The 72,089-nt window shown below is 45.2% G+C and overlaps 5 protein-coding genes and 1 long non-coding RNA gene across 6 annotated transcripts; all 6 read left to right on the top strand.

The window, feature by feature from the left end:
• The first annotated feature begins 5,647 nt into the window (after nucleotides 1-5,647).
• LOC120909699 (gastrula zinc finger protein XlCGF26.1-like) lies at nucleotides 5,648-9,077 on the top strand. The gene has a single exon (XM_040321426.1). The coding sequence runs from the start codon at nucleotides 5,803-5,805 to the stop codon at nucleotides 7,606-7,608; it is 1,806 nt and encodes a 601-aa protein (XP_040177360.1). The 5' UTR covers nucleotides 5,648-5,802; the 3' UTR covers nucleotides 7,609-9,077.
• Nucleotides 9,078-27,941: 18,864 nt separating this feature from the next.
• LOC120909698 lies at nucleotides 27,942-28,300 on the top strand. Its single transcript, XR_005741359.1, has 3 exons — nucleotides 27,942-27,967; nucleotides 28,086-28,180; nucleotides 28,261-28,300. It is a non-coding gene; the product is annotated as an uncharacterized LOC120909698 (long non-coding RNA).
• Nucleotides 28,301-30,504: 2,204 nt separating this feature from the next.
• LOC120909697 (zinc finger protein OZF-like) lies at nucleotides 30,505-32,819 on the top strand. The gene has a single exon (XM_040321425.1). It carries the CDS (start codon nucleotides 31,010-31,012, stop codon nucleotides 32,477-32,479), a length of 1,470 nt encoding a protein of 489 aa, XP_040177359.1. The 5' UTR covers nucleotides 30,505-31,009; the 3' UTR covers nucleotides 32,480-32,819.
• Nucleotides 32,820-38,993: 6,174 nt separating this feature from the next.
• LOC120909615 (gastrula zinc finger protein XlCGF57.1-like) lies at nucleotides 38,994-48,478 on the top strand. The gene is made up of 2 exons (XM_040321369.1): nucleotides 38,994-41,010; nucleotides 48,098-48,478. Exon 1 carries the CDS (start codon nucleotides 38,999-39,001, stop codon nucleotides 40,382-40,384), a length of 1,386 nt encoding a protein of 461 aa, XP_040177303.1. The 5' UTR covers nucleotides 38,994-38,998; the 3' UTR covers nucleotides 40,385-41,010; nucleotides 48,098-48,478.
• Nucleotides 48,479-58,573: 10,095 nt separating this feature from the next.
• On the top strand, nucleotides 58,574-60,027 carry LOC120909639 (gastrula zinc finger protein XlCGF17.1-like). The gene has a single exon (XM_040321402.1). The coding sequence runs from the start codon at nucleotides 58,725-58,727 to the stop codon at nucleotides 59,781-59,783; it is 1,059 nt and encodes a 352-aa protein (XP_040177336.1). The 5' UTR covers nucleotides 58,574-58,724; the 3' UTR covers nucleotides 59,784-60,027.
• A 5,244-nt stretch (nucleotides 60,028-65,271) lies between these two features.
• Nucleotides 65,272-68,377, top strand: LOC120909613 (gastrula zinc finger protein XlCGF57.1-like). Its single transcript, XM_040321366.1, has 3 exons — nucleotides 65,272-65,306; nucleotides 66,039-66,174; nucleotides 66,755-68,377. The coding sequence occupies exons 2-3, from the start codon at nucleotides 66,051-66,053 to the stop codon at nucleotides 68,146-68,148; spliced, it is 1,518 nt and encodes a 505-aa protein (XP_040177300.1). The 5' UTR covers nucleotides 65,272-65,306; nucleotides 66,039-66,050; the 3' UTR covers nucleotides 68,149-68,377.
• Nucleotides 68,378-72,089: the final 3,712 nt, after the last annotated feature.

Here is a 72,089-nt window from a genome sequence, read left to right as displayed (position 1 = left end):
TTTTTTTGCTTGGAGCGATAGTTTGTCCGAGGATGGTGGGTATTGTCCATGTGGTCCTAGCAATGGATTTCTTATTTGCGTGAAGGATGAGTAGTTCTGTTTTCGATCCGTTAAGTTTGAGGGAGCTTTCGGTCATCCAGTTGTCGATCAGTATAAGGCACTTTTGAAGTTCAAGAAATTGGTCTTTTTTGTTGGTGATTCGAAGGTAAAGCTGCGTGTCGTCCGCATAGGAGTGGTAGCGCAGGTCCTGTTTGCTGATGATTTTGAGGAGCGGGCGGATGTAGATGTTGAAGAGTAGAGGTGAGAGGGGTGATCCTTGCGGGACTCCGCATGTAGTGGTCCGTGTTTCTGATGTGAAATCTCCAAGTTTCACGGTCTGAGTGCGATTTTCCAGGAAAGATGCGAACCACGGTAGGGCTGCGTCAGAGACTCCTGCTACTTCTTTGAGTCGGGTGAGCAATATGTTGTGATCTACTGTGTCGAAGGCTGCACTCAGGTCCAGCAGCACTAGGAGACAGGATTCTCCGTCATCTGCTGCTTCAAGGGCATCATCCCATATCTTGAGAAGAGCCGTTTCTGTGCCGTGGCCTGGGCGAAAACCTGATTGTAGAGGATCTAGGATGTCTTTGATCTGAGGCAGATGATGATACACACATATATAATGTGGAAACCTAGATTAACCCCTTCAGGGTCAGAACTTTCCCCCACTTACGGGGCCGGTGATCTGACGTGCTGGTTCCATGTATCATGGAAGTTCCAGCGCATGCGCGAACTGATGCGCTGAGATGGTTCCAGCCATCGGGAAAGTTCCTTCAAACACTGCGCAGGTGCAAACTTGCTGACGGAAATCCCCGAACGGCGGCCTGCATCCAGGGCGACGTGGATTGTGAGGTAAGTGGCCAGTCGGCCTCACGTCCTCGCTGCGCTCGGACGGCTTGCTTCGCTCGCTCGGCCTCCTGGCTCTTTTTTTAACATCCTCCAATCCACGGGGATGTTAAAGAATGAGCCTGGATGCCGGGCGAGGTTCGGGGATTTCCGTCGGGAAGCTTGCGCCTGCGCAGTCAGTGGAGGAACTTCCCCCATAGGGGAACATTCAGGACAAGTCACCGGAACATTGTCCTCATTTTGGAGAGGTGTCACCTTCGCCTCTAACCTTCTTCCCATCTTAGCAGTCTCCTTGTAACGAGGGATGAGATTCGGGTTGTATTGAAATTTAATGTAGAATATAAATCGATGGAATTTGTGGTTGATAAATTTTGGTGCTCACCCATAATGCCCTGCACAGCCTTGAGCCTGGTCAGCAGTAGGGATGAGTTGTTGGTTCGGTCCAAACCTAGGCTCTTTGGGGGTTTGGAGGAATGACTGAACTGCTGCCTATTCGACCCGTGTTCCGAGGTGAGACGAGCATCATATAGAAGTAGGCCCGGATTCAGATAGGAGTTACGACTGCGTATCTCCGGATACGCCGTCGTAACTCTGAGTGTGCGGGGTCGTATCTCTGCACCTGATTCGTAGAATCAGATACGCATAGATTTCCCTAAGATCCGACCGGCGTAAGTCTCTTACACCGTCGTATCTTAGGCTGCATATTTACGCTGGCCGCTAGGTGGCGCTTCCGTAGATTTATGCAAGGAATATGCAAATTAGGTAGAAACGCTGATTCAGAAACGTACGTCCGCCCTGCGCATTTTTTTACGTTGTTTACGTTAGGCTTTTTCCGGCGTTAAGTTACCCCTGCTATATGAGGCGTATCCTATGTTAAGTATGGACGTCGGGCCAGCGTCGAATTTTCCGTTGATTACGTTGTTTGCGAAAGTCGTTCGCGAATAGGGCTGGGCGTAATTTACGTTCACGACGAAAGCATTGGCTTTTTGCGGGTTAATTTGGAGCATGCGCACTGGGATACGTTCACGGACGGTGCATGAGCCGTTAGCCAAAAACGTCATTTACGTGGGGTCAGCCATTATTACCATACAACACGCCCACTACATGGAGAATTTGAATTCCGCGGGCTTACGCCGGACCACATACGCTACGCCGCCTTAACTTAGGGCGCAAGTTCTTTCTGAATACGGAACTTGCGCCCTAATTTACGGCGGCGTAACGTATCTGAGATACGTTACGCCCGCCGATAGATACACAATTGTATCTGAATCCGGGCCATGGTGTTTATTTTGCTTCTATAGATGATAACTTCCTTCTCTCACTGGTTCCTAAGGAAGCTGTGGATGCTTGCACCCGCTGTGTCCCTAGAAACCATTGATGTGGGAGCTGCGGTGGCTCAATGCAATTGGCACTGCGCTGACAAGCCATTCACCTCTGCAGCCAGGGGTTCGGATCCCGGTCACGGCTACATGTGAATTGAGTTTGGTGGTCTCAGCCCCGCTCCCGGTGGGTGTGCTATGCGAGGTAAGCCTGCGCTTAGTACGCCCACCCCCCTCCCACAAAAACCACCACACTTACACGCACTCGAAATTGAGCTAACATGCACGCACTTTGACCACGCGGTCTCTAAAAAGAGAGGCAAAGGACTAACAGGGCTGGTTGAGCGGGCTAGATCCTCTCACTCCCTTGTAGGGAGTCCCTCTGCCCCGTTGGGCTTCAAAGCAGAGCAGGTAGGGCGGGCTGTGTGGGAGGACCCCCTCACAGACCCTTCTTTTATATAGCTCATTTGTTATGACTATGAGTTCCGGCAGGATCAGTCGCGTACGATGGGTCAATTTTATTTTGATTGACAATAAATTTACAACAAGGGACATGTTCTTGGCATTTTTATTTTTTAATTAAAGCGGGAGTTCACCCGAAATTTTTTAACATTAGACTGAGGCTCATTTTGTGAAGGGGAATCGGGTAGTTTTTTTTAAAATCGAAGCAGTACTTACCGCTTTAGAGAGCGATCTTCTCCGCCGCTTCCGGGTATGGTCTTCGGTACTGGGCATTCCTATTTGATTGACAGGCTTCCAACGGTCGCATACATCGCGTCACGAGTAGCCGAAAGAAGCCGAACGTCGGTACGGCTCTATACGGCGCCTGCGCACCGAAGTTCGGCTTCTTTCGGAAAATCGTGACGCGATGTATGCAACCGTCGGAAGCCTGTCAATCAAATAGGAACGCCCAGTCCCGCAGCCCATACCCGGAAGCGGCGGAGAAGATCGCTCTCTAAAACGGTAAGTACTGCTTCGATTTAAAAAAATCTACCCGATTCCCCTAGGCAAAATGAGCATCAATCTAAGGTTAAAAATTACGTTTTCGGGTGAACCTCCACTTTAAAAGACTTCTAAAATGTTTGGGTTCCTTTATTTCTATGGGTACTATTTATCCCATACTAACGCACATGGGGGGTGGGGTTGTATTATTCAGTGACAGGAAGAGTAGGAGTATTTAGAAGGACACAAGGATGCAGAGGGGGGTAATAAGATATTATTTAGGCCTCGTACAGACGAGAGGATATCCGCTGGAAACGGTCCGACGGACCGTTTCCAGCGGATAAATCCTCTGGCGGATTTTGATCTGATGGCTGTACACACCATCAGATCAAAATCCCCGCGGAATACATCCGCGGTGACGTGGCCGCGCCGTCGCCGCGACCCTGGAAGGTAAATACTTCCACGCATGCGTCGAATCAATACAACGCATGCGAGGGATGTGATCGGACGGACTTATCCGGTGAGTTTGTACAGACGACCGGATAAGTCCGGCGGACTGGATTCCAGCGGATAGATTTCTTAGCATGCTAAGAAATTTTTATCCGCTGGGAATCCGTCGGCTGGATTTTTATCCCCTGGGAAATGTCCGCTCGGACGTACACACGACCGGATCTATCTGCTGGAACTGATCCGCGGATCAATCCCAGCGGATAGATCCGATCGTGTGTACGGGGGCCTTACACCCATTAACCCCCCCCCCCCCTCCGTCATGCCCGTCCTCTTCCTCCATAGTCACTTTGACATCTTTTATCTATTTCTAGGGGTACCATACTAATTCACGTAGGGGGAGGTGGGGTTGTATTATCCAGTAACAGACAAGGGGTGTGTCTGGATGGTGACTGTATCATTGTGTGTGTCAGGTTCCTATAAGGTGTCAGGATGTCACTGTCTATTTCTCCATGGAGGAGTGGGAGTATTTAGAAGGACACAAGGATCTCTACAAGGACGTCATGATGGACAATCAGCCGTCCCTCACAACACCGGGTAAGAGGAGACTTTATTGTAAAGGAGAGAGCAGTACGGAGGCTCCACCTAGATCCCCCATCATCTGATAAACACATAGAAACAATGTATTCAGTCAGTGTGTGTGTTTCCTACAGATGGATCCAGTAATGGGAACCCACCAGAGAGATGTCCCCGTCCTCTGTATTCCCGGGATCCCACACAGGAAGGTCACACCATCCCCCATCGTCATCAGGTAGATGAGGAACAATCACTGATGGTATCATTAGGATCTGTACATTATCTGCATTGTTACCATTGATGTCATTTTTATTCTATATTCAGAGTGGAAACCGGAAAAGTTCTAAAGTTGAGGTTAAAGAAGAGATAAAAGAGGAGAATGATGAGGATGGGGTGATGGAGGAAGAACACAAAGATCTGTACCAGGACACCATGGAGGAGTCATCCAGCTACAGAAACCCACCAGAGAGATGTCCCCGTCCTCTGTATTCCACACAGGAAGGTCACCATGACCAGGTAGATGATTTACAATTATTGGTAGTTATGATTTATGCACAGCAAGTTTGTCACAATGAAGGTTTTATTATATATTCAGAGTGAAATCCTCGGGGGTAATAATTTTGCTGTTAAGGAAGAGTATAAAGAGGAGGATGGTGTGATGAAGGAGATCTCTGAAGGACACAAGGATCTCTACAAGAACAGTATGATGGAGCCACCTAATACCAGGAACCCACCAGAGAGATGTCCCCGTCCTCTGTATTCCCGGGATTCCACACAGGAAGATCTCACCATTCCTCCCTATTGCAAGGTTGGTGGGACGATGTTTGGATTTCTTATGTGATGTCACAATAATAAAGCTTATATCTTACAGATGATATTCTCTCTCATTCTCTTGGTTTAGAGTGGAGATCCAATCGATATAGAATTTGAGGTGAAATCAGAAGTAGAAGAGACGTATGTGAGGGATGATCAGCAGTCTATGGAGGAGGATGGAATAACGGGGACATTTATAGAGGAGGACACTCCTACAGAGATCAGCACAGGTGTCCCATAATATATTCTTCTCTTATCTCTGCTCTGTTACTGCTCACTGATTGGTCCAGAGTACGGGCGGGGGCTGAGTGATATCAGCCAATAACAGGTTGATAATGGTCCCCTCCCTGTACTAATACCCGTCCTGGGGTTCAGCTGGCAGTATTAGGTTGTGTGTCACTCCTAGTTACAGTAGCACATATGATAACACAGATTGAGCCTTTCTTAGGTTGGTCCTTCTTCTTCGAGCACTAAGCCTATGGTCACTTGTTCTATGGTAAAGGGTCTTCAAGTCTGAACTTTGACCCTCTTGTTTATCAGAGATCACATGACCCAGTGCCTAGGCTTGTGGTTGTGTAAAGAGCACGCCCCTCCCAGTCCCCATTGGTTCCTGCTCTTCTGACAAGTCTGTATAAATGTAGAAGTGATCTGGGAGGAGGACCAAAGGTTCTTTGATGGGGGGAAGTGTCCCAGCTGGTTGGGACCTCCACAGAGAACATCTCCTCACTCATATCTACCTGATCCAGATGGAATCTTGATGGAAGTGAACTAACCCTCTCAGATCTATTGATGATGTCTTTCTATTTTTCCAGGACACGCCATGGAGAAACCCTCAAAGGATCGTCTCACTTTATCTCCAGGTTGTAAAATGGAAGATGAGGACATCCCAGGAGATTGTGGAGGAGAAAAGACAATGAGCTCCACTATGGATGGAGGACTTCACAGTGTGGATAGACCATGGAATCCCTCCGACTCTGAGCAACCTCGTACTGTGAGGGGTGGTGACGGGAGTCAGGGGGAGGGGAAACCTTCATTTCCTGAATGTGAGGAAAGTTCTAGCTCTGAATTACGTTTTTTTAAGCATCAGAGATCTCACACAGGGGAGAGACCGTATTCCTGTCCTGAGTGCGGGAAATGTTTTTCAGAGAAGTCCGATCTTTACGTCCATCATAGAACTCACACAAGGGAAGAGGTGCATTCCTGCTCTGAGTGCGGGAAATGCTTTAAATGCAAATCAGAACTTGTCAAACATCAAGTATCACACACGGGGGAGAGATCATATTCCTGTCCTGAGTGCGGGAAATGTTATCCACTGAAATCAACGCTTGGCAGACATGTGAAAACCCACACAGGTGAGAAGCCGTATTCCTGTTCTGAGTGCGGGAAATGTTTTGCAGAGAAGTCCCGTCTTTACATTCATCTTAAAATTCACACTGGAGAGAAGCAGTACACCTGCTCTGAGTGCGGGAAATGTTTTCTACAGAAACCAGAGCTTGACAGACATAAAATGTCTCACACAGGGGTCAAACCTTATTCCTGTTCTGAGTGCGGTAAATTTTTTACGCAGAAAGCAACACTTGTCATACATCAAAAATCCCACACAGGTGAGAAGCCGTTTTCCTGCTCTGAGTGCGGGAAATGTTTTACAATGAAATATGAACTTGTCAGACATCAAATAACTCACACAGGGGAGAGACCGTATTCCTGTTCTGAGTGCGAGAAATGTTATCAGTGGAAATCAGAACTTGTCAGACATCAAAGAACTCACAGAGGGGAAAAGCCGTATACCTGCTCTGAGTGCGGGAAATGTTATCTACATAAAGTAGAACTTGACAAACATCAAACTTCTCACACAGGGGTGAGACCATATTCCTGTCCTGAGTGCGGGAAGTCTTTTCCGCTGAAATCAACACTTGTCAGACATGTAAAAACCCACACCGGTGAGAAGCCGTATTCCTGTTCTGAGTGCGGGAAATGTTTTGCAGAAAAATCCTATCTTTACGTCCATCATAGAACTCACACAGGGGAAAAGAAGTATACCTGCTCTGAGTGCGGAAAATGTTATGACCGGAAATCAGATCTTGACAGACATCAAACTTCTCACACAGGGGAGAGACCGTATTCCTGTCCTGAGTGCGGGAAGTCTTTTCTGCGGAAAATAACATTTGTCAGACATCAAAGATCTCACACAGGGGAGAAGTCGCATACCTGCTCTGAGTGCGGGAAATGTTATGACCGGAAATCAGAACTTGACAGACATCAAACTTCTCACACAGGGGAGAGACCGTATTCCTGTCCTGAGTGCGGGAAGTCTTATCTGCGGAAAATAACACTTGTCAGACATCAAAGATCTCACACACTGGAGAAGTCGTTTACCTGCTCCGAGTGCGGGAAATGTTATGACCGGAAATCAGATCTTGACAGACATCAAACTTCTCACACAGGGGAGAGACCGTATTCCTGTCCTGAGTGTGGGAAGTCTTATCCTCTGAAAATAACACTTGTCAGACATCTAAAAATCCACACCGGTGAGAAGCCGTATTCCTGTTCTGAGTGTGGGAAATGTTTCCCAGAGAAGTCCCTTCTTTACCGCCATCATAAATCTCACACTGAGAAAAAGAAATAATAATAAAGATGAAAAAAGTAATTCTTCCTTGTGTGCGGGAAATGTTCCACTGAAATCAGAACTTGTCACACATCAAAGATTTTATATGGGTGAGAATCCGTATTCCTGTCCCCGGTGTGGGAAGTGTTATCCGCATAAATCAACACTTGTCCGACAATAAAAATCCCATATGGGTGAGAAGCCGTATTCCTGTCCCCAGTGTGGGAAGTGTTATCCGCATAAATCAACACTTGTCCGACAATAAAAATCCCATATGGGTGAGAAGCCGTATTCCTATCCTGAGTGTGGGAAATATTGTCATTGGAGATCACAGATTCTTCTACATGAATCAGAGGATTCACACAAGTATTCCTGCGGAAAGTGTGGGAATTTTTTCTCAAAGAAGTCCACTTTACTGACATCAGAGGATTCCCCCAGGCAGAAGACCTATTCCTGCACAAAGTACGGAAAATGTTTTTCACAGAAGTCCACTCTTTACTGACATCAGAGGAGCAACTCTAGACATTATAAAACAATTCCTATCATTTTACTGTTTAGTAAAAATCTTTTCTGTAAATATTTCCTGCAACATTTTTTGTTTCATTAAAAATCGTTAAGCTGAATCTCTGAAGGCTCTAAATAGAAATGAATGAACTTTTTGCCTCTGGTAAGACGTTACTCCATTGTAAACTCTGATATATTCCTGTCTGGACGTGGCAGCGAGTAATACAGACATTTTCTTTAAAGGGCAGGATTGAAAATCCCATATGGGTGAAAAGTCGTATTCCTGTCCCGGGTGTGAGAATCGTTATCCGTAGAAATCAACTCTTATCAGACAATAAAAATCCCATATGGGTGAGAAGCCGTATTCCTGTCCTGAGAGCGGGAAGTATTTTTCAGACAAGTCCCATCTCTTGAAGACATTTGTTGGAATCAGACTTGTTAGAAGCCATATTCCTGTCCTGAGGGTAGGAAATATTGTCATTGGAGATTACAGATTTTTCTACATGAAAGACTTCACACAGGTGAGAAGTGGTATCCCTGTCCTGAGTGCGGGAAATATTCTCCAAAGAAGTCCACTCTTTACCGACATCAGAGGATTCACACAAGTAGTTGACCCATTCCTGCGGAAAGTGTGGGAATTTTTTTTCAACTTTTCTGTAAATATTTCCTGCATCATTATTTGTTTCATTAAAAATCGTTAAGCTGAATGCTCTAAATAGAAATGTATGAGCTTTTTGCCTCTGGTAAGACGTTACTCCATTGTAAACTCTGATATATTCCTGTCTGGACGTGGCAGCAAGTAATACAGACATTTTCATTGAAGGTCAGGATTGAAAATCCCATATGGGTGAGAAGCGACATTCCTGTTCCGGGTGTCGGAGCATCTCTAGACATTATAAAAAAATCCTATCATTTTACTGTTTAGTAAAACCTTTTCTGTAAATATTTCCTGCATCATTTGTTTCATTAAAAATCGTTAAGCTGAATCTCTGAAGGCTCTAAAGAGAAATGAAAGAACTTTTTGCCTCTGGTAAGACGTTACTCCATTGTAAACTCTGATCTATTCCTGTCTGGACGTGGCAGCGAGTAATGCCGCGTAGACACGATCAGTTTTCTCGTCGGAAAAACTGTCATGTTTTTTCTTGGACGAGAAAACTGGCCGTGTGTAGGCGCTCCAGCATTTTTCACGGCGAGAAAAACGCCGAGAATCACGACGGGAAAATTTAGAACATGTTCTAAATTTTCTCGTTGCGAATTGCAGCGGTTTTTTTTCTCTGCAGTTTTCCCGTAGGGAAACACTATTAGGGAGCCTACACACGGCCGGTTTTCTCGACCAAGAGAAAACCTGTCGGGGAAAAAACGGCCGTGTGTACACAGGGAAAAGGGACCAAGCCGGTCCTCGGTTTTCCCGTCGTGTGTACGCGGCATAATACAGACATATCCTTTAAAGGTCAGGATTGAAACGGCAGATGGTGTCAATGGTGCGGATAAAGAGTTAACTGTGTCATGGCTTACAATATTGTCTAAGAGATGGAAACTGGTTTGGTTGGACAGGTGTGGTGTTAGTGCATCAATCATCCCAACTATTGCCTGCCACCAGATGTAGCCTGTCACCTGCCACCAGATGTAGCCTGTCACCTGCCACCATTTCCCCTGCCTCCAGATGTAGCATGTCACTTGCCTCCAGATGTAGCCTGTCACCTGCCACAATTGCCTGCCACCATATGTAGCCTGTCACTTGCCACCATTGCCTGCCACCAGATGCAGCCTGTCACATGCCACTATTGCCTGCCATCAGATGTAGCCTGTCACTTGCCACCATTGCCTGCCACCAGATGCAGCCTGTCACATGCCACCATTGCCTGCCACCAGATGTAGCCTGTCACTTGCCACCATTGCCTGCCACCAGATGTAGCCTGTCACTTGCCACCATTGCCTGCCTCCAGGTGTAGCATGGCACTTGCCACCAGATGCAGCCTGTCACATGTCACCAATGCTTGCCACCAGATTAAGCCTGTCACTTGCCACCATTGCTTGCCACCAGATGTAGCATGTCACTTGCCACCATTACCTGCCACCATATGTAGCCTGTCACTTGCCACCATTGCCTGCTACCAGATGCAGCTTGTCACTTGCGACCATATCCTGCCTCCAGATGTCGCCTGTCACTTGCCACCAGATGTAGCCTGTCACTTGCCACCAGATGTTGCATGTCACTTGCCAATATTGCCTGCCACCAGATGCAGCCTGTCACATGCCACCATTGCTTGCCACCAGATGTAGCCTGTCACTTGCCACCATTGCCTGCCACCAGATGTAGCCTGTCACTTGCCACCATTGCCTGCCACCAGATGTAGCCTGTCACTTGCCACCATTGCCTGCCTCCAGATGCAGCATGTCACTTGCCACCAGACGCAGCTTGTCACATGTCACCATTGCTTGCCACCAGATGTAGCCTGTCACTTGACACCATTGCTTGCCACCAGATGCAGCCTGTCACATGTCACCAGTGCTTGCCACCAGATGTACCCTGTCACTTGCCACCATTGCCTGCCACCAGATGCAGCCTGTCACTTGCTACCAGATGAAGCCTGTCACCTGCCACCAGATGTCGCATGTCACTTGCCACCATTGCCTGCCACTAGATATAGCACGTCACTTGCGACCATTTCCTGCCACCAGATGCAGCTTGTCACTTGCCACTATTGCCTGTCAACAGATGTAGCATGTCATGTCATTCGACATAGAGAGAAAAGATTAGACTGAGGCCTCGTACACACGATAGGAGAGCCAGAGGACAACGGTCTGAAGGACCGTTGTCTTAGGTTAACCGATGAAGCTGACTGATGGTCCGTCACGCCTGCACACCATAGGTTAAATAACCGATCGTGTCAGAACTCGGTGACGTAAAACACAACGACGTGCTGAAAAAACGAAGTTCAATGCTTCCAAGCATGCGTCGACTTGATTCTGAGCATGCGCAGGTTTTTAACCGATGCTTTTGCATACTAACGATCGGTTTCGACCTATCGGTTAGGCGTCCATCAGTTAAATTTTAAAGCAAGTTCCCTATTTTTTTAACCGAAGGTTAAATAACCTATGGGGCCCCCCACACGATCGGTTTTGACTAATGAAAACGGTCCTTCAGACCGTTGTCCTCTGGCTATCCTATCGTGTGTATGAGGCCATAGAGAGAAAAGATCACTGCTGGAATTGGGTGGGGGAAGTAAAATAAAATTAATGATGTTGATGAATGTTATTGGCTGATTTTAACAAAAGAGGAGGAGCAGTAAAATAGCTAGAAGTTTGCACTTGGAGAAACAAATGTGAAAGTCGGCTGACTGTTGGGGTAGACAATTCAACATGGACGACAAAGATTCGACCAAGCAGCGAAAAACATACAAACGTTGAATCTGTCATTAAAGGCTTATGGTGTCTGTCGAAAGTTCTAAGAATATTCTACGGAGCAGCTAAACTGTTCGGCGCTGCAAACGTACGTTTCCGGTCAAATATATCCGCCCATAGAAGAATTCTAATGTTGGTTGACTAGTAATAATAATTAATAAATATAATTAATACTAGTCATACAACATTAGAATTCTACTATAGCTAGCTTGTAGGCGGAACATTCGACAGAAAAAGTACGATCGCGGCGTCGAACAGTTTAGCTGCTCCGTCGAATCTTCTTTGAACTTTTCGACAGACACCATAAGCCTTCAATGACAGATTCGACCTTAATTCATTCAGATTTTCGGACGAATGCAATCTTAAACGAAATAAATAAAAACAAATTTCAGGAGTAACCAAATAAATGTATTTTTTGGACGAAAACGAAATTCCGAAACAAAATATTTCAGTGTGCGCATGTCTAATGGACACCACCACAATATAGGTCACTGGGAGAGAATACACACACACTGACACGGATTGTTCTGAAAATTTGGGATTTAATACACAGGAAAAATAAATGGAAATATAATTCACCACTGATGGTACTAAAAGTCAATAATTATTTGGCACCGGGGAAAAGTTCAATAGGGGGGTACTGGATTAAAAAAGAAAATGTACAATTACGAGATATTACACAAGGGGGAAAAATTTGTATTATGCAAGAGTTAAAATTGAAAAAGGATATGTTGGTGATTGATAAATGGAGGTACTTCCAGCTCAAGCATTTCATAGCAGCCCTACCACATCCAATAAGAGATGGAGACGCTCTTACATTAACCACTTGAGGACCGCCGCACAACGATATATACGTTGGCAGAATGGGACAGCTGGGCATAAGGGCGTACAGGTACGTCCCCTTTAAGAGCCCAGGCGCGACCCGGTCCGAAGCTCCGTGACCGCAGGACCCGCGGACCTGATCGCCGCCGGTGTCCCGTGATCGGGTCACAGGAGCTGAAGAACGGGGAGAGGTGTGTGTAAACAAACCTTGTGGTTCGACAAAATAGAAGAAATACATAATATGGAACGCTTAAGACACAGTCGGGAAGATATCAGAGAGAGGTTTGATAAGAGATGGGAAAAGTGGAAAAAGCTTAAATTAACAAAGAACTTTAGCGAGATTAAGAGCCGGTTCACACTGGGGCGACTCGTCAGGCAGCTCAGCCGCCTGACGAGTTGCGTCCCATTCTATGCACTAGAACCGTTCTTATAGGAGCAACGCAAGTCGCTCCGACTTAGAAAAAGGTTCTTGCACGACTTCGGGGGCGGCTCGGGGCGATTTGCATTGACTTCTATACAGAAGTCATTTTGCTAATCGCCTCTGAAGTCATCTTCAGGACGACTTGCAGAGTCGCCCCCAAAGTCGTGCTGCCGTGAACCGGCTCTAAGTGTACTTAGAGAATAGAGATGAGGAAAAAGAAGTGTTTAAGGAAGAGGGAAGATGGAAGAAAAGGAGGGAATGAGTTGGAAGGCGGGTGAGGGCTGGAGGAGGGAGTCAAAGGGTAGTTAAGGCATTGGAAATAAAAAATGTTAATGTATATTCCTATGAAGGGAAACATTTTTTTTATAACCTTGTATTTGATACATTTTGATCAAATAAAGAGCAAAAAAAAAAAACATAGGGGGAGCCCCCTGGCAAAGCACCTTGTCCCTATATTAAGGACAAGGGCTTCTTCCCCACAATTTTAGCCTGGGGACTATGGAGGTCTATGGGTCGGTGTCTTATCAGAATCTTTAATAATAAGGGGGGCCAAAGATACTGCTCCCGATGTAAATAAGTAGTGGGTACATAGGTCTCCTGTTCATTCATGGAAAAAAAGTAATAACATAGAAATAAAGACACCTAAACATTTGACAAAGCATTGCCCTTCCATGTGCACCTTACTGCAAAGTAGTCATGACACCTCCAATACTTGGTACTCCCAGTGACCAGAAGTTGCCTGGATTATAAAGAGAGGGGGCAGACCGTCACTGATTAATACAAAAAGTGGCTTGGAAGAGTATCACAAGGATAGCAAAGCAACGTGGGAATGTTTTTATCAAGGTACAGTGGAACCTCGGTTTAAGAGTAACTTGGTTTGAGAGCGTTTTGATTTGCAAACAACTCGATTTGCAAGTGTTGACTCGCAAGACGAGCAGAATTAGGCTAAACTAAATAGGCCTGCCGTACCTCATCTGGCCTGAGGTAAAGGGGGCACAGAAGCCGAGCAGAGCCGAAAATAGGCCTGCAGTACCTCATTTGGCCTGAGGCACGGGGGCACAGAAGCCGAGCAGAGCCGAAAATAGGCCTGCGGTACCTCATCTGGCCTGAGGTACGGGGGCACAGAAGCCGAGCAGAGCCGAAAATAGACCTGCAGTACCTCATTTGGCCTGAGGTACAAGGGCGCAGGAGCCAAGAAAAGCCAAACATTGGCCTGCAGTACCTCATTTGGCCTAAGGTACGGGGGCGCAGGAAATGAGCCGAAGTGTCCTTGGGCCTTTTTGACACTCTCTGGCGCCCCCCCCCCCCCCCCCCCACCTCTAGTCGCATTCGGTATGGCATCCCATTGAAGTCAATGTGGAACAAATTATTTTTGTTTCCATTGACTTCAATGAGAAAACTCAGTTTGATATGCGAGTCCTTTGGATTATGAGCATACTCCTGGAACGGACTATGCTTGTAATCCGAGGATCAACTGTAGATCATTTCAAGCTACTTTTGCGTAAACATCTCTACATTGCCAATTTGAGCATTTAGCAAAATTAGTCATCTCATTTCAAAATCAAATCAAATTAAGTAAATCCCTACGCATATCCAGGCCAGGGATATATTTCTCTCCTTGGTGGGAGTGGAGATGACCCCATCTATAAGGATTTACAGTACATACACACAGAACGAGGATATGTTCACATTACGAGACGTTTCTCGGGACTGCAGTTTCTCTGAACTCCACAAGATGGTGATTTTCTCACATCTACCCAGACAGGAAGTGATGTCAGCTACAGACAGGAAGTGATGTCAGGTATAAATAGGAAGTTCCGGGTGAAAGGTGAGTCAGGAGGAAGTAGAGAGGAGACGTTGCTGAAGTCGCTGCAGAGGAGGTAATACGATATTATTTACACCCATTAACCCCTGTCATGTCCGTCCTCTTCCTCCATAGTCACCGTGATGTCTTTTATCTCCAGCAGATGATGCTACACACATATATAGTGTGGAAACCTAGACCCCTTCAAGGTCAGAACTTTCCCCCCACTTACGGGGCCCGAACATTGTCCTCATTTTGGGGAGGTGTCACCTTCCCCTCCAATCTTCTTCCCATCTTAGCAGTCTCCTTGTAACGAGGGATGAGATCCGGGTTATATTGAAATTTAATGTAGAATATAAATCGATGGAATTTGTGGTTGATAAATTTTGGTGCTCACCCATAATGCCCTGCACAGCCTTGAGCCTGGTCCGCAGTAGGGATGAGTTGTTGGTTCGGTCCAAACCTAGGCTCTTTGGGGGTTTGGAGGAATGACTGAACTGCTGCCTATTCGACCTGTGTTCCGAGGCGAGACGAGCATCATATAGAAGTAGGCCCGGATTCAGATAGGAGTTACGACAGCGTATCTCCGGATACGCCGTCGTAACTCTGAGTGTGCGGGGTCGTATCTCTGCACCTGATTCGTAGAATCAGTTACGCATAGATTTTTCTAAGATCCGACCGGCGTAAGTCTCTTACACCGTTGTATCTTAGGCTGCATATTTACGCTGGCCGCTAGGTGGCGCTTCCGTAGATTTACGCAAGGAATATGCAAATTAGGTAGATACGCCGATTCAGAAACGTATGTCCGCCCGGTGCATTTTTTTACGTTGTTTACATTAGGCTTTTTCCGGCGTAAAGTTTCCCCTGCTATATGAGACGTATCGAATGTTAAGTATGGACGTCGGGCCAGCGTAGAATTTTCCGTCGATTACGTCGTTTGCGTAAGTCGTTCGCGAATAGGGCTGGGCGTAATTTACGTTCACGTCGAAAGCATTGGCTTTTTGCGGGTTAATTTGGAGCATGCGCACTGGCATACGTTCAAGGATGGCGCATGAGCCGTTAGCCAAAAATGTCATTTACGTGGGGTCAGCCATCATTACCATACAACACGCCCACTGCATGGAGAATTTGAATTCTGCGGGCTTGCGCCGGACCACATACGCTACGCCGCCTTAACTTAGGGCGCAAGTTCTTTCTGAATACGGAACTTGCGCCCTAATTTACGGCGGCGTAACGTATCTGAGATACGTTACGCCCGCCGATAGATACACAATTGTATCTGAATCCGGGCCATGGTGTTTATTTTGCTTCTATAGATGATAACTTCCTTCTCTCACTCGTTCCTAAGGAAGCTGTGGATGCTTGCACCCGCTGTGTCCCTAGAAACCATTGATGTCACTGGGAATCCCCGTCAATTAAACAAAGAGGCAGGAATAGCAGTGACATCATTGTCCAAATATGGCCACTGGCTGTTTTTGAGCATTGACATTGACCAAAGAAGACCATAGCCATATATGATCAAATATGTCACTACCAACCCAGCCCCTTCATTTATATAGCTCATTTGTTATGACTATGAGTACCGGCAGGATCAGCCGTGTACGCTGGGTCAATTTTATTTTCATGCTAATCAGTGAGCATCGTGATTGACAATGGATTTACAACAAGGGACACGTTCTTGGTATTTTTATTTTTTAATTAAAGCGGGAGTTCACCCAAAATTTTTTTTTTAACATTAGATTGAGGCTCATTTTGTGAGGGGGAATCGGGTAGTTTTTTAAAAATCGAAGCAGTACTTACCGTTTTAGAGAGCGATCTTCTCCGCCGCTTCTGTGTATGGTCTTCGAGACTGGGCGTTCCTATTTGATTGACAGGCTTCCGGCGGTCGCATACATCGCGTCACGATTTTCCGAAAGTAGCTGAACGTCGGTGCGCAGGCGCCGTATAGAGCCGTACCGACGTTCGGCTTCTTTCGGCTACTCGTGACGCGATGTATGCGACCGTCGGAAGCCTGTCAATCAAATAGGAACGCCCAGTCTCGAAGACCATACCCGGAAGCGGCCGAGAAGATCGCTCTCTAAAACGGTAAGTACTGCTTCGATTTAAAAAAATCTACCCGATTCCCCTTCACAAAATGAGCATCAATCTAAGGTTAAAAATTAAGTTTTCGGGTGAACCTCCACTTTAAAAGACTTCTAAAATGTTTGGGTTCCTTTATTTCTAGGGGTACTATTTATCCCATACTAACGCACATGGGGGGTGGGGTTGTATTATTCAGTGACAGGAAGAGTAGGAGTATTTAGAAGGATGCAGAGGGGGTAATAAGATATTAGTTACACCCATTAACCCCCCCCCCCGTCATGTCCGTCCTCTTTCTCCATAGTCACTTTGACATCTTTTATCTATTTCTAGGGGTACCATACTAATTCACGTAGGGGGAGGGGGGGTTGTATTATCCAGGACCAGACAAGGGGTGTGTCTGGATGGTGACTGTATCATTGTGTGTGTCAGGTTCCTATAAGGTGTCAGGATGTCACTGTCTATTTCTCCATGGAGGAGTGGGAGTATTTAGAAGGACACAAGGATCTCTACAAGGACGTCATGATGGACAATCAGCCGCCCCTCACATCACCGGGTAAGAGGAGACTTTATTGTAAAGGAGAGAGCAGTACGGAGGCTCCACCTAGATCCCCCATCATCTGATAAACACATAGAAACAATGTATTCAGTCAGTGTGTGTGTTTCCTACAGATGGATCCAGTAATGGGAACCCACCAGAGAGATGTCCCCGTCCTTTGTATTCCCGGGATTCCACACAGGAAGGTCACACCATCCCCCACCATCATCAGGTAGATGAGGAACAATCACTGATAGTATCATTAGGATCTGTACATTATCTGCATTGTTACCATTGATGTCATTTTTATTCTATATTCAGAGTGGAAACCTGAGAGATCCTAAAGTTGAAATTAAAGAAGAGATAAAAGAGGAGGATGATGAGGATGGGGTGATGGAGGAAGAACACAAAGATCTGTACCAGGACACCATGGAGGAGTCATCCAGCTACAGAAACCCACCAGAGAGATGTCCCCGTTCTCTGGATTCCACACAGGAAGGTCACCATGACCAGGTAGAGGATTTACAATTATCGGTAGTTATGATTTATACACAGCAAGTTTGTTACAATAACTATTTTATTATATATTCAGAGTGAAAACCTCGGGGGTAATAATTTTGCTGTTAAGGAAGAGTGTAAAGAGGAGGATGGTGTGATGAAGGAGATCTCTGAAGGACACAAGGATCTCTACAAGAACAGTATGATGGAGCCACCTAATACCAGGAACCCACCAGAGAGATGTCCCCGTCCTCTGTATTCCCGGGATTCCTCACAGGAAGGTCACACCATCCCTCCCTATTGCAAGGTTGGTGGGACGATGTTTGGATTTCTTATGTGATGTCACAATAATAAAGCTTTTATCTTACAGATGATATTTTCTCTCATTCACTTGGTTTAGAGTGGAGATCCAATCGATATAGAATTTGAGGTGAAATCAGAAGAAGAAGAGACGTATGTGAGGGATGATCAGCAATATACGGAGGAGGCTGGAATGACGAGGACATTCATAGAGGAGGACACTCCTACAGAGATCAGCACAGGTGACCCATAATATATTATTCTCTTATCTCTGCTCTGTTACTGCTCACTGATTGGTCCAGGGTAGGGGCGGGAGCTGAGTGATATCAGCCAATAACAGGTTGATAATGGTCCCCTCCCTGTACTGATACCCGTCCTGCGGTTCAGCTGGCAGTATTAGGTTGTGTGTCACTCCTAGTTACAGTAGCACAGATATGATAACACATATTGAGCCTTTCTTAGGTTGGTCATTCCTCTTCTAGCAGTAAGCCTATGGTCACTTGTTCTATGGTAAAGGATCTAGAAATCTGAACTTTGACCCTTTTTATCAGAGATCACATGACCCAGTGCCTAGACTTGTGGTTGTGTAAAGAGCACGCCCCTCCCAGTCCCCATTGGTTCCTGCTCTTCTGACAAGGCTGTGTAAATGTAGAAGTGATCTGGGAGGAGGACCAAAGGTTCTTTGATGGGGGGAAGAGTCTCAGCTGGTTGGGATCTCCACAGAGAACATCTCCTCACTCATATCTACCTGATCCAGATGGAATCTTGATGGAAGTGAACTAACCCTCTCATATCTATTGATGATGTTTTTCTATTTTTCCAGGACACGCCATGGAGAAACCCTCAAAGGATCGTCTCACTTTATCTCCAGGTTGTAAAATGGAAGATGAGGACATCCCAGGAGATTGTGGAGGAGAAAAGACATTGAGCTCCACTATGGATGGAGGACTTCACAGTGTGGAGAGACCATGGAATCCCTCTGACTCTGAGCAACCTCGTACTGTGAGGGGTGGTGCCGGGATTCAGGGGGAGGAGACATTTTCCCGTCCTGAATGTAAGGAAAGTTCTAGCTCAGAATTAAGTCTTTTTAAGCATCCGAAATCTCGCACAGGGGAGAGGCCGTATTCCTGTCCTGAGTGCGGGAAATCTTTTCCACTGAAATCATCACTTGTCAGACATAAAAAATCTCACACAGGGGAGGGAACATATTCCTGTTCTGAGTGCGGGAAATGTTTTTCAGTGAAGTCGGATCTTTACGTCCATCAAAGAACTCACACAGGCGGGGAGGTGCATTCCTGCTCTGAGTGCGGCAAATGCTTTAAATGGAAATCAGAACTTGTCATGCATCAAAAATCCCACACAGGGGAAAGATCATATGTATGTCCTGAGTGCGGGAAATGTTTTCCACTGAAATCATCACTTGTCAGACATAAAAAATCTCACACAGGGGAGGGAACATATTCCTGTTCTGAGTGCGGGAAATGTTTTTCAGTGAAGTCCGATCTTTACGTCCATCAAAGAACTCACACAGGCAGGGAGGTGCATTCCTGCTCTGAGTGCGGCAAATGCTTTAAATGGAAATCAGAACTTGTCATACATCAAAAATCCCACACAGGGGAAAGATCATATGTATGTCCTGAGTGCGGGAAATGTTTTCCACTGAAATCATCACTTGTCAGACATAAAAAATCTCACACAGGGGAGGGAACATATTCCTGTTCTGAGTGCGGGAAATGTTTTTCAGTGAAGTCGGATCTTTACGTCCATCAAAGAACTCACACAGGCGGGGAGGTGCATTCCTGCTCTGAGTGCGACAAATGCTTTAAATGGAAATCAGAACTTGTCATACATCAAAAATCCCACACAGGGGAAAGATCATATGTATGTCCTGAGTGCGGAAAATGTTATCCAGTGAAATCATCACTTGTCAGACATCTAAAATCCCACACAGGTGAGAAGCCGTATTCCTGTACTGAATGCGGGAAATGTTTTTCAGAGAAGTCCAGTCTTTACATTCACCATAAAACTCACACTGGAGAGAAGCAGTACACCTGCTCTGAGTGCGGGAAATGTTTTCTACGAAAATCAGGGCTTGACAAACATCAAACATGTCACACAGGGGTCAGACCATATCCCTGTTCTGAGTGCAGGAAATGTTTTACATTGAAATTTGAACTTGTCATACATCAAAAATCTCACACCGGGGAGAGGCCTTATTCCTGTCCTGAGTGTGGAAAATGTTTTCCGCAGACATCATCACTTGTCCGACATCAAAGAATCCACACACGTGTGAATCCTTATTCCTGTTCTGAGTGCGGGAAATGCTTTCCAGAAAAATCCTTTCTTTACATCCATCAAAGAACTCACACAGGAGAGCAGTACCCCTGCTCTGAGTGCGAGAAATGTTATCTAACGAAAGCAGAACTTGACAAACATCAAACTTCTCACACAGGGGTGAGACCGTATTCCTGTCCTGAGTGCGAGAAGTCTTATCCGCTGAAATCAACACTTATCAGACATCTAAAAACCCACACGGGTGAGAAGTCGTATTCCTGTTCTGAGTGCGGGAAATGTTATCTAAAGAAAGCAGAACTTGACAGACATCAAAGGTCTCACACAGGGGAGAGACTGTATTCCTGTCCTGAGTGCGGGAAGTCTTTTCTGCTGAAATCAACACTGAACAAACATCTAAAAACCCACACCGGTTAAGAAGCCGTATTCCTGATGTGAGTGCGGGAAATGTTTCCCAGAGAAGTCCCAACTTTACAGCCATCATAAATCTCACACAGGGGAAAAATAAATAATAATATAGATGACAAAAGTAATTCTTCCTTGTTTGCGGGAAATGTTCCACTGGAATCAGAACTTGTCACACATCAAAGTTTTTACATGGGTGAGAATCCGTATTCCTGTCCCCGGTGTGGGAAGTGTTATCCGTAGAAATCAACACCTTGTCCGACAATAAAAATCCCATATGGGTGAGAAGCCGTATTCCTGTCCTGAGTACGGGAAGTATTTTTCAGACAAGTCCCATCTCTTGAAGACATTTGTTGGAATCAGACTTGTGAGAAGACATATCCCTGTACTGAGGGTAGGAAATATTGTCATTGGAGGTCAGAGATTCTTCTACATGAAAGACTTCACACAGGTGAGAAGTGGTATCCCTGTCCTGAGTGCGGAAAATATTCTTCAAAGGAGTCCACTCTTTACAGACATCAGAGGATTCACACAAGTAGATCACCCATTCCTACAGAAAGTGTGGAAAATGTTTTTCACAGAAGTCCACTCTTTACTGACATCAGAGGAGAATCTCTAGACATTATATAAAAATATCCTATCATTTTACTGTTTAGTAAAATCTTTTCTGTAAATATTTCCTGCAACATTTTTTGTTTTATTAAAAATCATTAAGCTGAATCTCTGAAGGCTCTAAATAGAAATGAAAGAACTTTTTTCCTCTGGTAAGACGTTACTCCATTGTAAACTCTGATCTATTCCTGTCTGGACGTGGCAGCGAGTAATACAGACATTTTCTTTGAAGGGCAGGATTGAAAATCCCATATGGGTGAGAAGCTGTATTCCTGTCCTGAGTACAGGAAGTATTTTTCAGATAAGTCCCATCTCTTGAAGACATTGGCCCGGATTCACAGACATCGGCGCATATTTATGCCGGCGTAGCGGATCGAATATACGCTACGCCGACGCAGCGCAGAGAGGCAAGCACAGTATTCACAAAGCAGTTGCTCCCACTCGCTGTCAAATCTAGACTGGGTTTCTTCGGCGTAAGCCAGCGTAGGTGGAAGTGGGCGTGAGCCATGCTAATGAGGCGTGACCCCATGCAAATGATGGGCCAAGCTCCATAGAAGTACTTAAAACGAACGGCCCATGCGCCATCCCGTGGACGTATCCCAGTGCGCATGCTCAGAATCACGTTGGATAGAATGCCTAAGATACGTCGGATCACTGCCTACGACGTGAACGTAACCTACGCCTAGCCATATTCACATACTACGTAAACGACATAAAATACGACGGCTGTGTTCCCTGGTCCATACCTTTGCATGAGTTGCGCCTCCTATATGGGGAATAATTTTACGCCGGACGTAAGTCTTAACGCAAACCGCGTATATTATGCGCCGGGCTCAACTACGTTCGTGAATCGACGTATCTCCCTCATTTACATATTAGGAAATCAATGGGAGCGCCAGATGCGACCAGCGTAACTATGCGCCCACAATACGCCGGCGTAGGAAAGTTACATCGGTCGGATGAAGCCTTATTTCAGGCGTATCTAGTTCTGTGGGCACGGCGCATAGATATAACGGCGCATATTTACGCTTACGCGGCGTATCTCGAGATACGTTGGCGTAAGTGCTTTGTGAATCCGGGCCATTGTTGGAATCACTCTTGTGAGAAGCCATATTCCTGTCCTGAGTGTGGGAAATATTGTCGATGGATATCAGAGATTCTTCTACATGAAAGACTTCACACAGGTGAGAAGTGGTATCTCTGTCCTGAGTGCAGGAAATATTCTTCAAAGGAGTCCACTCTTTACCGATTTTAGAGGATTCACACAAGCAGATGACCCATTCCTGCAGAAAGTGCGAAAAATGTTTTTCAAAGAAGTCCACTCTTTACTGACATCAAAGGATTCACCCAGGCAGAAGACCTATTCCTGTGCAAAGTACAGAAAATGTTCTCACAGAAGTCCACTCTTTACTGACATCAGGGGTGCATCTCTAGACATTATACGTTTTTGGGGTTTTCTTTTTTTTTTGCACCAGGCGCAATATTTTCTATTTTATCATTTCCCGCTGTGAATTCCTATTATTTTACTGTTTAATAAAATCTTTTTCTGTAAATATTTCCTGCAACATTTTTTGTTTCATTAAAAATCGTTAAGCTGAATCTCTGAAGGCTCTAATTAGAATCGAAATAACTTTTTGCCTCTGAATTTTTTTTTCTACACTGTAAATTCTGATCTATTCCTGTCTGGACGTGGCAGTGAGTAATGCCGTGTACCAACGATCAGTTTTCTCGTAGGGAAAACTGTCATGTTTTCTCTTTAAAGCCTGAAGCCCTGTACACACGACCAGTTTCCTCGGCAGAATTCAGCTTCCGACCGAGTTTCTGGCTGATTTCTGCCGAGAAACCCGGCCGTGTGTACAATTTCGCCGACGAGGAGCACGACGAGGAAATAGAGAACATGTTCTCTATTTCCTCGTTGTTCTATGGGAGCTCTCGGCCCGCCGAGCTCCTCGGCGGCTTCAGGGCTGAACTGGCCGAGGAACTCGATGTGTTTGGCACGTCGAGTTCCTCGGCCGTGTGTACGGGGTCTCATACACACTATCAGTTTTCCTGCTGGTTTTCTCCTCAGGTTTACCAAAACCATGTAGTACAAGGACCTGCCTGATTGCATTCAAATTGAAACGCTTAAGGTTTGACCTCATATTAGATGGTTTTGGTAAACCTGAAGAGAAAACCATCAGGAAAACTGATAGTGTGTATGGGGCTTAACGTTAATTTGGAGTATCCTACTAAATCCCTTCTCTTATACAAGTTCCTCAAATAAAACATAAAAACAAATCCCCAAGACTGGTCATTGGAGACAACGAGCAGAAGAGTGCGTGCACCTGGCTGTGTGAAAATACTGTGTAACTGGTTGCAAGATAATCAGTGGGAAGCCCGGGTATCAGTATTCAAGCAGTTCTTGCAGGTGCAGTGCTACACACAGTTATTATCAACAGAGTTCTTGTCTATGAGATGTAAGAAGGTGGATGCGGTGAAGCGTTCAGTGAGAGGTAATGATGTCATCTCCCTTTTCAGCCGCCACAGCTCCTTTAGTGCAACCCATGTGGCCCATCATTAATGTCTAGAATCCATAGAATGGTCTCTTTACCCTGAGACGTTTCACACCTTCTGTAGTAGGTGGGAGATACTAAATGTGGACCTCCTGGCTTCTGGGTTTGACAACAATTTGAGCAGTTTGTCTCCAAATCATGGGATAGTCTAGCCTTTGCAGCGCATGTTTTGGTGACCCCTGGGAATCAGTTCAACTTGATCTATGCTTCCCCATTAGAAGCTCCTTCCGTACCCCGAAGCATTAAGGACGACATCCGATGCTTCTTATTGCTTTAAATTGGCCCAAGAGGCCAAGGTGCTTGGCAGATTCTTTGTGGTTCCTCTCAGATCCAGCCCAGGGTCTGGTTCACCATCACCACTCTGCTTCTAGGTTGCTGACCTCATCAGCTTGCTTATTGAAGTGACATGGGACTATCGGATTTGATCATTTCCCCACTCCTGAAAGCTAAAAAATCGACCTTTTACAAAGTCTATCATCACACTTATAAAGCATATTTACTTTTGTGTGAGACCAGGAAATTCTATCCAGGATGGTCTCGATGGAATAGATTCGGTCTTTTCCATAGTCTGGTCAGTCAGATCAGTGTTTAGCCTGATCTGAACCCAAACCCCACTGATATCAATGGGAGCCAAATCTATCGAATTAAAAATGCCCATATTCAGAGCTAATAGGCAAGATATATATAGAATGGGGAGAATGCACGGCCCTTGGGAAAATTTTCCAGTGCAGAAAAAAACATTGTGTGGAGTCAGTCCCCCCAAAATACTTACCAGACACTTGGAGCCTAGTATGGATTTTAAGGGGATATCTAATGCAAAAAAAAAATGCTTAAGGTCCCCCAGCAAATCCATACCAGACCCATAATCCAAGCATGCTGCCTGGCTTGCCAGGAAAATGGGACCCCACCCCGGTCTGACGATAGATGCCGAAAAGGCATTCGACAGGGTAGACTGGGGATTCATGATGAGTACCCTGGAGAGTATGGTGATAGGACCAAGGATGATGCAGTGGATACAAACACTATATAAAGGCCCCACAGCAATGGTAAAAGTGAATGGAACATTGTCACTCCCCTTTGAGATGAACAATGGGACGAGACAGGGGTGCCCCCTGCCTCCGCTCCTGTTCGTACTGGCACTGGAACATCTACTAGCGACAGTGCGGTGGGATTGCGGACATAGGGGGCTTTAATGTTGGAGATGAGGAACATAAATTAGCTGCACTCGCAGATGATATATTATTTTATATATCAAAACCCCGAATTACAATGCCCAACCTCTAAAGGAAACATTAAAAGGAATACGGAGATCTATCTAATTTCAAGATCAACCCGAGTAAATCTGAGATACTAAACATAAACATGAAAAGAGTTCCCATCTGATTGACAAGAGGTTGCCTGGATTATAAAGAGAGGGGGGCAGACCGTCACTGATTAATACAAAAAGTGGCTTGGGAGGGTATCACAAAGATAGCAAAGCAACCTGGGAATGTTTTTTTATCAAGGTACAGTGAAACCTCGGTTTAAGAGTAACTTGGTTTGAGAGCGTTTTGATTTGTAAGCAACTTTTTGCGAGTGTTGACAAGCAAGACGAGCAGAGTTCAAGCTAAATAGGCCTGCCGTACCTCATATGGCCTGAGGTACGGGGGCACAGAAGCCAAGCAGAGCTGAAAATAGGCCTGCAGTACCTCATTTGGCCTGAGGTACGGGGGCGCAGGAGCCGAGAGAAGCCAAATATTGGCCTGCAGTACCTTATTTGGCCTAAGGTACAGGGCACAGGAAACGAGCCAAAAGTGTCCTTGGGCCTTTTCGATGCTCTCTGCCCCCACCCCTAGCCGATCTCAGTATTGCATCCCATTGAAGTCAATGCAGAACAAATTATTTTAGTTTCCATTGACTTCAATGGGAAAACTCGCTTGATATGCGCTTTGGATTACGAGCATACTCCTGGAACGGATTATGCTTGTAATCCGAGGTTCCACTGTAGATTATTTCAAGCTTCTTTTGTGTAAACTTCTCTACATTGCCAATTTGAGCATTTAGCAAAATTGGTCATCTCAATTCAAAATTAAAGGGTCACTAAAGGAAAAACATTTTTTTGCTGAAATGACTGTTTACAGGGTATAGAGACATAAAAGTTAACTGATTCCTTTTAAAAATGATTAAAAATAGATACAAATCAATCATATAATGTGCCTCTAGTTTCACTTTCATTTTTAAACTGGTTTCATGTTTCTGTGAAGTAGAGAGAGACACAGAACAAAAACAAACAAATCCAGGGCAGTGTTTTGTTTTTAAAATGAATCGGATTGGTTCTGAGGAGTGTTAGACACACAGCTTGGACCACAGTGAAAAGCTGCCATGAGATTTTTCATAAGGAGCCAGACAAGCAGGAAGTGTGGAGATCAGAGCAGAATTACAGCAACTTCAAAGCAAAAACGAACAATGAGGACATGAAACCAGGACTGCAGTAAGGTAAAGGAAGCTATTTAGCTAAAAAAACATTTTCCTTTAGTGATCCTTTAAGTAAATCCCTACGCATATCCAGGCTGGTAATATATTTCTCTCCTCCTTGGTGGGAGTGGAGATGACCCCATCTATAAGGATTTACAGTACATACACACAGAACGAGGATATGTTTACATTACGAGACGTTTATCGGGGCTGCAGTTCCTCTGAGCTCCACAAGATGGTGATCTTCTCACATCTACCCAGACAGGAAGTGATGTCAGGTATAAGTAGGAAGTTCTGGGTGAGAGGTGAGTCAGGAGGAAGTGGAGAGGAGACATTGCTGAAGTCGCTACAGAAGAGGTAATAAAGATATTATTTACACCCAGTAACCCCCGTCATGTCCGTCCTCTTCCTCCATAGTCACTGGGATGTCTTTTATCTCCAGCAGATGATGCTACACACGTATATATAATTGAAACTTAGATTAACCCCTTCAGGGTCAGAACATTCCCCCCATAGGGCCGGAACTTTGTTCTCATTTTCGAGATGTGTCAGCTTTTCTCTCCAATCTTCTTCCCATCTTAGCAGTCTCCTTGTAACGAGGGATGAGATTCAGGTTGTATTGAAATTTAATGTCGAATATAAATTGGTGGAATTTGTGGTTGATAAATGTTGGTGCTCACCCATAATGCCCTGCACAGCCTTGACCCTGGCCAGCAGTAGGGATGAGCTGTTGGTTTGGTCCAAACCTAAGCTTTTTTGGGGTTTGGAGGAATGACTGAACAGCTGCCTATCCGGCCCGTATTCGGTGGAAGACGAGCATCATATAGAAGTGGTGTTTATTTTGCTTCTATAGATGATAACTTCCTTCTCTCACTGGTTCCTAAGGATGCTGTGGATGCTTGCACCCGCTCTGTCCCTAGAAACCATTGATTACACTGGGAATCCCTGTCACTTAAACAAAGGGGCAGGAATAGCAGTGACATCATTGCCCAAATATGGCCACTGGCCATATTTGAGCATTGACATTGACCAAAGAAGGCCATGGCCATATATGATCAAAGGTGTCACCACCAACCCAGCCCCTTCATTTATATAGCTCATTTGTTATGACTATGAGTACCGGCAGGATTAGCCGTGTACGCTGGGTCAATTTTATTTTCATGCTAATCAGTGAGCATCATGATTGACAATGAATTTACAAGGGAAATGTTCTTGGCATCTTTATTTTATAATTAAATAACTTGTAAAAATGTTTGGGTTCCTTTAAACTCTAGGAGTACTATGTATCCCATACTAACTAACGTGGGGGGGGGGTTGTATTATTCTGTGACAATAAGAGTAGGAGTATTTAGAAGGACACAAGGATGCAGAGGGGGTAATAAGATATTATTTACACCCATTAACCCCCCCCCCGTCATGCCCATCCTCTTCCTCCATAGTCACTTTGACATCTTTTATCTATTTCTAGGGGTACTATGTATCCCATTCTAATTCATGTGGGGGGGGGTGTATTATCCAGTAACAGACAAGGGGTGTGTCTGGATGGTGACTGTATCATTGTGTGTGTCAGGTTCCTATAAGGTGTCAGGATGTCACTGTCTATTTCTCCATGGAGGAGTGGGAGTATTTAGAAGGACACAAGGATCTCTACAAGGACGTCATGATGGAGAATCAGCCGCCCCTCACATCACCGGGTAAGAGGAGACTTTATTGTAAAGGAGAGAGCAGTACGGAGGCTCCACCTAGATCCCCCATCATCTGATAAACACATAGAAACAATGTATTCAGTCAGTGTGTGTGTGTTTCCTGCAGATGGATCCAGTAATGGGAACCCACCAGAGAGATGTCCCCGTCCTCTGTATTCCCGGAATTCCACACAGAAAGGTCTTACCATCCCTCACCATCAGGTAGGTGATTGACAGTAATTGGTAGTTATGATTTATCTACAAGCATGTTTGTTACAATTAATGTGTTATTCTATATTCAGAGTGGAAACCTGAGTGATTCTAACGTTGATGTTAAAGAAGAGTATAAAGAGGAGAATGAGGAGTATGGAGTGATGGAGGAGTTTTCAGAAGGACACAAGGATATGATGGAGCCACCTAATACCAGGAACCCACCAGAGAGATGTCCCCGTCCTCTGTATTCCCGGGATTCCACACAGGAAGGTCACACCATCCCTCCCTATTGCAAGGTTGGTGGGACGATATTTGGATTTTTTATATGATGTCACAATAATAAAGCTTATATCTTACAGATGATATTCTCTCTCATTTTCTTGGTTTAGAGTGGAGATCCAATCGATATAGAAGTTGAGGTGAAATCAGAAGAAGAAGAGACGTATGTGAGGGATGATCAGCAGTCTATGGAGGAGGATGGAATAATGGGGACATTTATAGAGGAGGACACTCCTACAGAGATCAGCACAGGTGACCCATAATATATTCAGAGAGCAGTACGGAGGCTCCACCTAGATCCCCCATCATCTGATAAACACATAGGGCCAGATTCACAGTACAAGTATGCCGGCGTATCTACTGATACTCCAGCGTACTTTCAAATTTGCTGCGTCGTATCTTTAGTTTGAATCCTCAAACCAAGATACGACGGCTTTTGGCTTCGATCCGACAGGCGTGCGGCTTCGTACGCCTTCGGATCGTAGGTGTAATACTTGGGCGCCCGCTGGGTGGAGTTTGCGTTGTTTTCCGCGTTGGGTATGCTAATTAGCTTTTTACGGCGATCCACAAAGGTACGCGCGGTCGTCGCTAGTCGGCTTTTCCCGCCGTATAGTTAAACCAGCTATTCTGTGGCATATAAATAGACTTGCCATGTTAAAGTATGGCCGTCGTTCCCGCGTCGAATTTTTAATTTTTTTTGCGTAAGTCGTCCGTGAATACGAAAGGACGTAACTCACGTCTACGTTAAAAAAATTACGTTGGTGCGACGTCATTTCGCGCAAAGCACGGGGGGAAATTTCAAAACGGAGCATGCGCAGTACGTTCGGCGCGGGAACGCGCCTAAGTTAAATAATCCACGCCCCCTACCCAGATCATTTGAATAAGGCGGGCTTGCTCCGGAGGGATTTACGCTACGCCGCTGCAACTTCACAGGCAAGTGCTTTGTGAATCAAGCACTTGCCCGTAAAACTTGCGGCGGTGTAATGTAAATGCGATACGTTACGCCGCCGCAAATGTACATGAATCTGGCCCATAGAAACAATGTATTCAGTCAGTGTGTGTGTGTTTCCTACAGATGGATCCAGTAATGGGAACCCACCAGAGAGATGTCCCCGTCCTCTGTATTCCCGGGATTCCACACAGGAAGGTCACACCATCCCCCACCATCATCAGGTAGATGAGGAACAATCACTGATAGTATCATTAGGATCTGTACATTATCTGCATTGTTACCATTGATGTCATTTTTATTATATATTCAGAGTGGAAACCTGAGAGATCCTAAAGTTGAGGGTAAAGAAGAGATAAAAGAGGAGGATGATGAGGATGGGGTGATGGAGGAAGAACACAAGGACCTGTACCAGGACACCATGGTGGAGTCATCCAGCTACAGAAACCCACCAGAGAGATGTCCCCGTTCTCTGGATTCCACACAGGAAGGTCACCATGACCAGGTAGATGATTTACAATTATTGGTAGTTCTGATTTATACACAGCAAGTTTGTTACAATGAATGTTTTATTATATATTCAGAGTGAAAACCTTGGGGGTAATAATTTTGTTGTTAAGGAAGAGTATAAAGAGGAGGACGGTGTGGTGAAGGAGATCTCTGAAGGACACAAGGATCTCTACAAGAACTGTATGATGGAGCCACCTAATACCAGGAACCCACCAGAAAGATGTCCCCGTCCTCTGTATTCCCGGGATTCCACACAGGAAGGTCACACCATCCCTCCCTATTGCAAGGTTGGTGGGACAATGTTTGGATTTCTTATGTGATGTCACAATAATAAAGCTTATATCTTACAGATGATATTCTCTCTCATTCTCTTGGTTTAGAGTGGAGATCCAATCGATATAGAATTTGAGGTGAAATCAGAAGAAGAAGAGACGTATGTGAGGGATGATCAGCAATATACGGAGGAGGCTGGAATGACAAGGACATTCATAGAGGAGGACACTCCTACAGAGATCAGCACAGGTGACCCATAATATATTCTTCTCTTATCTCTGCTCTGTTACTGCTCACTGATTGGTCCAGAGTAGGGCAGGAGCTGAGAGATATCAGCCAATAACAGGTTGATAATGGTCCCCTCCCTGTACTGATACCCGTCCTGGGGTTCAGCTGGCCGTATTAGGTTGTGTGTCACTCCTAGTTACAGTAGCACAGATATGATAACACAGATTGAGCCTCTCTTAGATTGATCCTTCTTCTTCTAGCAGTAAGCCTATGGTCACTTGTTCTATGGTAAAGGGTCTTCAAGTCTGAACTTTGCACCTATTGTCTATCAGAGATCACATAACCCAGTGCCTAGACTTGTGTTGTGTAAAGAGCACGCCCCTCCCAGTCTCTATTGGTTCCCGCTCTTCTGACAAGGCTGTGTAAATGTAGAAGTGATCTGGGAGGAGGACCAAAGGTTCTTTGATGGGGGAAGAGTGCCAGCTGGTTGGGACCTCCACAGAGAACATCTCCTCACTCATATCTACCTGATCCAGATGGAAGTGAACTAACCCTCTCATATCTATTGATGATGTTTTTCTATTTTTCCAGGACACGCCATGGAGAAACCCTCAATGGATCGTCTCACTTTATCTCCAGGTTGTAAAATGGAAGATGAGGACATCACAGGAGATTGTGGAGGAGAAAAGACAATGAGCTCCACTATGGATGGAGGACTTCACCGTGTGGATAGACCATGGAATCCTTCTGACTCTGAGCACCCTCGTACTGTGAGGGGTGGGGCCGGGATTCAGGGGGAGGGGAAAGCTTCCTTTCCTGAATGTGAGGAAAGTTCTAGCTCTGAATTACGTTTTTTTAAGCATCAGAGATCTCACACAGGGGAGAGACCGTATTCCTGTCCTGAGTGCGGGAAATTTTTTAAGCAGAAAGCAACACTTGCCATACATCAAAAATCCCACACAGGTGAGAAGCCGTTTTCCTGCTCTGAGTGCGGGAAATGTTTTACATTGAAATATGAACTTGTCAGACATCAAATAACTCACACAGGGGAGAGACCGTATTCCTGTTCTGAGTGCGAGAAATGTTATCAGTGGAAATCAGAACTGGTCAGACATCAAAGAACTCACAGAGGGGAGAAGCCGTATACCTGCTCTGAGTGCGGGAAATGTTATCTACAGAAAGCAGAACTTGACAAACATCAAACTTCTCACACAGGGGAGAGACCGTTTTCCTGTCCTGAGTGCGGGAAGTCTTATCCGCTGAAATCAACACTTGGCAGACATCTAAAAACCCACACCGGTGAGAAGCCGTATTCCTGTTCTGAGTGCGGGAAATGTTTTGCAGAAAAATCCTATCTTTACCTCCATCATAGAACTCACACAGGGGAAAAGAAGTATACCTGCTCTGAGTGCGGGAAATGTTATGACCGGAAATCAGAACTTGTCATACATCAAAGATCTCACACAGGGGAGAAGCCGTATTCTTGTCCTGAGTGCGGGAAATGTTTTGCAGAAAAATCCTATCTTTACGTCCATCATAGAACTCACACAGGGGAAAAGAAGTATACCTGCTCTGAGTGCGGGAAATGTTATAACCGGAAATCAGAACTTGTCAGACATCAAAGATCTCACACAGGGGAAAAGAAGTATACCTGCTCTGAGTGCGGAAAATGTTATGACCGGAAATCAGAACTTGACAGACATCAAATTTTTCACACAGGGGAGAGACCGTATTCTTGTCCTGAGTGCGGGAAGTCTTATCTGCGGAAAATAACACTTGTCAGACATCAAAGATCTCACACAGGGGAGAAGTCGTTTACCTGCTCTGAGTGCGGGAAATGTTATGACCGGAAAACAGATCTTGATAGACATCAAACTTCTCACACAGGGGTGAGACCGTATTCCTGTCCTGAGTGCGGGAAGTCTTATCCGCTGAAAATAACTCTTGTCAGACATCTAAAAATCCACACCGGTGAGAAGCCGTATTCCTGTTCTGAGTGCGGGAAATGTTTCGCAGAGAAGTCCCATCTTTACCGCCATCATAAATCTCACACTGGGAAAAAGAAATAATAATAAAGATGAAAAAAGTAATTCTTCCTTGTGTGCGGGAAAAGTTCCACTGAAATCAGAACTTGTCACACATCAAAGATTTTACATGGGTGAGAATCCGTATTCCTGTCCCCGGTGTGGGAAGTGTTATCCACATAAATCAACACTTGTCCGACAATAAAAATTCCATAAGGGTGAGAAGCCGTATTCCTGTCCTGAGTGCGGGAAATATTGTCATTGGAGATCACAGATTCTTCTACATGAATCAGAGAATTCACACAAGCAGATGACCCATTCCTGCAGAAAGGGTGGAATTTTTTTTTCACAGAAGTCCACTCTTTACTGACATCAGAGGAGCATTTCTAGACATTTAAAAAAAATTCCTATACTATAATTTTACTGTTTAGTAAAAATCTTTTCTGTAAATATTTCCTGGAACATTTTTTGTTTCATTAAAAATCGTTAAGCTGAATCTCTGAAGTCTCTAAATAGAAATGAAAGAACTTTTTGCCTCTGGTAAGACGTTACTCCATTGTAAACTCTGATCTATTCCTGTCTGGACGTGGCAGCGAGTAATACAGACATTTTCTTTAAAGGGCAGGATTGAAAATCCCATTTGGGTGTGAAGCCGTATTCCTGTCCTGAGTACGGGAAGTATTTTTCAGACAAGTCCCATCTCTTAAAGACATTGTCGGAATCACACTTGTGAGAACCCATATTCCTGTACTGAGTACGGGAAATATTGTCATATAAGTCCACTCTTTACTGACATCATTGGTAAGACATTACTCCATTGTAAAATCTGATATATTCCTGTCTGGACGTGGCAGCGAATAATAGACATTTTCTTTGAAGGTCAGGATTGAAAATCCCATATGAGTGAGAAGCCGTATTCCTGTCCTGAGTGCGGGAAATATTGTCATTGGAGATCACAGATTATTCTACATGAAAGACTTCACACAGGTGAGAAGTGGTATCCCTGTCCTGAGTGCGGGAAATATTCTTCAAAGGAGTCCACTCTTTACCGACATCAGAGAATTCACACAAGTAGATGACCCATTCCTGTAGAAAGTGTGGGAATTTTTTTTCAAAGAAGTCCACTCTACTGACATCAGAGGAGAATCTCTAGACATTATAAAAAAAATCCTATAATCTTACTGTTTATTAAAACTAGGGTTGTCCCGATACCAGTATCGGGACCGATACCGAGTATTTGCGGGAGTACTTGTACTCCCGCAAATACCCCGATACCTAAATAGAATACTTGCCCCGCCCATCCCCCCGCCGCCGCAACGAATGCCGCCGCCGCATGGGTTAAACAGCGTGCGGGGAATATCACAGCTTTCATTTGAATAGCTGTAGTATTTCCCGCTGCGCCGCGTATAGACACTCCCCCTTGCTCGGGATCTGTCCAATCCCGAGCAGGGGGGAGTGTCTATACGCGGCGCAGTGGGGAATACTACAGCTATTCAAATGAAAGCTGTGATGTTCCCCGAACGCTGTTTAACCCATGCGGCATCTAGGTATGGGGGGACATGGCTGGATTTATGGGGGACATGGCGGCATATAGGGGGGACATGGCTGGATATAGGGGGGACATGGCTGCATATAGGGTGGACATGGCTGGATTTATGGGGGACATGGCTGCATATAGGGGGTACATGGCTGCATATAGGGGGGACATGGCATATAGGGGGGACATTGCTGCATATAGGGGGGACATGGCTGCATATGTGGGGGGACATGGCTGCATATGTGGGGGGACATGGCTGCATTTGGGGACACATTAAAAAAAAAGTATCGGTATTCGGTATCGGCGAGTACTTGAAAAAAAGTATCGGTACTTGTACTCGGTCCTAAAAAAGTGGTATCGGGACAACCCTAATTAAAACCTTTTCTGTAAATATTTCCTGCATCATTATTTGTTTCATTAAAAATCGTTAAGCTGAATCTCTGAATGCTCTAAATAGAAATGAAAGAACTTTTTGCCTCTGGTAAGACGTTACTCCATTGTAAACTCTGATCTATTCCTGTCTGGACGTGGCAGCGAGTAATCACGCGTACACACACGATCAGTTTTCTCGTCAAGAAAACTGTCATGTTTTTTCTTGGACGAGAAAACTGGCTGTGTGTAGGCTCTCCACTGTCTCCAGCATTTTTCCCGACAAGAAAACCGCAGAGAATCACGACGGGAAAATTTAGAACATGTTCTAAATTTTCTCGTCGCGAATTTTCGACGGGAAATGTACGATCACGGCGTCGAACAGTTTAGCTGCTCCGTCGAATCTTCTTTGAACTTTCGACAGACGCCATAAGCCCTCAATGACAGATTCGACCTTAATTAATTCATATTTTCGGACGAATGCAATCTTTAACGAAATAAATAAAAACAAATTTCGGGAGTAACGAAATAAATGTATTTTTTGGACGAAAATGAAATTCCGAAACAAAATATTTCAGTGTGCGCATGTCTAATGGATACCACCACAATATAGGTCACTGGGAGAGAATACACACACACTGACACGGATTGTTCTGAAAACTTGGGATTTAATACACAGGAAAAATAAATGGAAATATAATTCACCACTGATGGTACTAAAAGACAATAATCATTTGGCACCGGGGAAAAGATCAATAGGGGGGAACTGGATTAAAAAAGAAAATGTACAATTAAGAGATATTGCACAAGGGGGAAAAATGTGTATTATGCAAGAGTTAAAATTGAAAAAGCATATGTTGGTGATTGATAAATGGAGGTACTTCCAGCTCAAGCATTTCATAGCAGCCCTACCACATCCAATAAGAGATGGAGATGCTCTTACATTAACCACTTGAGGACCGCCGCACGACGATATATATACGTCGGCAGAATGGGGCAGCCTGGCATAAGGGCGTTCGGTATGGCATCCCATTGAAGTCAATGTGGAACAAATTATTTTCATTTCCATTGACTTCAATGGGAAAACTCAGTATGATATGCAAGTACTTTGGATTACGAGCATACTCCTGGAACGGACTATGCTTGTAATCCGAGGTTCAACTGTAGATCATTTCAAGCTACTTTTGCGTAAACATCTCTACATTGCCAATTTGAGCATTTAGCAAAATTAGTCATCTCATTTCAAAATCAAATTAAGTAAAATCCCTACGCATATCCAGGCTGGTAATATATTTTTCTCCTCGTTGGTGGGAGTGGAGATGACCCCCATCTATAAGGATTTACAGTACATACACACAGAACGAGGATATATTCACATTACGAGACGTTTCTCGGGGCTGCAGTTTCTCTAAACTCCACAAGATGGTGATCTTCTCACATCTACCCAGACAGGAAGTGATGTCAGGTATAAATAGGAAGTTCCGGGTGAAAGGTGAGTCAGGAGGAAGTAGAGAGGAGACGTTGTTGAAGTCGCTGCAGAGGAGGTAATAAGATATTATTTACACCCATTAACCCCCGTCATGTCCGTCCTCTTCCTCCATAGTCACCGTAATGTCTTTTATCTGCAGCAGATGATGCTACACACATATATAGTGTGGAAACCTAGACCCCTTCAAGGTCAGAACTTTCCCCCCACTTACGGGGCCCGAACATTGTCCTCATTTTGGGGAGGTGTCACCTTCCCCTCCAATCTTCTTCCCATCTTAGCAGTCTCCTTGTAACGAGGGATGAGATCGGGGTTGTATTGAAATTTAATGTAGAATATAAATCGATGGAATTTGTGGTTGATACATTTTGGTGCTCACCCATAATGCCCTGCACAGCCTTGACCCTGGCCAGCAGTAGGGATGAGTTGTTGGTTCGGTCCAAACCTAGGCTCTTTGGGGGTTTGGAGGAATGACTGAACTGCTGCCTATTCAACCCGTGTTCCGAGGCGAGACGAGCATCATATAGAAGTGGGATTCAGATAGGAGTTACGACAGCGTATCTCCGGATACGCCGTCGTAACTCTGAGTGTGCGGAGTCGTATCTCTGCGCCTGATTCGTAGAATCAGTTACGCATAGATTACCCAAGATCCGACCGGCATAAGTCTCTTACACCGTCGTATCTTAGGCTGCATATTTACGCTGGCCGCTAGGTGGCGCTTCCGTAGATTTACACAAGGAATATGCAAATTAGGTAGTTACGGCGATTCAGAAACGTACGTCCGCCCGGGGGATTTTTTTTACGTCAGGCTTTTTCCGGCGTAAAGTTACCCTTGCTATATGAGGCGTATCCTATGTTAAGTATGGACGTCGGGCCAGTGTAGAATTTTCCGTCGATTATGTCGTTTGCGTAAGTAGTTTGCGAAAGGGCTGGGCGTAATTTACGTTCACGTCGAAAGCATTGGCTTTTTGCGGGTTAATTTGGAGCATGCGCACTGGGATACGTTCACGGACGGCGCATGCGCCGTTAGCCAAAAACGTAATTTACGTGGGGTCAGCCATCATTACCATACGACACGCCCGCTGCATGGAGAATTTGAATTCTGCGGGCTTACGCCGGACCACATACGCTACGCCGCCTTAACTTAGGGCGCAAGTTCTTTCTGAATACGGGGGGGGGGGGGTGTATTATTCAGTGACAGGAAGAGTAGGAGTATTTAGAAGGACACAGAGGGGGTAATAAGATATTATTTACACCCATTAACCCCCCCCCCCCCCCATCATGCCTGTCCTCTTCCTCCATAGTCACTTTGACATTTTTTATCTATTTCTAGGGGTACTATGTATCCCATACTAATTCATGTGGGGGGGGGGGGTTGTATTATCCAGTAACAGACAAGGCATGTGTCTGGATAGTGACTGTATCATTGTGTGTGTCAGGTTCCTATAAGGTGTCAGGATGTCACTGTCTATTTCTCCATGGAGGAGTGGGAGTATTTAGAAGGACACAAGGATCTCTACAAGGACGTCATGATGGAGAATCAGCCGCCCCTCACATCACCGGGTAAGAGGAGACTTTATTGTAAAGGAGAGAGCAGTACGGAGGATCCTCCTAGATCCCCCATCATCTGATAAACACATAGAAACAATGTATTCAGTCAGTGTGTGTGTTTCCTACAGATGGATCCAGTAATGGAAACCCCCCAGAGAGATGTCCCCGTTCTCTGTATTCCTGGGATTCCACACAGGAAGGTCACACCATCCCCCACCATCATCAGGTAGGTGAGGAACAATCACTGATAGTATCATTAGGATCTGTACATTATCTGCATTGATGTCATTTTTATTCTATATTCAGAGTGGAAACCTGAGAGATCCTAAAGTTGAGGTTAAAGAAGAGATAAAAGAGGAGGATGACGAGGATGGGGTGATGGAGGAAGAACACAAAGATCTGTACCAGGACACCATGGAGGAGTCATCCAGCTACACAAACCCACCAGAGAGATGTCCCCGTCCTCTGTATTCCCGGGATTCCACACAGGAAGGTCACCATGACCAGGTAGATGATTTACAATTATTGGTAGTTATGATTTATACACAGCAAGTTTGTTACAATAACTATTTTATTAAATATTCAGAGTGAAATCCTCGGGGGTAATACTTTTGCTGTTAAGGAAGAGTATAAAGAGGAGGATGGTGTGATGAAGGAGATCTCTGAAGGACACAATGATCTCTACAAGAACAGTATGATGGAGCCACCTAATACCAGGAACCCACCAGAGAGATGTCCCCATCCTCTGTATTCCCGAGATTCCACACAGGAAGGTCACACCATTCCTCCCTATTGCAAGGTTGGTGGGACGATGTTTGGATTTCTTATGTGATGTCACAATAATAAAGCTTATATCTTACAGATGATATTCTCTCTCATTTTCTTGGTTTAGAGTGGAGATCCAATCGATATAGAATTTGAAGTGAAATCAGAAGAAGAAGAGACGTATGTGAGGGATGATCAGCAGTCTATGGAGGAGGATGGAATAACGGGGACATTTATAGAGGAGGACACTCCTACAGAGATCAGCACAGGTGACCCATAATATATTCTTCTCTTATCTCTGCTCTGTTACTGCTCACTGATTGGTCCAGAGTGGGGCGGGAGCTGAGTGATATCAGCCAATAATAGGTTAATAATGGTCACCTCCCTGTACTGATTCCCGTCCTGGGGTTCAGCTGGCAGTATTAGGTTGTGTGTCACTCCTAGTTACAGTAGCACAGATATAATAACACAGATTGAGCCTTTCTTAGGTTGGTCCTTCTTCTAGCAGTAAGCCTATGGTCACTTGTTCTATGGTAAAGGGTCTTCAAGTCTGAACTTTGACCTTCTTGTCTATCAGATATCACATGACCCAGTGCCTAGACTTGTGTTGTGTAAAGAGCACACCCCTCCCAGTCCCCATTGGTTCCTGCTCCTCTGACCAGGCTGTGTAAAGGTAGAAGTGATCTGGGAGGAGGACCAAAGGTTCTTTGATGGGGGGAAGAGTGCCAGCTGGTTGGGACCTCCACAGAGAACATCTCCTCACTCATATCTACCTGATCCAGATGGAATCTTGATGGAAGTGAACTAACCCTCTCAGATCTATTGAAGATGTTTTTCTATTTTTCCAGGACACGCCATGGAGAAACCCTCAAAGGATCGTCTCACTTTATCTCCAGGTTGTAAAATGAAAGATGAGGACATCACAGGAGATTGTGGAGGAGAAAAGACAATGAGCTCCACTATGGATGGAGGACTTCACAGTGTGGATAGACCATGGAATCCCTCTGACTCTGAGCAACCTCGTACTGTGAGGGGTGGGGCCGGGATTCAGGGGGAGGGGAAACCTTCCTTTCCTGAATGTGAGGAAAGTTCTAGCTCTGAATTACGTTTTTTTAAGCATCATAGAACTCACACAGGGGGAGAGGTGCATTCCTGCTCTGAGTGCGGGAAATGCTTTAAATGGAAATCAGAAATTGACAGACATAAAATGTCTCACACAGGGGTCAGACCTTATTCCTGTTCTGAGTGCGGGAAATGTTTTACGCAGAAAGCAACACTTGTCAAACATCAAAAATCCCACACAGGTGAGAAGCCGTTTTCCTGCTCTGAGTGTGGGAAATGTTTTACATTGATATCTGAACTTGTCAGACATCAAATAACTCACACAGGGGAGAGACCGTATTCCTGTTCTGAGTGCGAGAAATGTTATCCGTGGAAATCAGACCTGGTCAGACATCAAAGAACTCACAGAGGGGAGAAGCCGTATACCTGCTCTGAGTGCGGGAAATGTTATCTACATAAATCAGAACTTGACAAACATCAAACTTCTCACACAGGGGTGCGACCGTTTTCCTGTCCTGAGTGCGGGAAGTCTTATCCACTGAAATCAACACTTAGCAGACATCTAAAAACCCACACCGGTGAGAAGCCGTATTCCTGTTCTGAGTGCGGGAAATGTTTTGCAGAAAAATACCATCTTTACGTCCATCATAGAACTCACACAGGGGAAAAGAAGTATACCTGCTCTGAGTGCGGGAAATGTTATGACCGGAAATCAGAACTTGTCATACATCAAAGATCTCACACAGGGGAGAAGCCGTATACCTGCTCTGAGTGCGGGAAATGTTATGACCGGAAATCAGAACTTGACAGCCATCAAACTTCTCACACAGGGGAGAGACCGTATTCCTGTCCTGAGTGCGGAAAGTCTTATCTGCAAAGAATAACACTTGTCAGACATCAAAGTTCTCACACAGGGGAGAAGCCGTTTACCTGCTCTGAGTGCGGGAAATGTTATCTACGGAAAGTAGACCTTGATAGACATCAAACTTCTCACACGGGGGAGAGACCGTATTCCTGTCCTGAGTGCGGGAAGTCTTATCCGCTGAAAATAACACTTGTCAGACATCTAAAAATCCACACCGGTGAGAAGCCATATTCCTGTTCTGAGTGCGGGAAATGTTTCCCAGAGAAGTCCCATCTTTACCGCCATCATAAATCTCACACTGGGAAAAAGAAATAATAATAAAGATGGAAAAAAGTCATTCTTCCTTGTGTGCGGGAAATGTTCACTGAAATCAGAACTTGTCACACCTCAAAGATTTTACATGGGTGAGAATCCGTATTCCTGTCCCCGGTGTGGGAAGTGTTATCCGCAGAAATCAGCACTTGTCCGACAATAAAAATTCCATAAGGGTGAGAAGCCGTAATCCTGTCCTGAGTGCGGGAAATATTGTCATTGGAGATCACAGAGAATTCACACAAGCGGATGACCCATTCCTGCGGAAAGTGTGGGAATTTTTTCTCAAAGAAGTCCACTCTACTGACATCAGAGGATTCCCCCAGGCAGAAGACCTATTCCTGCAGAAAGTGCGGACATTTTTTTCACAGAAGTCCACTCTTTACTGACAGAGGAGTATCTCTAGACATTATAAAAAAATTCCTATCATTTTACTGTTTAGTAAAAATCTTTTCTGTAAATATTTCCTGCAACATTTTTTGTTTCATTAAAAATCTTTAAGCTGAATCTCTGAATGCTCTAAATAGAAATGAAAGAACTTTTTGCCTCTGGTAAGACGTTACGCCATTGTAAACTCTGATATATTCCTGTCTGGACGTGACAGCGAATAATAGACATTTTCTTTAAAGGTCAGGATTGAAAATCCCATATGGGTGAGAAGCCGTATTCCTGTCCCGGGTGTGAGAATTGTTATCCGTAGAAATCAACTCATCAGACATGAAAAATCCCATATGGGTGAGAAGCCGTATTCCAGTCCTGAGTATGGGAAGTATTTTTCAGACAACTCCCATCTCTTAAAGACATTGTCAGAATCACACTTGTGAGAACCCATATTCCTGTCCTGAGTGCGGGAAATATTGTCATATAAGTCCACTCTTTACTGACATCATTGGTAAGACGTTACTCCATTGTAAACTCTGATATATTCCTGTCTGGACGTGGCAGCTAATAATAGACATTTTGCTCCTTGTTAGAGCTTACAATCTAGAAGGGAGGGCCAAGTGATACAAAAGGTATAACTGTGGGGGGATAAGTTGATGAAGAAAATAAAAGTACCGCTGTTAGGTGGTGGCTTCTCTGAAAATAAAAGTTTCCAGGGACTGCTTAAAAGTGGACAGAGGGGGGCGTGGCCGAACGTGCACGGAGAAGGACGCATCCTGGAGGAGCTCCGCCAGGCCTAATAGAATCTATCGCCATCCTGCATTGGCAATTGATTTCTAACCCACAAAAACCCTCTACCTTGACTCCTGAGGTCTCCATGGGTAGATCCCTGCTCGAATCGCGATCCTGGGCCGCGGGATCGCTTCACCAGCCGAGATTCAGCCGGCTCCATCCATGGCTGACCCTCCGCCATCTTGAGGCCTGTGAAGCCTGGGGACTTTCCTACTCCAGGCGCGGCGATCGCGAGTGGAGCGGCGATCGCCTCTGGACCCACCCGCAGCAGCTCCGTTGGAGGGGGGACACTTCCAGACGCCTGTCCAGCGCGGCAATCGTGGATCCTCCGGCCATCTACTAATCCACACCGCGGCTTGGGCCTACACGCCGCGGCCATCTTGAGCCACCAGGTCAGTAGGCGAATTCTGCTCCTGCCCTCAACTCCAGACCCCTGGCCGGATACTCCTCCACAACTCAAACGGGGATACCCACTGTGCTCCCCGGAGTCCGCAGCCTACTCTGTGTCACTCCTTTGAAGCCATCTGCAGGCTCTGACAGATCCCGGCGGCCATCTTGGTACACCCCAGAGGCCTTTCTCTGTTTCCACATGGAATACTCCTCATTGCCCCCTCGAGAACATCCTGAACTATTGATTTAATACCCCTGACGGAGCTCCGGTAAAACGGGGATACAGCACTAAAACGCAGCCTGATCAGCGGCGATCGCGAACTAACATACAGGCGTTAACACCGCACTGTCCACCCGTGGGATGGCAAACAAACGAAAGGGCTCCCAGCGGCCTCAGAAGCTGACTGAATACTTTGCTTGGGAGCAAAGACAAGATGGCGCCGAGTCTCCCAGACCATCTGCTGCCAGCACTCCACAGACGACTCAATCTAAGAGCAAGACAGCGAAACGAAATTCCTCGTCGGCTGGAAAGCACTCTCCTGTCCCTTCCTCTGCCTCGGGGAGCCCAGAAAAGACGCGGCCTAAGTTGGATGGCAAGGATCACACTCCTGAGGTTAGTGCGGGTCTAGACTCTGGGGATGATACCAGGGAACTCCCTGACTCCATCGACCGCTTCCCTACCACTAACCAGCCTGTACTAGACACCACACTTAAGGACATGTTAGTGTCCCTTAGAACCTCGCTGCACAGCGATATGATGTCCTGTATGCGCAGGTTTGGCAAAGAACTGCATGATGTGTCTGCCAGGGTGGACCACGTGGAAACTAAAATGGGAGAGTACGCTGACACCATCAATAGCTTGGTGGATGCCCATGACGCCAGGGATGAGGAGATGGAAGCGTTAAGAGCCAAAATCGCGGACATTGAGGACCGAGCTCGGAGAAACAACCTTAAAATACGGGGGGTCCCTGAAACGGTTCAACAATCAGACTTGCTAGACCATGTCACCAACATAATAACCTCCATTCTGCCTGACGTGACGGCACTAGATGTCACCATGGACAGGATCCACAGGCTGCCTAAACCACCTCATCTACCCGACAATGTGCCCCGTGATGTTATTTTACGCCTCCACTTCTATCATGTTAAGGAGCGCTTAATGAGAGCAGCCCGCAACAAAGATCTTGTCCCTGAACAACATAGAGATCTACAGTTTTTTGCGGACTTGTCACAGTATACATTACAGAAGAGGCGCAATTTGAACACCATCTCAAAGGCACTGCGCAACCACAACATTGCCTATAAGTGGGGATTCCCTACTAAACTAATCATTACCAACAAAGGAAAGGACTTCATTGTTGACTCCCTCTCCAAAGGATTAGACCTACTTAAATCCTGGCTCATCATCCCTGAGGAGGATCCAAGAGGCTCATCCAAGGGAGACCCGTCACGGGTTGATAGAGACTGGCACCTTGTTAATCCGAAAAACGCCCGATCACACCGCTAAATTGCCCGCTGAACTGTGCTACCAAACTATCTAACTCGCAGCTGTACCCCTGTTTAGGAGTTATCAAACTAGACTTCTTCCCCTACTCTGAGTTAGCGTTTGTACACGCTACACCCGGGTCGTCATGACCCACCTCATCCCCATGTTGTTTTTTTCACTTGTTTTACTTCAACCTTTTTTTCTCCTCTCTTTCTTTGCCTGGAGCCGCCTCTTCGCAGCTGGAGTCACCACGACCCTTTCGACAGTCGGAGCCCCACCACTCCTGTTGAGAACTCGCCACTTGTTAAAAGACCTCTTTCACCTCATACGAGCACCAAAAACTGTAAGTGATGCACCCATTTTTTGTTCTGCACTGCTCTTTGTCTACGGATATCCATGCCTGTCACATTCCTGACAATTAACACTAAGGGCTTAAATCACCCAGTGAAGAGGAAATCTATGTGGAATGAGGCTATCCACCATAAGGGCGATGTACTCTGTGCACAAGAGACCCACTTTCATAAACAGAAAATGCCCTCATGTACCCATCCTAAGTTCCCACATGTTTTTACGGCAAGCTCTTCGGCTAAAAAGGGGGGCGTGCTTACTGCAGTCAGAGACACAGTGGCGTTTACTAAACATAGTGAATTGGCCGACCCCCTGGGCCGATATCATATTTTAGTGTGCGATATTGCCTCCACTACGTATACTATCGTAAACGTATACGCACCCAATAACCACCAGATCCGATTCCTTCATCAAGTCCTCAGGAAGGCTAAAAAAGTTCAGAAGGGCTATCTTCTTCTCTGCGGAGATTTCAACCTACCTCCCGACCCACTAGTAGACTCAACGTCCTGCTCAACTCGACATCGCCATTCGCTTCAACCATTCCTCCACACTCAGGAACTTTACGATGCATGGCGGTGTCTCAATGGATCGGAGAGGGACTTCTCCTTTTTCTCATCAAGCCACCGAATTTATACGAGACTGGATCTTTTTGTCACGGACAAATGGCTGCTACCCAAAATCACTGCATCCAAAATCAACGACATCACTTGGTCAGACCATGCCTCGGTGACGCTGTCGGTTGCTGACTCGCCAGGCGTGAACTCATGCTTCGTCTGGCGGTCCAACTCGAGGCTGATCCAGGATGGTACCACCAAGGCTCAGCTACAGGAAGAACTATCTAATTTTTTCTCTAGCAATGTTAACTCTGTAACCAACCCTATGACTATTTGGAATGCCCACAAGGCATATATGAGGGGAGTCCTTATAAAAATGGGGGCTGGGGTTAGGGGAAGGAGGAGACAGCAAATACAAAACCTGGTCACCAAAATTCATACCCTAGAAGCCCAAAACAAAATTGACACCTCTCAGACGTTATCTGATCAATTATCACAACTCAGATATGACCTGCGACTAGTGCTACTCGACAATTTCGACCTAGCGACTAGACGCCTTAAGATGTCATATTATGTCAGCGGTAACAAAGCCGGGAAGCTACTAGCTAACCGCCTTAGGGGTATCAGATACAAGACGAAAATTCCTTACATATTACACCCTACCACGAAAGAAAAGCTGCATCACCCGCATGCCATAGCGGATGCATTTAGCTGCTATTACAACTCTATATAATTTGAAGGAAGATCATACCACGATCCAGCCCACCGAGTCCATGATATCAACCTTCCTGGACCAAGTAAATCTACCCCGAGTCACGCCGGGCCAGCTGGATGAACTCAATACACCCTTCTCGGTCCCGGAGATTATTAAAGCGATTGACTCCTTACCTATCAATAAATCTCCTGGACCGGATGGGTTCACAGGGGAATACTTTAAAACCTTTAAATTTGATCTAGCTCCCTATCTATCTGAGGTTTACAATGCTGCTGCCTCCTCCTCTTCCTTCCCTACCGAGATGCTACGTGCTCTTATTGTGGCACTTCCAAAACCTGGGAAAGACCCAAGTACACCACAGAACTTCAGGCCGATCTCTTTACTGAACAACGATCTGAAGCTTTATGCCAGACTCATTCCAAATAGATTGGTTGACATATTACCAACCCTGATTCACATGGATCAATCGGGGTTCACAAAAGGTAGGCAGACGGCAGACGCAACGAGACGTTTAATCAATATTATTCACACAGCTAATGTGACCAAAACGCCTTCTCTGCTCCTAGCTTTGGATGCAGAGAAGGCGTTTGATAGAATTCATTGGGATTATCTGGCGAGGGTCCTCACCAAATTTGGCTTTACAGGCGGGATTCACTCTGCAATAATGGCGCTTTACACCACTCCCTCAGCCCAGGTGTATATATCCGGTATGTTATCTTCCCCCTTCAATATTACCAACGGGACACGCCAGGGGTGCCCCCTATCCCCACTTATTTTCAATTTACTCATGGAACCTCTGGCCTCGTACATCCGCTCCCAAAATCAGAGGGTTCAGGAGTAAAGATTCGATACACACTATAAGCCTTTTTGCGGATGACATCATCCTAATGCTTACGGACGTAGAATCCTCCCTGACCTCTGTCCAAGAGGCATTGAATCTATTTTCCTCAGTATCCTACTATAAGGTTAATGACGCTAAGTCCTATATCTTGGGAATGGGTGTTCCACTTGAGCTCCAACGATCCTTGGCCGAGAGATTCCCATACGTTTGGAGGGACACAGGGATCTCTTATCTAGGTATAACTCTTACCCCCAAGCTCTCTGAGCTAGCTAAAGAAAACTATTACCCCCTATTACAGTCAATCCCATCCAAATTGAACAATCTAGCGAAGTTTGAACTCTCATGGTCGGGCCCCGCCTTGCGGCCTTCAAAATGCAGATTCTCCCCCAACTCATTTACATCTTCAGAACCCTACCTATCCCAGTCCCCGCCTCCTTTTTTTCTTCCCTACAATCCTTGATTAATAAGTTCCTATGGGGGGGCAAGCGGGCTCGATGCGCATTTAGTCGGCTAATTAAACATAGATCAGTAGGAGGGATAGGCCATACGCACATTAAAGATTACCACTCAGCTTCTCTCCTTGCCCAGCTGAAAGGATGGTTCCCCTCCTCAAGTCCTAATCCTAATCTTTGGTCGGTATTAGAAAGGCACCAGGTTCCAGGGGAAGATCTTTACGGCTATTTACTATCTAGTGTCTTCCTGCCCCACCCTTCCTCCATGATGAGCCCAACGATCCAAAGATCTATTGCGGCCTGGAGATCTCTGGTACTGCATCCATCCCCTGACCAACGATCCTCGCCACTAGTGATTCCCCTATCAGCTTTATCGATATTCATACCTAATATATCACTTGCTAAATGGGACCCAGGGGGTAGGTTAGCAGACTTATATATAGGGCCTGCCCTCAAGACCTTTAGAACCCTCCAACTAGAACTATCCCTACCTTCGACTGACTATTACATGTACCTGCAAATTTGCCATTTCTTGAAAAGTTTCAGAGACTTCTATTATGCTTCCGTGGCAGGCTTGCCAGTATTATCTATCTAAATCACCAAAAGCCAGGGGCATCTCACTATTCTACTCAATACTAAAAAATAAATGTGTGTTTCAGAAGTCTCTCCCTATGAGAGCATGGGAGAGGGATTTCGGCAGGGTGTATTCTGAAGACCAGTGGAAAACAGCTCTCAAGGTCACATACTCCTCCACCAGGAGTGCCAATTTGTGGGAACTGTTTCAAAAGTTCCTACTTCGTTGGTATCTCACACCTTACCGTATATCGAAATTTGCCCCTGGGGCTTCCCCCTTATGCTGGCGAATGTGTGGGAACTCTGGCACACTGTATCATCTGCTGTGGGCGTGCCCCAAAATCACCCAGTACTGGAATCAGGTGTTTAATCTGATAAATCAAGTATTGGGCCTAAAGCTGGGTCAGGAACCAGGGATGGCATTGCTATCCCTGGGAATGGATTCAGTACCCCACAACTTAAGGATCCTGCTATCTCATGTACTACTGGCAGCCAGATTGGCTTTGGTCCGGCACTGGAGGGACCTGTTACCTCCAGGCCTGACCGAAACAATCCAAATAATTCACACCCACGGCACCTACGAACAAATGTTTGATTATGGCTTAGGCGGTAGATCTAGCATCGGAAAATATTGGGAACCCTGGAAAAGATGGTATCATTCTTAAAGATTTGACTGAGCTTTCACTGGTGATCTCCGACTGCAATGTCAATTTACAATATATGACTTGCTGGTCCTGTTATGGCTCCACTCTCTCTTACCTTTTCTCCTTGTTCCTCTCCTTTTCTCCTACCTTACTTTTGCCTCTCCACCCCTTTCCCACCTTGCTCTATGCTCCTCGTCTTCTTCTCCTCTTCGACTTCCCTTTTCTTACCTATTTCTCATCCAGTTAAAAAACTTAAACTTACTGGTTATGTTAATCAATTGTTGTCCATTGTTATCAGACATTTGATAGAGATGAGTCCTGCTTTCACCAATGCAGTAGTTATTGGGCACTGGGGGTTTGTATGTTTGTATCCCTTTTCAACATTAATGTTGTAACATTGGAGTTATGGTTATTTCATTGTGCTACTGGATGCCCACCACACTGCGATGTGGAATTTTCAAGTGTCTGCAATGTGTTATGGAACTTGTTAAAACCTTAATAAAAAACTATTGGAAATAATAATAGACATTTTCTTTGAAGGTCAGGATTGAAAATCCCATATGGGTGAGAAGCCGTATTCCTGTCCTGAGTGCGGGAAGTATTTTTCAGACAAGTCCCATCTCTTGAAGACATTGTCGGAATCAGACTTGTGAGAAGCCATATCCCTGTCCTGAGTGCAGGAAATATTGTCATTGGAGATCAGAGATTCTTCTACATGAATCAGAGGATTCACACAAGCAGATGACCCATTCCTGCAGAAAGTGCAGACATTTTTTTCACAGAAGTCCACTCTTTACTGACATCAGAGGAGCATCTTTAGACATTATAAAAAAATTCCTATCATTTTACTGTTTAGTAAAAATCTTTTCTGTAAATATTTCCTGCAACATTTTTTGTTTCATTAAAAATCGTTAAGCTGAATCTCTGAAGGCTCTAAATAGAAATGAAAGAACTTTTTGCCTCTGGTAAGACGTTACTCCATTGTAAACTCTGATCTATTCCTGTCTGGACGTGGCAGCAAGTAATACAGACATTTTCTTTAAAGGTCAGGATTGAAAATCCCATATGGGTGAGAAACCACATTCCTGTTCCCGGGTGTCGGAGCATCTCTAGACATTATAAAAAAAAAATCCTATCATTTTACTGTTTAGTAAAACCTTTTCTGTAAATATTTCCTGCATCATTATTTGTTTCATTAAAAATTGTTAAGCTGAATCTCTGAAGGCTCTAAATAGAAATGAAAGAACTTTTTGCCTCTGGTAAGACGTTACTCCATTGTAAACTCTGATCTATTCCTGTCTGGACGTGGCAGCGTCGGGAAAAATGTCATGTTTTCTCTTGGACCAGAAAACTGGCTGTGTGTAGGCTCTCCAGCATTTTTCCAGATGAGAAAACCGCAGATGTAGCCTGTCACTTGCCACCATTTCCTGCCACCAGATGCAGCCTGTCACATGCCACTATTGCTTGCCACCAGATGTAGCATGTCACTTGCCACCATTACCTGCCACCAGATGCAGCCTGTCACATGTCACCATTGCTTGCCACCAGATGTACCCTGTCACTTGCCACCAGATGCAGCCTGTCACTTGCCACCAGATGAAGCCTGTCACTTGCCACCATTGCCTGCCTCCAGATGTAGCATGTCACTTGCCACCAGATGTAGCATGTCACTTGCCACCAGATGCAGCCTATCATATGCCACCATTGCCTGCTACCAGATGTAGCATGTCACTTGCGACCATTTCTTGCCTCCAGATGTCGCCTGTCACTTGCCACCAGATGCAGCCTGTCACATGCCACCATTGCTTGCCACCAGATGTAGCCTGTCACATGTCACCATTGCTTGTCACCAGATGTAGCATGTCACTTGCCACCAGATGCAGCCTGTCACATGTCACCATTGCTTGCCACCAGATGTACCCTGTCACTTGCCACCAGATGGAGCCTGTCACTTGCCACCAGATGAAGCCTGTCACTTGCCACCATTGCTTGCCACCAGATGTCGCACGTCACTTGCTACCATTTCCTGCCACCAGATGCAGCTTGTCACTTGCCACTATTGCCTGTCAACAGATGTAGCCTGTCATGTCATTCGATTTTACATAGAGAGAAAAGATTCGACATTAGAGAGAGAAAGATTTGACATAGAGAGAAAAGATTGCTGCTGGAATTGGGTGGGGGAAGTAAAATAAAATTAATGATGTTGATGAATGTTATTGGCTGATTTTAACAAAAGAGGAGGAGCAGTAAATTAGCTAGAAGTTTGCACTTGGAGAAACAAATGTGAAAGTCGGCTGACTGTTGGGTTAGACAATTCAACATGGACGACGAAGATTCGAAGAAGCAGCGAAAAACATACAAACGTTGAATCTGTCATTGAAGGCTTATGGTGTCTGTCGAAAGTTCTAAGAAGATTCTACGGAGCAGCTAAACTGTTTGGCGCTGCAAACGTACATTTCTGGTCAAATATATCCGCCCATAGAAGAATTCTAATGTTGGTTGACTAGTAATAATAATTAATAACTAGAAAAGATACAATTTCTGGGGAAATTGTGCAACGTGGTCTTGCCTCCACCAATACTCTTGACTGGAGACAGTGCCCATGGAGATGTAAATGTGATGCATTTCGATCCATTGCCCCATTAAAAAACTGCCCCATCAAAATCTACCCCATCAAAACAGCCCCATCAAAACTGTTTGCTATGGACTGGTTGCTTTGAATGGTTGCTATGGACAGTTGCTATGGACTTGTTGCTATGGACGGTTGCTATGGGAGGGTTACTATGGACTGGTTGCTATGGACTGGTTGCTATGGACTGGTTGCTATGGGCGGGTTGCTATGGGCGGGTTGCTATGGAGGGTTGCTAACCTCCATTTCCACTATGCTGCTGTGGGGCTCCGGATCCCAAAAGCGTGGGTCTGAAAGTTCCTGTTTAGTCCAGCGTATTTTTTGCAGCTTTAGACCTCTTTCCTTTAGATGGCATGATGCTATGTGTTGGAGGAGATATAATTCCCTTCAGAGCTGTGAAGACGGAGCTATAATGCCATAATTTTCCTCAGAGCAGTGTGAGACTAGATATAATTTGCCTCAGTTGTGTGGTAGAAGCCAGAAATCACCTCACAGAAATCACCTCACAGAAATCACCTCACAGAAATCACCTCACAGATATCACCTCACAGATATCACCTCACAGATATCACCTCACAGATATCACCTCACAGATATCACCTCACAGATATCACCTCACAGAAATCACCTCACAGAAATCACCTCACAGAAATCACCTCACAGAAATCACCTCACAGAAATCACCTCACAGAAATCACAGAACTCACCTCACAGAACTCACCTCACAGAACTCACCTCACAGAACTCACCTCACAGAACTCACCTCACAGAAATCACCTCACAGAAATCACCTCACAGAAATCACCTCACAGAACTCACCTCACAGATATCACCTCACAGAAATCACCTCACAGATATCACCTCACAGATATCACCTCACAGATATCACCTCACAGAACTCACCTCACAGAAATCACCTCACAGAAATCACAGAACTCACCTCACAGAACTCACCTCACAGAACTCACCTCACAGAAATCACCTCACAGAAATCACCTCACAGAAATCACCTCACAGAAATCACCTCACAGAAATCACCTCACAGAAATCACCTCACATATATCACCTCACAGATATCACCTCACAGATATCACCTCACAGAAATCACCTCACAGAAATCACCTCACAGAAATCACCTCACAGATATCACCTCACATATATCACCTCACAGATATCACCTCACAGATATCACCTCACAGATATCACCTCACAGATATCACCTCACAGAAATCACCTCACAGAAATCACCTCACAGATATCACCTCACAGATATCACCTCACAGATATCACCTCACAGAAATCACCTCACAGATATCACAGATATCACCTCACAGATATCACCTCACAGATATCACCTCACAGAAATCACCTCACAGAACTCACCTCACAGAAATCCCCTCACAGATATCGCCTCACAGAAATCACCTCACATATATCACCTCACAGATATCACCTCACAGAAATCACCTCACAGAAATCCCCTCACAGAAATCCCCTCACAGATATCGCCTCACAGAAATCGCCTCGCAGAAATCGCCTCGCAGATATCGCCTCGCAGATATCGCCTCGCAGATATCGCCTCGCAGATATCACCTCGCAGATATCACCTCGCAGAACTCACCTCGCAGATATTGCCTCACAGATATCACCTCACAGAACTCACCTCACAGAACTCACCTCACAGATATCACCTCACAGATATCACCTCACAGAAATCACCTCACAGAAATCCCCTCACAGATATCGCCTCACAGAAATCGCCTCGCAGAAATCGCCTCGCAGATATCGCCTCGCAGATATCGCCTCGCAGATATCACCTCGCAGATATCACCTCGCAGAACTCACCTCGCAGATATCGCCTCACAGATATCACCTCACATATATCACCTCACAGATATCACCTCACAGAAATCACCTCACAGATATCACCTCACAGATATCACCTCACATATATCACCTCACAGATATCACCTCACATATATCACCTCACATATATCACCTCACAGATATCACCTCACAGAAATCACCTCACAGATATCGCCTCACAGAAATCGCCTCACAGAAATCGCCTCACAGAACTCACCTCACAGAACTCGCCTCACAGAAATCACCTCACAGATATCACCTCACAGAAATCACCTCACAGAACTCACCTCACAGAACTCGCCTCACAGAAATCACCTCACAGATATCACCTCACAGAAATCACCTCACAGAAATCTCCTCACAGAACTCGCCTCACAGAAATCACCTCACAGATATCACCTCACAGAAATCACCTCACAGAAATCTCCTCACAGAACTCGCCTCACAGATATCGCCTCACAGAACTCGCCTCACAGATATCACCTCACAGATATCGCCTCACAGAAATCGCCTCACAGAACTCGCCTCACAGAACTCGCCTCACAGATATCGCCTCACAGATATCGCCTCACAGAAATCGCCTCACAGATATCACCTCACAGAAATCACCTCACAGATATCACCTCACAGATATCACCTCACAGATATCGCCTCACAGAAATCACCTCACAGAAATCACCTCACAGATATCACCTCACAGATATCACCTCACAGAACTCACCTCACAGAAATCACCTCACAAAACTCACCTCACAGAAATCACAGAACTCACCTCACAGAACTCACCTCACAGATATCGCCTCACAGAAATCACCTCACAACTGTGTGGGAGGAGCTATAGAATCCCCTTACAGCTGTGTGTGGGAGGAGTTTTAATTACCTCAGCGTCTCCTAGGAAACCAATGTTTGTTGATATGCAGCCTCTAAACACAGGCTCAGAGATCCTGGATTTTTTTTTAATACTTGTCCTTTTCAAATGGTTGTATTTTAAAAACTATAAATCGTACAGCGAATATCTTTATATTGTGTAAATCACAAGACCCAGACCTACATTTTGTTGTATAGTATGTCTCTGAAATATTAAAATTGAAAGCACAGTCGCAGTTTATATATTGTCCTAAATTTTTTAGGGGTTTTGATTTGAATTTCAATGGAAGTCAATGGAGGTCAATTGATTTCGTAGGTTGCAAACAAATTGTCATATTGTGAAAACGGTTTGGCCACTTTAAGGCATTGGAAATAAAATATGTTAATGTATATTCCTATGAAGGGAAAATATATTTTATAACCTTGTATTTGATACATTTTGATAAAATAAAGAGTACAAAAAAAACATAGGGGAGCCCCCTGGCAAAGCACCGTGTCCCTATATTAACCACTTAAGGACCGCCTCCTGCACATTTATGTTGGCAGAATGGTACGGCTGGGCACATGCACGTACAGGTACAAGCTGTGCTAGTGTCCAGCCGAGGCGCCCGCGACCCGGTCCGAAGCTCCGGGACCAGCGGACCGGATCGCCGCTGGAGTCCCGCGATCGGTCCCCGGAGCTGAAGAACGGGGACAGCTGTGTGTAAACACAGCTTCCCCATTCTTCACTGTGGCTCCGTCATCGATCGTGTCATCCCTTTTATAGGGATACACAATCGATGACATCACACCTACAGCCACACCCCCCTACAGTTAGGAACACATATTAGGTCATACATAACCCCTTCAGCGCCACCTTGTGGTTAACTCCCAAACTACAACTGGCATTTTCACAGTAAACAATGCATTTTTTGCTGTGAAAATGGCAATGGTCCCAAAAATGTGTCAAAATTGTCCAATGTGTTCGCCATAATGTCGCAGTCACGAAAAAAAATCGCTGATCGCCGTCATTAGTAGTAAAAAAAAAAAATTATAAAAATGAAATAAAACTATCCCCTATTTTGTAAACGCTATAAATTTTGCGCAAACCAACCGATAAACGCTTATTGCGATTTTTTTTACTAAAAATATGTAGAAGAATACGTATCGGCCTTAACTGAGGAAAACATTTTTTTTATATATATTTTTGGGGGATATTTATTATAGCAAAAAGTAAAAAATATTGCATTTTTTTCAAAATTGTCGCTCTATTTTTGTTTATAGCGCAAAAAATAAAAACCGCAGAGGTGATCAAATACCACCAAAAGAAAGCTCTACTTGTGTGAAAAAAGGACGCCAATTTTGTTTGGGAGCCACATAGCACGACCGCGCAATTGTCTGTTAAAGCGACGCAGTGCCAAATCGCAAAACCTGGCCGGGTCCTTTAGCTGCCTAAAGGTCCGGGTCTTAAGTGGTTAAGGACAAGGGCTTCTTCCCCACAATTTTAGCCTGGGGACTATGGAGGTCTATGGGTCGGTGTCTTATCCGAATCTTTAATAATAAGGGGGGCCAAAGATACTGCTCCCGATGTAAATAAGTAGTGGGTACATAGGTCTCCTGTTCATTCATGGAAAAAAAGTAATAACATAGAAATAAAGACACCTAAACATTTGACAAAGCATTGCCCTTCCATGTGGACCTTACTGCAAAGTAGTCATGACACCTCCAATACTTGGTACTCCCACCTGAGTGACCAGAAGTTGCCTGGATTATAAAGAGAGGGGGGCAGACCGTCACTGATTAATACAAAAAGTGGCTTGGAAGAGTATCACAAGGATAGCAAAGCAACGTGGGAATGTTTTTATCAAGGTAAAGTGGAACCTCGGTTTAAGAGTAACTTGGTTTGAGAGCGTTTTGATCAGCAAACATTTTTTTTTTTAAATACTGACTCAATTTGCAAGTGTTGACTCGCAAGACGATCAGAATTCAAGCTAAATAGGCCTGCCGTACCTCATCTGGCCTGAGGTAAAGGGGGCACAGAAGCCGAGCAGAGCCAAAAATAGGCCTGCAGTACCTCATCTGGCCTGAGGTACGGGGGCACAGAAGCCGAGCAGAGACGAAAATAGGCCTGCAGTACCTCATTTGGCCTAAGGTACGGGGGCGCAGGAAACGAGCCGAAGTGTCCTTGGGCCTTTCCGACACTCTCTGGCGCCCCCCCACCTCTAGCCGCATTCGGTATGGCATCCCATCGAAGTCAATGCGGAACAAATTATTTTCGTTTCCATTGACTTCAATGGGAAAACTCAGTTTGATATGCGAGTACTTTGGATTACAAGCATACTCCTGGAACGGATTATGCTTGTAATCCGAGGATCAACTGTAGATCATTTCAAGCTACTTTTGCGTAAACATCTCTACATTGCCAATTTGAGCATTTAGCAAAATCAAAATAGTCATCTCATTTCAAAATCAAATTAAGTAAAATTCCTACGCATATCCAGGCTGGTAATATATTTCTCTCCTCCTTGGTGGGAGTGGAGATGACCCCATCTATAAGGATTTACAGTACATACACACAGAACGAGGATATGTTCACATTACGAGACGTTTCTCGGGGCTGCAGTTTCTCTGAACTCCACAAGATGGTGATCTTCTCACATCTACCCAGACAGGAAGTGATGTCAGCTACAGACAGGAAGTGATGTCAGGTATAAATATGAAGTTCCAGGTGAAAGGAGAGTCAGGAGGGAGTAGAGAGGAGACGTTGCTGAAGTCGCTGCAGAGGAGGTAATAGGATATTATTTACACCCAGTAACCCCCGTCATGTCTGTCCTCTTCCTCCATAGTCACTGGGTCTTTTATCTCCAGCAGATGATGCTACACACATATATAGTGTCGAAACCTAGATTAACCCCTTCAGGGTCAGAACTTTCCCCCACTTACGGGGCCGGAACATTGTACCCATTTTGGAGAGGTGTCACCTTCACCTCTAACCTTCTTCCCATCTTAGCAGTCTCCTTGTAACGAGGGATGAGATTCGGGTTGTATTCAAATTTAATGTAGAATATAAATCGATGGAATTTGTGGTTGATAAATTTTGTTGCTCACCCATAATGCTATGCACAGCCTTGACCCTGGTCAGCAGTAGGGATGAGCTGTTGGTTCGGTCCAAACCTAGGCTTTTTGGGGGTTTGGAGGAATGACTGAACAGCTGCCTATCCGGCCCGTGTTCAGTGGGAGACGAGCATCATATAGAAGTGGTGTTTATTTTGCTTCTATAGATGATAACTTCCCTCTCTCACTGGTTCCTAAGGAAGCTGTGGATGCTTGCACCCGCTGTGTCCCTAGAAACCATTGATGTCACCGGGAATCCCTGTCACTTAAACAAAGGGGCAGGAATAGCAGTGATATCATTGCCCAAATATGGCCACTGGCCGTTTTTGGCCATTGACATTGACCAAAGAAGGCCATGGCTTTATTTGGTTAAAGATATCACCACCAACCCAGCCCCTTCATTTATATAGCTCATTTGTTATGACTATGAGTACCGGCAGAATCAGCCGTGTACGCTGGGTCAATTTTATTTTCATGCTAATCAGTGAGCATCGTGATTGACAACAAGGGTCATGTTCTAGGCATTTTTTGAATTTTTTCTTAAAAGACTTCTAAAATGTTTGGATGCCTTTATTTCTAGGGGTACTATGTATCCCATACTAATTCACGTAGGGGGAGGGGGTTATATTATTCAATAACAAACAAGGGATGTGTCTGGATGGTGACTGTATCATTGTGTGTGTCAGGTTCCTATAAGGTGTCAGGATGTCACTGTCTATTTCTCCATGGAGGAGTGGGAGTATTTAGAAGGACACAAGGATCTCTACAAGGACGTCATGATGGAGAATCAGCCGCCCTCACATCACTGGGTAAGAGGAGACTTTATTGTAAAGGAGAAAGCAGTACGGAGGCTCCACCTAGATCCCCCATCATCTGATAAACACATAGAAACAATGTATTCAGTCAGTGTGTGTGTTTCCTACAGATGGATCCAGTAATGGGAACCCACCAGAGAGATGTCCCCGTCCTCTGTATTCCCGGGATTCCACACAGGAAGGTCACACCATCCCCCACCATCATCAGGTAGGTGGGACTGAGCATCTAGGACATGAAAATTACTCATGAAGACAATGTATAGATCCTACAAGATATTTTCTATCACTTTCTTGGTTTAGGGTGAATACAACAAGGACATCAAGGATATAAATATTTGCATTCAAAAAGAGTATGAAGAAGAGGAGTATGGAGTGATGGAGGAACCTTCAGAAGGACACAAGGATATGATGGAGCCGCTTAATATCAGGAACCAACCAGAGAGATGTCCCCGTCCTCTGTATTCCCGGGATTCCACACAGGAAGGTCACACCATCCCCCTCCATCATCAGGTAGATGAGGAACAATCACTGATAGTATCATTAGGATCTGTACATTATCTGCATTGTTACCATTGATGTCATTTTATTCTATATTCAGAGTGGAAACCGGAAAAGTTCTAAAGTTGAGGTTAAAGAAGAGATAAAAGAGGATGATGATGAGGATGGGGTGATGGAGGAAGAACACAAAGATCTGTACCAGGACACCATGGAGGAGTCATCCAGCTACAGAAACCCACCAGAGAGATGTCCCCGTCCTCTGTATTCCACACAGGAAGGTTACCATGACCAGGTAGATGATTTACAATTATCGGTAGTTATGATTTATTCACAGCAAGTTTGTTACAATAACTATTTTATTATATATTCAGAGTGAAAACCTCAGGGGTAATAATTTTGCTGTTAAGGAAGAGTATAAAGAGGAGGATGGTGTGATGAAGGAGATCTCTGAAGGACACAAGGATCTCTACAAGAACAGTATGATGGAGCCACCTAATACCAGGAACCCACCAGAGAGATGTCCCCGTCCTCTGTATTCCCGGGATTTCTCACAGGAAGGTCTCACCATCCCTCCCTATTGCAAGGTTGGTGGGACGATGTTTGGATTTCTTATGTGATGTCACAATAATAAAGCTTATATCTTACAGATGAAATTCTCTCTGATTCTCTTGGTTTAGAGTGGAGATCCAATCGATATAGAATTTGAGGTGAAATCAGAAGAAGAGACGTATGTGAGGGATGATCAGCAGTCTATGGAGGAGGATGGAATAACGGGGACATTCATAGAGGAGGACACTCCTACAGAGATCAGCACAGGTGGGTCATAATATATTCTTCTATTATCTCTTCTCTGTTACTGCACACTGATTGGTCCAGAGTAGGGCAGTGATATCAGCCAATAATAGGTTAATAATGGTCCCCTCCCTGTACTGATACCCGTCCTGGGGTTCAGTTGGCAGTATTAGGTTGTGTGTCACTTCTAGTTACAGTAGCACAGATATGATAACACAGATTGAGCCTTTCTTAGGTTGGTCCTTCTTCTTCGAGCAGTAAGCCTATGGTCACTTGTTCTATGGTAAAGGGTCTGCAAATCTGAACTTTGACCCTCTTGTCTATCAGAGGTCACATGACCCAGTGCTTAGGCTTGTGGTTGTGTAAAGAGCACGCCCCTCCCAGTCTCCATTGGTTCCTGCTCCTCTGACAAGGCTGTGTAAATGTAGAAGTGATCTGGGAGGAGGACCAAAGATTCTTTGATGGGGGGAAGAGTGCCAGCTGGTTGGGACCTCCACAGAGAACATCTCCTCACTCATATCTACCTGATCCAGATGGAATCTTGATGGAAGTGAACTAACCCTCTCATATCTATTGATGATGTTTTTCTATTTTTCCAGGACACGCCATGGAGAAACCCTCAAAGGATCGTCTCACTTTATCTCCAGGTTGTAAAATGGAAGATGAGGACATCACAGGAGATTGTGGAGGAGAAAAGACAATGAGCTCCACTGTGGATGGAGGACTTCACAGTGTGGATAGACCATGGAATCCCTCTGACTCCGAGCAACCTCGTACTGTGAAGGGTGGTGCTAGAATTCAGGGGGAGGAGACATCCTCCTATCCTGAATGTGAGGAAAGTTCTAGCTCAGAATTAAGTATTTTTAAGCATCAGAGATCTCACACAGGGAAGAGACCGTATTCCTGCTCTGAGTGTGGGAAATGTTTTAAATGGAAATCAGAACTTGCCAAACATCAAAAATCTCACACAGGGGAGAGATCATATTCCTGTCCTGAGTGCGGGAAATGTTATTCACTGAAATCAACACTTGGCAGACATGTGAAAACCCACACAGGTGAAAAGCCGTATTCCTGTTCTGAGTGCGGGAAATGTTTTGCAGTGAAGTCCCAACTTAACATTCATCTTAAAATTCACACTGGGCAGATGCAGTACACCTGCTCTGAGTGCGGGAAATGTTTTCTATGGAAATCACAGCTTGACATACATCAAACTTCTCACACAGGGGTGAGGCCGTATTGCTGTCCAGAGTGTGGGAAATGTTTTCTGTGTAAATCAGATCTTGTCAGACATCAAAGAACTCACACAGGGGAGAAGCCGTATTCCTGTTCTGAGTGCGGGAAATGTTATCCGTGGAAATCAGAACTTGCCAGACATCAAAGAACTCACACAGGGGAGCAGTACACCTGCTCTGAGTGTGGGAAATGTTATCCAAAGAAAACAGAACTTGATAATCATCAAACTTCTCACACAGGGGAGAGACCGTATTCCTGTCCTGAGTGCGGGAAGTCTTATCCGCTGAAATCAACACTTAACAGACATATAAAAACCCACACCGGTGAGAAGCCGTATTCCTGTCCTGAGTGCGGGAAGTCTTATCCGCTGAAATCCTCACTTATCAGACATGTAAAAACCCACACTGGTGAGAATTCCATATTCCTGTTCTGAGTGCGGGAAATGCTTCCGAGACAAATCCCATCTTTACACCTATCATAAATCTCACACAGGGGAAAAATAAATAAAAATTAAAAAGTAATTATTTCTTGTGTGCGGGAAATGTTCCACTGAAATCAAAACTTTTCACACATCAAAGATTTTACATGGGTGAGAAGCCGTATTCCTGTCCCCAGTGTGGGAAATGTTATCTGGAGAAATCAACACTTGTCAGACAATAAAAATCCCATAAGGGTGAGAAGCCGTATTCCTGTCCTGAGTACGGGAAGTATTTTTCAGACAAGTCCAATCTCTTGAAGACATTGGGGTAGATTCACGTAGAATGGCGTCTTTTTGTGCGGGCGTAACGTATCCTATTTACGTTACGCCTCCGCAACTTTTACAGGCAAGTGCCGTATTCTCAAACGAAAGTTGCGGCGGCTTAAGCCCGCCTAATTCAAATGTGGTAGATGTGGGCGTGTGTTATGTTAATTTTATGTGACCCCACGTAAATGACACTTTTTACGAACGGCGCATGCGCCCTCCGTGAAAGTATCCCAGTGCGCATGCTCCGAATTAACCTGCAAGAAGCCAATGCTTTCGACGTGAACGTAAATGATGCCCAGCCCTATTCGCGAATGACTTACGCAAACGACGTAAAATTCTACGCGGGAACGACGTCCATACTTAACATTGGTACGCTGCATGTATGCCTCATATAGCAGGGGTAACTTTACGCCGGGAAAAGCCTAACGTAAACGGCGTATCTGTACTGCGTCGGCCGGGCGTACGTTCATGAATTTGCGTATCTAGCTGATTTACATATTTCTAGGCGTAAATCAGCGTACACGCCCCTAGCGGCCAGCGTAAATATGCAGTTAAGATCCGACCGGCGTAAGAGACTTACGCCGGTCGGATCTAATACAAATCTATGCGTAACTGATTCTAAGAATCAGGCGCATAGATACGACGGCTCGGACTCAGAGATACGACGGCGTATTTCCTTTGAGAATCTGGGCCTCAGTCTTTTCCCCAGTCTGGTCAGTCAGATCAGTGTTTAGCCTTGAGTACCATCAAAGGTCAAGTCTCTATAGCAGGAGAGATAAGCCAAACGACACTGGGTTTGGTTAGAGCAGGGCTTGGCGCATTTCAAAGAAGATCAGATGCTGAACCCCAACCCCACTGATATCAATGGGAGCCAAATCTATCAAATTAAAAATGGCCATATTCTGAGCTAATAGGCAAGATGGTATAAATTAGGGTTGTCCCGATACCACTTTTTTAGGACCGAGTACAAGTACCGACACTTTTTTTCATGTACTCGCCGATAACCGATACTTTTTTTAAAATGTGTCCCCAAATGCAGCCATGTGTAGCCTTGTGTCCCCAAATGCATCCATGTCCCCAAATGCAGCCTTGTGTCCCCAAATGCAGCCATGTCCTGAAATGCAGCCATGTCCCGAAATGCAGCCATGTGTAGCCTTGTGTCCCCAAATGCAACCATGTCCCCAAATGCAGCAATGTGTAGCCTTGTGTCCCCAAATGCAGCCATGTCCCCAAATGTAGCCATGTCCCGAAATGTAGCCATGTCCCCAAATGCAGCCATGTATCCCCAAATGCAGCCATGTGTAGCCTTATGTCCCCAAATGCAGCCTTGTGTCCCAAAAAAAGCAGCCTTGTGTCCCCAAATGCAGCCATGTGTCCCCAATTGCAGCTTTGTGTAGGTCTCCAGTGGCCAGAGAAAGCCCCCCCCCCCTCCCACCGCCGTCTAGTTTATCAGCGGGCGGGGAACAGAACAGCTTTCATTTGAATAGCTGTGTGTTCCTCGCCACACATCGTCATATATAGCCCCACCCCCTTGTCCAGGCACTTTGATATACAGATCACCCGTCCAATCCTGGGAGGGGCTATATATGACGACGCGCGGCGGGGAACACACAGCTATTCAAATGAAAGTTGTTATGTTCCCCGAGCGCTGATTAACTAGACAGCAGCAGCTCTCCTCTCCTCCATTAGGCTGCTTTCACATTGGGCGGTGGAGCCGCGGTGACGGTATAGCTGCGGGCGGTATTACCGCGGTTTCCCATTGATTTCAATGGGAAGGCGCGGTATAGGAGCGGTAAACACACCGCTCCTATACCGCTCCAAAGATGCGGCTAGCAGGACTTTTGGAGCGTTCCTGCTACCGCACCGCTTCAGTGTGAAAGCCTTCGAGCTTCCACATTGAAGCCTCCAGGGCATGATTTTTTCATGCGGTATAGCAGCGCTATTTTTAGCGATGTACCGCATGAAAAACGCCTCAATGTGAAAGGGGCCTTAGTGACATATTTTAAATACCCGAGGACTACTCTGCTCTCCGCCCGCTTTCGGGTGAAAAAAAAAGGATCGGGTGAAGCATCGGGAGCATTTGCGCGAGTAAATATATAGAATGGGGAGAATGCACGGCCCTTGGGAAAATGTTCCAGTGTAGAAAAAAATGGGTAGAGTCCCCCCAAAATACTTACCAGACACTTGGAGCCTAGTATGGATTTTAAGGGGGTACTTAATGCAAAAAAAATGCTTAAGGTCCCCCAGGTAATACAAACAAGACCCATGATCCAAGCATGCTGCCTGGCTTACGAGGAAAATGTGAGCCAATGTGCGCCCGACCCTCCTGAACCATACAGTACATGTCCTCAACATAGGGGAACCCCACCTTGTCCCTATAAGAAGGACAAATGCTTCTTCCCCACAATTTTAGCCTGGGGACTATGGAGGTATAAGCGTAGGTGGCTTATCGGAATCCTTAATAATAAGGGGGGCCAAAGATACTGCCCCCCCCACATGTGAATGAGTAGAGGGTACATAGGAAACCTGTTCATTCATGGAAAAAAAGTCATGACAGAAATAAAGACACCTAAACATTTGACAAAGCATTGCCCTTCCATGTGCACCTTACTGCAAAGTAGTCATGACACCTCCAATACTTAGTACTCCCACCTGAGTGACTAGAGGTTGCCTGGATTATAAAGAGAGGGGGGCAGACCGTCACTGATTAATACAAAAAGTGGCTTGGGAGAATATCACAAGGATAGAAAGGCAACCTGGGAACGTTTTTATCAAGGTAGATCATTTCAAGCTACTTTTGCGTAAACATCTCTACATTGCCAATTAGAGCATATAGCAAAATTAGTCATCTCATTTCAAAATCAATTTAAGTAAAATTCCTCCGCTTATCCAGGCCGGTAAAATATTTCTCTCCCCCTTGGTGGGAGTGGAGATGACCCCATCTATAAGGATTTACAGTACATACACACAGAACGAGGATATGTTTACAGTTCGCAGTTTCTCTGAACTCCACAAGATGGTGATCTTCTCACATCTACCCAGACAGGAAGTGATGTCAGCTACAGACAGGAAGTGATGTCAGGTATAAAATATAAGAAGTTGCGAGTAAAAGGTGAGTCAGAAGGCATTAGAGAGGAGACGTTGCTGAAGTCGCTGCAGAGGAGGTAATAAGATATTATTTACACCCAGTAACCCCCGTTATGTCCGTCCTCTTCCTCCATAGTCACCGTGATGTCTTTTATCTCCAGCAGATGATGATACACACATATATAGTGTGGAAACCTAGATTAACCCCTTCAGGGTCAGAACTTTCCCCCACTTACGGGGCCGGAACATTGTCCCCATTTTGGAGATGTGTCACCTTCCCCTCCAATTTTCTTCCCATCTTAGCCGTCTCCTTGTAACGAGGGATGAGATTCAGGTTGTATTGAAATTTAATGTAGAATATAAATCGATGGAATTTGTGGTTGATACATTTTGGTGCTCAACCATAATGCCCTGCACAGCCTTGACCGTGGTCAGCAGTAGGGATGAGCTGTTGGTTTGGTCCAAACCTAGACTTTTTGGGGGTTTGGAGGAATGACTGAACTGCTGCCTATCCGGCCCGTGTTCAGAGGCGAGACGAGCATCATATAGAAGTGGTGTTTATTTTGCTTCTATAGATGATAACTTCCCTCTCTCACTGGTTCCTAAGGATGCTGTGGATGCTTGCACCCGCTGTGTCCCTAGAAACCATTGATGTCATTGGGAATCCCCGTCACTTAAACAAAGGGGCAGGAATAGCAGTGACATAATTGCCCAAATACGGCCACTGGCCGTTTTTGGCCATTGACATTGACAAAAGAAGGCCATGGCCATATTTGGTCAAAGATGTCACTACCAACCCAGACCCTTCTTTTATATAGCTCATTTGTTATGACTATGAGTACCGGCAGGATCAGCCGTGTACGCTGGGTCAATTTTATTTTCATGCTAATCAGCGAGCATCGTGATTGACAACAAGGGACATGTTCTTGGCATTTTTAGAATTTTTTCTTAAAAGACTTCTAAAATGTTTGGATGCCTTTATTTCTAGGGGTACTATGTATCCCATACTAATTCACGTAGGGGGAGGGGGGGTTGTATTATCCAGTAACAGACAAGGGGTGTGTCTGGATGGTGACTGTATCATTGTGTGTGTCAGGTTCCTATAAGGTGTCAGGATGTCACTGTCTATTTCTCCATGGAGGAGTGGGAGTATTTAGAAGGACACAAGGATCTCTACAAGGACGTCATGATGGAGAATCAGCCGCCCCTCACATCACCGGGTAAGAGGAGACTTTATTGTAAAGGAGAGAGCAGTACGGAGGCTCCACCTAAACCCCCCATCATCTGATAAACACATAGGGCCAGATTCAGAAAGACTTACGCTGGCGTATCTACAGATACGCAGCGTAAGTGTACAGATGCGCCATCGTATCTATGCGCCTTATTCTCATTCCTAGATACGCCTGAATTCTGGCTTAATACGACCAACCTAAGTCTCCTACGCCGTCGTACCTTGGGTGCATATTTACGCTGGCCGCTAGGGGCACTTCCGTTGATCTACGCATCGAATATGTAAATGACCTAGATACGCCGATTCACTAACGTACTTACGCCCGATGCTGTAATCTACGCCGTTTACGTAAGGCATTTTTCCGGCGTAAAGATAAACCACCAAATAGCTGGTCTAAGTCATGTTAGGGTATGGACGTCGGAACTGCCGTCGGATTTTACGTTGTTTACGTAAGTCGTACGTGAATGGGGCTGTGCGTAGGTTACGTTCACGTTGTTGCCATTGAGCCGTCGTATCTTAGGGCGTAAATTTGCCGTGATTCTGAGCATGTGCACGCATGCGCCGTTCGTTCGGGAATTCATTAACATGGGGTCACGCCTAATTTTAATACAACACGCCCACTACCTTCCAAATTTGAATTAGGGATCAAGTGCTTTGTGAATACTGGCCTTGCCTCTCTATTTTACGTTGGCGTAGCGCAAACGAGCTGCGCTACGCCCGCTCAAATGTACGCCGCTCTACCTGAATCCGGCTAATAGAAACAATGTATTCAGTCAGTGTGTGTGTTTCCTACAGATGGATCCAGTAATGGGAACCCACCAGAGAGATGTCCCCGTCCTCTGTATTCCTGGGATTCCACACAGGAAGGTCACACCATCCCCCACCATCATCAGGTAGATGGGGAACAATCACTGATAGTATCATTAGGATCTGTACATTATCTGCATTGTTACCATTGATGTCATTTTTATTCTATATTCAGAGTGGAGACCTGAGAGATCCTAAAGTTGAGGTTAAAGAAGAGATAAAAAAAGAGAAGAATGATGAGGATGAGGTGATGGAGGAGTTTCTAAAAGAACACAAAGATCTGTACCAGGACACCATAGAGGAGTCATCCAGCTACAGAAACCCACCAGAGAGATGTCCCCGTTCACAGGAAGGTCACCATGACCAGGTAGATGATTTACAATTATTGGTAGTTATGATTTATACACAAGCAAGTAAGTTACAATAACTATTTTATTAAATATTCAGAGTGAAAACCTCTGGAATAATAATTTTGCTGTTAAGAAAGAGTATAAAGAGGAGGATGAGAAGTATGGTGTGATGAAGGGGATCTCTGAAGGACACAAGGATCTCTACAAGAACAGTTTGATGGATCCACCTAGAAACCCACCAGAGAGCACTCCCCCTCCTCTGTATTCCCGGGATTCCACCCAGGAAGGTCACACCATCCCCCACCATCATCAGGTAGGTGGAGTTGAGGGTCGGGAACATAAAGTGATTGAACACTCTGACATGTGGAGACGATGTGTGGACTCTACAAGATGATATTTTCTATGTGATCTCACATCATAAATACTTCTATGTTACAGATGTTATTTTCTGCCATTCTGTTGGTTTAGGGTGAAGATCTGATGATCATAAAGACTGAGTGTGACGTAGAAGAGACATATGTGAGGGATGATCAGCAATATACAGAGGAGGCTGGAATGACAAGGAAATTCATAGAGGAGGACACTCCTACAGAGATCAGCACAGGTGACCCATAATATATTCTTCTCTTATCTCTGCTCTGTTACTGCTCACTGATTAGTCCAGAGTAGGGCGGGAGCTGAGTGATATCAGCCAATAATAGGTTGATGATGGTCCCCTCTCTGTACTGATACCCGTCCTGGGGTTCAGCTGGCAGTATTAGGTTATGTGTCACTCCTAGTTACAGTAGAACAGATATGATAACACAGATTGAGCCTTTCTTAGGTCGGTCCCTCTTCTTCGAGCTGTAAGCCTATGGTCACTTGTTCTATGGTAAAGGGTCTTCAAGTCTGAACTTTGACCTTCTTTATCAGAGATCACATGACCCAGTGCCTAGACTTGTGGTTGTGTAAAGAGCACGCCCCTCCCAGTCCCCATTGGCTCCTGCTCTTCTGACAAGGCTGTGTAAATGTAGAAGTGATCTGGGAGGAGGACCAAAGGTTCTTTGATGGGGGGACGAGTCCCAGCTGGTTGGGACCTCCACAGAGAACATCTCCTCACTCATATCTACCTGATCCAGATGGAATCTTAATGGAAGTGAACTAACCCTCTCAGATATATTGATGATGTTTTTCTATTTTTCCAGGACACGCCATGGAGAAACCCTCAAAGGATCGTCTCACTTTATCTCCAGGTTGTAAAATGGAAGATGAGGACATCACAGGAGATTGTGGAGGAGAAAAGACAATGAGCTCCACTATGGATGGAGGACTTCACAGTGTGGAGAGACCATTGAATCCCTCCGACTCTGAGCAACCTCGTACTGTGAGGGGTGGGGCCGGGATTCAGGGGGAGGGGAAACCTTCCTTTCCTGAATGTGAGGAAAGTTCTAGCTCTGAATTACGTTTTTTTAAGCATCAGAGATCTCACACAGGGGAGAGACCGTATTCCTGTTCTGAGTGCGGGAAATGTTTTTCAGAGAAGTCCGATCTTTACGTCCATCATAGAACTCACACAGGGGGAGAGGTGCATTCCTGCTCTGAGTGCGGGAAATGCTTTAAATGGAAATCAGAACTTGTCAAACATCAGATATCACACACAGGGGAGAGATCATATTCCTGTCCTGAGTGCGGGAAATGTTATTCACAGAAAGCAACACTTGGCAGGCATCTAAAATATCACACAGATGAGAAGCCTTATTCCTGTTCTGAGTGCGGGAAATGTTTTTCAGAGAAGTCCCGTCTTTACATTCATCTTAAATCCCACACAGGGGAGAAGCCATTTTCCTGCTCTGAGTGCGGGAAATGTTTTCTACGGAAATCAGAGCTTTACAGACATAAAATGTCTCACACAGGGGTCAGACCTTATTCCTGTTCTGAGTGCGAGAAATGTTTTACGCAGAAAGCAACACTTGTCAAACATCAAAAATCCCACACCGGTGAGAAGCCATTTTCCTGCTCTGAGTGCGGGGAATGTTTTACATTGAAATATGAACTTGTCAGACATCAAAGAACTCACAGAGGAGAGAAGCTGTATACCTGCTCTGAGTGCGGAAAATGTTATAAAAAAAAAACAGAACTTGACAGACATCAAACTTCTCACACAGGGGAGAGACCATATTCCTGTCCTGAGTGTGGGAAGTCTTATCCGCTGAAATCAACACTTGTCAGACATGTAAAAATCCACATCGGTGAGAAGCCGTATTCCTGTTCTGAGTGCGGGAAAAGTTTTTCAGAAAAATCCCATCTTTATGTCCATCATAGAACTCACACAGGGGAAAAGAAGTATACCTGCTCTGAGTGCGGGAAACGTTATGACCGGAAATCAGAACTTGACAGACATCAAACTTCTCACACAGGGGAGAGACCGTATTCCTGTCCTGAGTGCGGGAAGTCTTATCCGCTGAAAATAACACTTGTCAGACATCTAAAAACCCACACCGGTGAGAAGCCGTATTCCTGTTCTGAGTGCGGGAAATGTTTCTTAGAGAAGTCCCATCTTTACAGCCATCATGTGTCTCACACAGGGAAAAATAAATGATAATAAAGATGAAAAAGGTAATTCTTCCTTGTGTGCGGGAAATGTTCCACTGAAATCAGAACTTGTCATGCATCAAAGATTTTACATGCCTGAGAAGCCGTATTCCTGTCCCCAGTGTGGGCAGTGTTATCCGCAGAAATCAACACTTGACTGACAGTAAAAATCCCATAAGGGTGAGAAGCCGTATTCCTGCAAAATTTTTTGTTTCATTAAAAATCGTTAAGCTGAATCTCTGAAGGCTCTAAATAGAAATGAAAGAACTTTTTGTCTCTGGTAAGGCGTCACTCCATTGTAAACTCTGATCTATTCCTGTCTGGACGTGGCAGCGAGTAATACAGACATACCTTTAAAGGTCGGGATTGAAAATCCCATATGGGTGAGAAGCCACATTCCTGTTCCGGGTGTGGGCAGTGTTATCCGCAGAAATCAACACTTGTCCGACAATAAAAATCCAATAGGGTTGAGAATCCGTATTCCTGTCCTGAGTGCAGGAAATATTTTTCAGACAAGTCCCATCTCTTATGCCGCGTACACACGATCGTTTTTCAGGTTCTAAAAAAATTTGTTTTTAAGGGTCGGCGTTTTTTTCAACCCGATCATTAAAACAGCCTTGCCTACACACGATCGTGAAACAAAAAATGCTCTAGCAAAGCGCGGTGACGTACAACACGTACGACGGCACTATAAAGGGGAAGTTCCATTCGGATGACGCCACCCTTTGGGCTGCTTTAGCTGATTTTGTGTTAGTAAAAGACGATTCGCGCTTTTCTGTCTGTTACAGCGTGACGAATGTGCTTACTCCATTACGAACGGTAGTTTTACCAGAACGAGTGCTCCCGTCTCATAAATTGTTTCTGAGCATGCGTGTTTTTTTTCACGTCGTTAAAACCCACACACAACCTTTTTTTAAAACCTTAAAAACGTTGTGAAAAAATAGAGCATGTTCGAAGCCCACACACGATCGTTTTTAATGACATAAAAAAAACGTAATTTTTTAGAACCTGAAAAACGGTCATGTGTACATAAAGACATTGGGCCAGATCCACAAAGAACTTACGGCAGCGTATCTATTGATACGCCGCGTAAGTTCTACGATGCGCCGTCGTATCTTTGTTTTGTATCCACAAAACAAGATACGCCTGAATGTGGGCTAGATCCGACTGACGTACGTCTTAGTACGCCGTCGGATCTTAGGTGCATATTTACGCTGGCCGCTAGGTGGCACTTCCATTGATTTCCGCGTAGAGTATGCAAATTAGCTAGATACGCCGATTCTCAAACGTACGTCCGCCCGGCGCATTTTTTTACGTCGTTTGCGTAAGGCTTTTTTCGGCGTAACGCTACCCCTGCCTCTATGAGGTGTACGCAATGTTAGGTATGGACGTCGGGACAGCGTCGAATTTTCTGTCATTTGCGTTAAACGTTCGCGAATAGGGCTTTGCCTAAATTATGTTCACGTCGAAAACATTGACTATTTGCGACGTGATTTCGAGCATGCGCCGTTCAAAAAAAACGTCATTTACGTGGGGTCAAGATGATTTAAAATAAAACACGCCCACATCTTAGTGATTTGAATTTCACGCCCTTACGCCGACACATTTACACTACGCCGTAACTTACGGTGCAAATTCTTTCTGGATAAGGAACCTCCGCTCTAAGTTACCGCGGTGTAGTGTATCTGAGATACGCTACGCCTGCCTAAAGATAGGCAGTTGTTTGTGGATCTGGCCCATTGTCGGAATCAGACTTGTAATGGGCCGTACAGACGACCGAACATGTCTGCTGAAACTGGTCTGCGGACCAGTTTCAGCAGACATGTTCGGTCGTGTGTAGGCCCGAGCGTGCAGGATTCCAGCAAACATTTGCCCGCCGGGCCTTTTTCCAGCGGGCAAATATTCCTGGACTTGTTTTAAAACAGTCCGCTGGAATCCTGCCCGCTCGGACATGTTCGGTCGTCTGTACAGACCTACCGTACATGTCCGAGCGCCCGCCATCCCTCGCATGCGTCGAATGACTTCGACGCATGCGTGGAAGCATTTAACTGGCAGGGCCGCCCGCGTTGCTGCGTCATCGTCGCGGCGACGCCGCGGACACGCCCCGCGTATTGTTTACGCGCGTATTTCTGTACGATGGTTAGTACAGTCATCGTACAGAAATCCCCAGGCAGACATGTACGATGAAAACGGTCCGACGGACCGGTTTCATCGTACATGTTTGCCCGTGTGTACGCGGCCTGAGAAGACATATTCCTGTCCTGAGTGCGGGAAATATTGTCATTGGAGATCAGAGATTCTTCTACATGAAAGACTTCACACAGGTGAGACGTGGTATCCCTGTCCTGAGTGTGGGAAATATTCTTCAAAGAAGTCCACTCTTTACCGACATCAGAGGATTCACACAAGCAGATGACCCATTCCTGCCAAACATCTGAAAAATGTTTTTCACAGAAGTCCACTCTTTACCGACATCAGAGGAGCATCTCTAGACATTATTCATTTTTTTTCCCTATCAATTTACTGTTTAGTAAAAATCTTTTTTGTAAATATTTCCTGCAACATTATTTGTTTTATTAAAAATCATTAAGCTGAATCTCTGAAGGCTCTAAATAGAAATTAAAGAACTTTTTTCCTCTGGTAAGACGTTACTCCATTGTAAACTCTGATCTATTCCTGTCTGGACGTGGCAGCGAGTAATACAGACATTTTCTTTGAAGGTCGGGATAGAAAATCCCATATGGATGAGAAGCCACATTCCTGTCCCGGGTGTGGGCAGTGTTATCCGTAGAAATCAACGCTTGTCAGACATGAAAAATCCCATTCGGGTGAGAAGCCGTATTCCTGTCCTGAGTGCGGGAAATATTCTTCAAAGGAGTCCACTCTTTACCGACATCAGAGAATTCACACAAGCAGATGACCCATGTTTTTCACAGAAGCCCACTCTTTACTAACATCAGAGGAGCATCTCTAGATATTGTACATTATTTTGCACCAAGCGCAATTTGTTCTATTTTATAATTTCCCACTGTGAATTTTTATTATTTTACTGTTTAGTAAAATCTTCTCTGTAAATATTTCCTGCAACATTTTTTGATGCATTAAAAATCGTTAAGCTGAATCTCTGAATGCTCTAAATATAAATAAAATAAATATTTGCCTCTGGTAAGATGTTACTCCATTGTAAACTCTGATATATTCCTGTCTGGACGTGGCAGCGAGTAATACAGACATATCCTTTAAAGGTCAGGATTGAAACAGCAATGGTGCGGATTCTCAATAAAATACGAGGCGGCGACTACTGTATGGGCATAATGTGTCATGGCTTAAAATATTGTCTCGGAGATGGAAACTGGTTTGGTGAGACAGGTGTGGTGTTAGTGCATCAATCATCCCAACTATTGCCTGCCACCAGATGTAGCATGTCACTTGCCACCAGATTTAGTCTGTCATTTGCCACCAGATGTTGCATGTTACTTGCCACCATTGCCGGCCACCAGATGTAGCATGTCACTTGCCACCATTGCCTGCCACCAGATGCAGCCTGTCACTTGCCACCAGATGTAGCATGTCACTTGCCACCATTGCCTGCCACCAGATGCAGCCTGTCACTTGCCACCAGATGTAGCCTGTCACTTGCCACTGTTGCATGTCACTTGCCACCCGATGCAGGCAATGGTAAAATCCGTAGAGTCCCCCCAAAATACTTACCAGACACTTGGAGCCTAGTAAGGTCCCCCAGGTAATACATACCAAACCCATAATCCAAGCATGCTGCCTGGCTTACCAGGAAAATTGGGAGCCAAGGTGCGCCTGACCCTCCTGAACCATACAGTACATGTCCTCAACATGGGGGACCCCCCTGGCAAAGCACCTCGTCCCTATATTAACGAGGACAAGGGCTTCTTACCCACAATTTTAGTCCGGGGGCTATGGAGGTCTATGGGT

This window comes from Rana temporaria, chromosome 8, assembly GCF_905171775.1.
Source record: "Rana temporaria chromosome 8, aRanTem1.1, whole genome shotgun sequence".
Taxonomy (NCBI): Eukaryota; Metazoa; Chordata; class Amphibia; order Anura; family Ranidae; genus Rana; species Rana temporaria.
The sequence above is the reverse complement of the archived record's forward strand: the minus strand, read 5'-3'. Positions and strand labels throughout refer to the sequence as shown.

Coding starts and splice junctions, on each gene's coding strand:
- LOC120909699 (XM_040321426.1), top strand. CDS start 5,803: ATGGAGAAACCCTCAAAGGATCGTCTCACTTTATCTCCAGGTTGTAAA.
- LOC120909697 (XM_040321425.1), top strand. CDS start 31,010: ATGGAGAAACCCTCAATGGATCGTCTCACTTTATCTCCAGGTTGTAAA.
- LOC120909615 (XM_040321369.1), top strand. CDS start 38,999: ATGGAGAAACCCTCAAAGGATCGTCTCACTTTATCTCCAGGTTGTAAA.
- LOC120909639 (XM_040321402.1), top strand. CDS start 58,725: ATGGAGAAACCCTCAAAGGATCGTCTCACTTTATCTCCAGGTTGTAAA.
- LOC120909613 (XM_040321366.1), top strand. CDS start 66,051: ATGATCATAAAGACTGAGTGTGACGTAGAAGAGACATATGTGAGGGAT. Junction 66,175..66,754: donor TCCTACAGAGATCAGCACAG/GTGACCCATAAT, acceptor CTATTTTTCCAG/GACACGCCATGGAGAAACCC.